Source organism: Vipera ursinii (assembly GCF_947247035.1).
Source record: "Vipera ursinii genome assembly, chromosome: 3".
NCBI classification, from domain to species: Eukaryota; Metazoa; Chordata; class Lepidosauria; order Squamata; family Viperidae; genus Vipera; species Vipera ursinii.
This window is the reverse complement of record NC_139516.1, coordinates 69,136,763-69,208,851: the sequence shown is the minus strand read 5'-3', so window position 1 is coordinate 69,208,851 and position 72,089 is coordinate 69,136,763. Positions and strand designations below refer to the sequence as shown.

At 36.5% G+C, this 72,089-nt stretch overlaps 1 protein-coding gene across 1 annotated transcript; it reads right to left on the bottom strand.

Moving 5' to 3' along the window:
• Window positions 1-26,266: 26,266 nt before the first annotated feature.
• Window positions 26,267-70,601, bottom strand: LEPR (leptin receptor; the record flags this gene model as incomplete). The annotated part of the gene is made up of 18 exons (XM_083360235.1): window positions 70,548-70,601; window positions 66,212-66,490; window positions 65,578-65,701; window positions 58,302-58,507; window positions 55,070-55,215; window positions 54,069-54,213; window positions 53,012-53,305; window positions 52,810-52,927; window positions 49,167-49,366; window positions 46,843-46,991; window positions 46,404-46,563; window positions 46,235-46,317; window positions 42,977-43,193; window positions 40,827-41,009; window positions 40,161-40,256; window positions 35,030-35,132; window positions 34,510-34,585; window positions 26,267-27,088 (listed from the first exon to the last, which is right to left on the bottom strand). Exons 1-18 carry the CDS (start codon window positions 70,585-70,587, stop codon window positions 26,267-26,269), a joined length of 3,441 nt encoding a protein of 1,146 aa, XP_083216361.1. The 5' UTR covers window positions 70,588-70,601.
• Between the last annotated feature and the right edge of the window lie 1,488 nt (window positions 70,602-72,089).

Below are 72,089 nucleotides of genomic sequence, written 5' to 3'. Positions count from 1 at the left end.
GAGGGAGGGAGGAAAGGATTCAAACCTCTCCTCCCCCCCCCCGCCCGCACTTTCTTTACATCGCATTTTGCGACCTAAACACGCGCTCGCCCCTTCCCCCACCTGACAATTCATACACACACACACACACACACACACACACACACACACACACACACACACAAGGTATTTTCTCTCCCCCTCCCCTCCCCCGGAGGGCTGGCTATTACAGGACCCAACGCGCGGCCATTGCCTCAGTGGACCGAGGCGAGGCGAGGCGAGGCTGGGGAGCCAGGGTGTTGCTTTCCCTCAAAGGCAGACACCTGACGCCCGGCCCTGGCCCTGGCCCTTGGGGCTTTCTTACCTTTGCCGGTAGTCCGTCGGCGGCGAAGAAGGCCCGGGCTGGGGTTTTAATTCCCCTGACTGCGACGGTGGTCCAATCTGTCGCGGGTTGGGGCTGAGGCTGGGGCAGCCCACCTTCTCGTTCCCTTTCAGCGCCTATCCGCCTGCAGCAGCAGGAGGCAGGCGACGGAAAGCTCTGCTTGCTTGCACTGAATGACAATGTTGCTTTGACTAAGTGTGTGTGTGTGTGTGTGTGTGCGTACGTCGTCTTCTCTTTCTCTCTCCCTCTGTGTGTGTGTGTGTGTGAGAGAGGAGAGGAGGGAGAGAGAGCGCGGGCCACCACCTGTCGATGCTGCCCGGCTAACCCAGGCAACTCCGTGCATAAACAGACCCCACGCCAGATGCCCCAGTTAACGGGAAGGCAGCATAAATCTCTAGGGAATGGAGAGGTGGGGAAATAAAGAATATAAATTGGGAAGGGGGGGAGAAGAGAGAGATGAAAAGATTAACCTTGGAAATCAGTGGAAAAGAAATGATCTACATCAGATACATCTTCTACTATCCCCTCTCCCACACTAATTAACGAGCCTGAATGTAGCCATTGGACAAAGGGAAGCTATAAAATAGGCCCTTTATGATACTATCCGATATTAATATCTAGACATGTTTGCCTAAACAGGTGTTTGGGGTGTTGTTGTTTTTTTCAAAAAAGATTGTTTTTTCCACATTTGAAATTCTGCTTTTCTATAAAAAGCCCCCACACGTAATATTAGCAATGGCATTGAGATTTCCCAGGTCTTCTGTGATTTATCACAATGAAAGTATTATACTAGGCTTCTTTTAGACGAGTAGCATCTCATGAAGAACGTCTGCAGGCCCTTTTTATCAAACACTGTTTTATGGCCATGGCTAGCTATGTGATTGAAAGCAGATTATTTCCTAATTGCATATCTGGTGTAATTTGTACAGGCAGGGAATTCTCTTACATATAATAAGACTCAAAGGAGATACTTTTCAATACAAATGCTGAGACAAAATATTTAAATAAAATCCTGTTGGGTGGGGAATATGAGTATTTCTTGTTTGGGGTTTTACACAACTACAATTCTTAGGGCTTTCATTTGATCAAGAATCACATAAATTTCATAACTGGAGATAGAAACATTAATTTTTTTGTGGGGAAATTCATCTTTCATCTACTCTACCATAAGTCCTAGAGTGAAACTGTCAAATGTGAGGTTTGGATAAAAAAAATCTATATTCTAAGTTCTATGTTAATATTAAAGGTATGTTTGTGAATTATGTCAAAGCAAGATCTACTTCAGTCTTTTTTATCAATGTACACAAAGAACTAGGCACATTTATCAGTGACAGATTCATTCTTTTTAGTATCATTATGGAATAAAATCAGGGGCCTTATCTGGATCTGATTTCAAAAAGATATTGCAGTAGAAGTGCCAACTATCAAAATTACATTTATTTACTGAGCAGTGGTGATACATTGATTAGAATGCAGTATTGCAGGCTAATGCTGCTGACTGTCAGCAGTTCAAGTCTCACTGGCTCAAGGTTGACTAAGTCTTCCATCCCTCCAAGGTCAGTAAAATGAGGACAGAAATTGTTGGGGGCAGTATGCTGATTCTGTAAACTACTTAGAGAGGGCTGTAAAGCACTGTGAAGCTGTATATAAGTCTAAGTGCTATTGCTATTGCTATTTATTTATAAGAAGCCTCCAGGCTTCATATGCCTTTTGATTTAAAATATATATATATATATAAAGGGAGCTTTCAGCCCAGTACTTTTGGAAATATTACATCTTCTCAAAGGCAAGTTGCAATGGCTGAGACTGGAGGTGAGGATGAGGACTAACTTTCTTTTTTGTTTTCTGACAAAATGATTTATTTGATGCAGTTATCCAATCTTACTTTCAGAGCAACTCTGTGCCATGATACTTTATGCCTGGCTATGTTTCTATATTTTTATGGTGCACATTGCCTAACTCAGAGGTCCCCAACCTTTTGGGCACCAGAGTCAGGCATAAAGCATCAACTGCTAATTAATTAGGATAGTAGCTAGTAATAGATAGTAACTTGTAATCATTGCTGGCTTTATAGTCCATGTGTTTGTCCTATTCCAATTTAATATTGTTTATTTGATTGATTATATTTAGTCATTTAAATATGTATTCTGTTCTTTTACTGGTCTTGAATCTCTCTACATTTAGTAACCTCTATTTAGTTTCAGTGGCCAAATCTAACTAATATTGTAAGAGCAAGACAGTCTTTGAAATATCTTCGTTTTCCATGTCATGCCACATATTAATGTTATGGTGTTTACATTATGATATTGGTTGCCCTTTTCCAACTACGGTAACCAAAATTATATGTGGGAGATATGTGTATGGGCCCCTGGTGGCCTTTCAATGGTGGCCTACCATTACTCATACCCATCCCATGAAGTGGAGATTTTTTCCCCCTTAAGTCTCATAATTACAAAGGAAATGTATTTCTTAAAAAATACTAATCAGAGCTGAAAAAGATTTTTTTTCCTTTACTGTGCATTGCTTCATCCAGTATGAAAGCAATTGTATGATCCCTACTGTTGGGATGGAAAGATTATTTCATCAATATACTTCAAATCCCCTTCTGTGCCTTTAAGTAATAAAAAATAAAAATAAAATTGTAGCTGAGTCATATACATTCAGAGGAACATGCAGTTCAATCTTAATAAGAAATAGAAAACCAGCTAGGGGAAAAGTGTTGAAAATTATCTGCATTGTGCAGTATTCAACCTTTGACTTCACTCAGCAGTGACGAAAATGCAGTAAGCAACGGGGATCTCAGTTCCTAAACTAAAAGCAGATCCTGTTTGAAATGCAATACTTCCTGGTGTTTGTTATTTGTTTGTTTGTTTGTTTACATTTATTGGCTGAATCATTTCTAATAAGCTCTGGATGGCACACAAAACTAAAAGAGGCAGAAAAATAGCTAAAATACTAAATCAACAGACAGCTCAGGCTAACACGTTCTAGTAACAATATCCACAAACAAGGGCCATTAAGCAAATAACAAACCTTCAGCCTCCACTTAGGACCAAAACCAAGTTTTCAAAGCTTTCCAATACCCTGGGAGAGCAGGTGCCATCTTATTCCTGGGGGGGGAAGAATAGGGATGGGATCTAATATGCATCATATTATGCTGGCATCTGTCTTATCTTACAGCTTAAGAAGAAAGAAGAAAGGCACACTCCTTGGAAAGCCCTTCCCAAATTGGTGCCATCTCACCTCACAGACTTGTTGTGTGGAAAATAAGAGGAGGAAGAAATATTAGGTATGTTCATTGCCTTGAGTTATTTAAAAAAATAATAATAAAGGAGGGATATAAATCAATCAATCCCAGGTATGCTGATACAGCAAAGACAGTACTTAATTCCTTTTCATTTTAATTTGTCTCATACCATGGGCACTTTCTTTGTGGTGTTCGTTATTAGATCTCCCCCTTTTGCATTCTGAATATAAATGAGGCTGGAGTGATATGGGTTTATGAGGAGATGGCTGCTTTATCATCTGAATGGTAGGTGCAGTGTGTTATGGTTGGATGCAGAGCTGGAGCTGGAAGGAATGTATGACAGAAATAACAGTAGCCACATCCTAGTGTGTCAGTATTGCTAAAGCAAGGGAACCCATACAGTGGCAAATGGCACAACAATAGCACTTGTGCCAGGCACAGAAGTTTGTTTTTTCCTGAATGGCCACAAATGACTAAAGACAACATCAAGAAATAGAACAGAGTCAGGACAAAAATTAAATTCATTAGATTTTCTGTTACTTTTAAATGTTATTGATTTAATGCAAATCATGAAATCACAAGCATATTCTTTTAATGCATTGCCTGTTCTCTTATTATAAAAATTACAAGTTGGCAAGTTACACAGGAGATTGTGCAGCATGCCTAAATTTGCGGGGAGGAGGAGTGTGCAATCTTGTAGTTTTAGATTATGATTTTGTAATAATGCCGCTTGGGGTGTGTGTGAAAGCCCTACTAAGCAGGCATATACATAGAATGAAGGCTACTGCTAAGCTTGTAAGCCGCCCTGAGTCTTCGGAGAAGGGCGGGATATAAATGGAATTAAAATAAATAAAATAAAATAAATACTTACTATAATTCTTACTTCAAAGACTCTCTCTCTCTATGCATATGTGATACCTGACTGCATGATATTATCAAAGATTATAATTATACTGAAATATTTTCTTATACTGGTCCCTTGAGTACCTCCTATTAAGCCCTAACCAGCCAACATGATTATACGCTTGAAATTACCACCAGACTTACTGCCATCAAAATAACTAGAAAACACCATGGTGTTAAAATGTGAATAATAAATCTGACGTTTTATGTTGGCATGAAAACAAGGAAACCTAACTTCCACTCATAATATTTTACCAATGTAATTATAAAATACAAATGTGTGTCATTTAGTCAGATAATTCTATTTCATAAGTGACATTTATATTTGTACTTAATGTATTTATAAACAGCAAACTGTGCCCAAGACAACGTACAAAATATTTTTAAAAGCACATGCATATTATTATAAAATCTACAAACTAATTTTCTCCTTATACATTATAAAATTGGCAGACATCTTTTAGGTCTCACTTATTCAAAGCCAGGCCTTCAGTTTTTCTCATTAGATATGAATCAAGAAAGAATAAAGGATTTAAAGTAAAAATGAGTTCGTTTTAAGTTCATCTAAAATTTAGTTAATAATATGCTGTTTATGTATTCCAATCTGGAGAGGCATAACTAGATTTTATTTTATTGGTAAATCTCAAAGTAGGATTATATTGGGTTAATATTTAAACAGAAAACCATCAAAAATCCCAAGATTGTGGGTTAAATTAGGAAGTCACAAGACTTGGGAAGAAGTCAATCGTAAATCACTTCTGTATTATTACAACAAGAAAAATCTGGACATGTCCATGCACTCAAAAGCAGTCAGGCTCAGTTTGAGAGAGATTATATCTACAATGATATGGATGCAAAAAGGCAAATAAATTATGACAGTGTAGAAGAAGTCACTGAATTAACATCTTAACAAGTTACAGACATCTTTTTTGTCTCTATAATAATTTAATTGGAAACTGTGAGACAGATCCTCACTAATTTTCCCAAATGAAACCCTGCGGTTGTTATCTAAGTTATGTACATCAGTGAATACACAAACAAGCTGAACCATAATTAAAATTCAGGAAGTCGTGCTATTAAGAGCAAGTTATGCTCATTTAGATTAGTACCAATTAGTCCTGTTGATAGATAAATGTATTTATATGTTGGTAAATACAATAAACTGAAAGTTTGAGGATGTCACCTTTTAAAAATATGTATTTGAAAGATAATTTACCGGTATTTGCTTTTAGTTTGCTGCTGCTAATGATGATAATGGCTTATAATTTTATATTATACTATTACATTGTATATAATTTGTTTTGAGCAGAGAATAATAATTGGTTGGTTTAGTATGCCAGCATGGATTATGTAGAATTTGATAAAGTACACTTAATATTCATGCCACTGAGGTAAGCTTTAAAGTGTTCAAACAATGTCAGGTGGAATCTTCAGAGATACTGTCTTCAGTTTTGGAATGTACCCAGTATCCTCTCTCAAGCAGTACCCCCCAAATGTATTGTTACCCAGTCTCACAAACTGAACATCAAATAAAAATTCCTCCACAAAGAATGTTCCAAAATCCAGTGTTCAGGCAAACAGTGTCTTTGATCCTTATGTCTTATCCTACTTTGATTTGTCTAATCTCTTTTAGCATCATCTAAGCCAGTAACCGGCAATCCCTTTAGTCTTAGCTCTTTCCATAAATTAAATATGAACTACAGCAGGAATAATTTTCTCTTGTTAGTGGAGGCCAACAATTTCATCAGGTGGCCTGAACTGTAGAGTTATATCAGTCAGATCAATCTCTCTCATTTTAAAAAAAATCCTAGCCTTTTCTTTATAAGGCACAATTTAATAATCTCTTTAATGTTTCTCTTTGTTTAAATTATATATCATATCCTAATTTAATGTTTTAATAGGACAGTGAACCAATTTTTATATTATTAGAATTTTATATGTTTTGCAATCATTCATTTAATTGGGCTGGCAAAAATTCCACACACTGCCTCCCAAAAGTGACCTCAGTACAGATTTACAAAGGATGCTGGCAATTCTGTTTAACTGCTGATTATAAATGACCCAGAGTTAGCTGGGATTGTATGCTAAGTCATAAACTATAAACCATGGTTTACAGATTACTAATGCTGGGAAAGATTGAGGGCAATAGAAGAAGGGGACGACAGAGAATGAGGTGGCTGGATGGAGTCACTGAAGCAGTAGGCATGAGCTTAAATGGACTCCAGAAGATGGTAGAGGACAGGAAGGCCTGGAGGAACATTGTCCATAGGGTCACGATGGGTCGGACACGACTTCGCAACTAACAACAACAACAACAACTTCAGAACAATATATATTTGAGTCTCCATCAAAATACTGAGGTTTGAATAAACTCCAGTTTTGAGAAGTTATTTTTGGGGGGGGGGGAAAGAGAAACAATCAGACAAATAACACCATGTAGCAGAGATGGATAGTGGCAAAACTTTACGGTGGTACACAGAATAACAGCTAAGAAAGAGAAGAAAGAACATCAGAGCAAAGTTTAGTTTGCTTTTTTAAGGAACAGAGTGAAGAAAATGCAGAAGGTCAAAGCAATGTTCCCCAAATGTTACCTTGCCTTCTCAAAGCTCCTGTCCTCCTGTATAACAGAGAATCGCTGAGTGCACAGATTGTTATTGACCAGTGTGTGTCTCAGTCAGTAAAGGGGCAAGAAGACCAAATGACAACACTTGCCAGCTTGACTACTCAAGCATTGCTCACAGACAAAGCTCACTTTAGTGAACTCCTGAGGGCTGATAAAAACAGTTCCATTATTTTAGATGGATCGTGCCAGCCAGTCATTCCATTTGAGCTAAAGCAGGGGTCAGCAACCTGAAACAGTGAAAGAGCCACTCAGAACCAGTTCCCTCACAAAAGGAAAAACTGGGAGCCGCAAAAAATGTGTGCACATGCGTGTACATGCGCACATGCGCAGAACAGGGTTTGACTGAAGAGTGGAGCCAAGGCGAGATATGCACCTACCCTGCATATTTGAATTGATTGAACTTTTTTAGTCCCACTTTTTTTTTTTGGACTACACATAACAAGATTGGGAGCCGCAGGAGACGGCTGAAAGAGCCGCATGCAGCTCTGGAGCCGCGGGTTGCAGACCTGTGAGCTAAAGGATAGTGATAAGAGAAGCTTTTAAAAAAACATTTTACATAAGCAGAAGCAAAGTTGGTATGCAAGTCCAATGATAATGGCATCACTATCTCCAACTATAGGCCAAGTCATATTGGGAGGTGGTTTTTTTTCCCCCCAACCAGAGATGGAATTATTAGTGGCAATCATGATTACAAAGCAAAATCATGCAATTCTGATTTCGTATCCCAGGCGAAGATAGTCTTTTCTAAAAAGGTTTTGGCTCAGCTATCAAATTACACTACTAAGCATTTGACCAGGCAATACATAAGGTACAAAAGTTCAAACAACAGGAAGGGGGATCCCATTTATCCTACCCCAAAGTCTGGAGAACAGAAGAGAGGGGAGAGTTGTCATAGCATTCAGTAAGAAAAGCAATCTGGCAAATAGTAAAAAACTCAAATCTCTCGAAGCCCAATTATAAGCATTCAGATGCAAAGTTCAATGCTATATTTCAGACCAAGTTCAAGCATTTGTTTTGTCAATGTCAAAAATACTGTGTAACCCAATCCATCTGTTATTTTAAATACCAAAATATTTTCTTTAAAATACAAATTATTTTAAATATAGGAAATTTGCTGATACTTTATAGGTCTGTGCATATACCGTAGTTGATTAGCCTGGGAGGTATCATTTTACATTTTAGTATGTTTGCATTCCATTTTCCTCTGTGTTACCTTTTTCTAAACTGCATATTCTAGACATGTCAACTTTTCACCACAAAGCATTGCTCTAACCTTGTTATAAAGACTTTGTCTTTATCTTTTCTGGCTCTATATGATCTATGTCAAAGCATAATAACAAGAATTGCCCACAATACGCCAAGTCCTGTATAATTCATTTGCTTTAGATCAAGTGATTCTTGATCATTTCTCTAATACATTCAGTGTCTTATGCAATAAAGACAATAGTTGTCTAATTTTTGCAGTTCATTGTTAACTGATTTCTCCTCCACAAGACTATCATCTATAAAAGGACATTTACGCCAACATTATATCAAACTTTATTAAATCTGAAGCTCCACTGTAATGAAATTATGGCCCTTCTAATGCAACCTAGCAAAAACAGATGTTTGGGCCACAATAGCTTCAAGGGATTTTTAACATGTTCTTTTAGGCAGCATCCTGCCTCTGATGTAGTTTGTAAAGTGTTGTTGGAGGAAAAAAAAGTCTACTCTTGTATATCTCTTATATATAAACGGAGATGAGAAGGATGGAATTGTTACAGTGCCATGTGGAAACTTTCATCTAAGAATTGAGATTCCTAGAAGTGAAAGTCAGTAATGCTAGTAACTGGGGGAAAAAATCAATTATTAATATCCTGTTACTACTTGGGTCAGTGAAAGAGTAAAGAAGCCAAGACATGCATCATCTCTAAAGTAAGCATTATTTTTACAGCACTTTAGATTCAAAGGAAAAAACCTGGATAAGAATTTGAATGGCACTTGTGTAACATCTGCCAATTGCATCTTTTCCTGAGAAGACATGGCTGAGTAGCAGAGCATTTCCAGATAAAGGTTCATTGAGTTTAAAGAAAGATAGGCAGAAGTAGATATGCTACAATGCTCCATTTGTTCCTTTGAATTTGCACTATACAGCTAAGAACAATGTTTCCCAACCTTGGCAAATTAAAGATGGATTGACTTCAACTCCCAGAATTTCTCAGTCAGCAACCTGGCTGAGGAATTCTGAGAACTGAAGTCCACCTATCTTCAACTTGCCAAACCTGAGTAACCCTGGCTCAGAAGAATGATGGCTTCATTCCTTTCCTTTCTCCAGACAAATGTCTCTTTGCTACATTTTCTTACTTCATACCTCCCATTTTTTTCAGTATACTCACAGGGAAGAAAAATTAGAGAATATGCTCTAGTCTATAATCATTTTCTCTGTTTCTAACAATAACAGATTTATTAATTGCCTCACACAAAATAACATTTCAAGGTGGTTTTTTTTTACTCTCTGGAGCTCCCCTGCCCCAGACTGGTCTCTGGCAAACACTTTGTGGAGACTAGTGAAAAATGCTGAAAGAGCAGCTTAAATTGTAATTCAAACTGATCAAGCCTAATCGCCTTTAGTAAAATAAATGCCATCAAACAAAATTGCATCAGAAAATAAGATGAACGTTACTTGATCAACACAGTAAAGTCTCCTAATCTAACAAAAAGCTAGGAGGCATGAAAACTGAAGCAGGATAAATCAATCTTCTAGCAGAAATAACTCCTGGATCTTACTAAAGTAAGATACATGACTTTGGTGCATTCAGCGATTCTCCATCTTCTTTGATAGGTAACTTTGCACTAACCAGGTTCTTTGGTAAACCCAGTATTTTGTCCCTACTGATTAAATAATTATTCAAAGTACAATTTAGCTCTTAGCTTCCAGTTTTAGGACTCTTTTTTTTTTCCATTACTGAACTGAAGTGCTATGCAACCATCTTTGAATTCCCAGCAAACAACAGCAGCATTAATTTTTTTGTTCCCACTATCTTGTTCAAGTCAAATCCCAATGCACTTGTTAAGAAAAGGTTGTGCTCTGATTAAGTACTAATTAGGACCCAGCCTTAGCACGAACTCTGCTGGTAGTTTTCCTACAGTGGGTTCACTTAGTATGGTTGACTTTGTGTTAGTATGCAATACTGACCCAGCCATTATAGTTTGTAAATTATCATTATCATAACATATATGAAATCAGCCAATGTGGCTTATTCAATAAATCAGTGTTACAAATAGCCTAATGTACAAGCATGGCTATTATATTATCATGGCTGATCACACAGCGACCAGATGTTTAGACTGGATGTGGCATTTTTATCTACCTATATAAGTAGATGCTATTTGATAGAGTTAAAAGTACCATCACAGGATGTGAGCTGTTCAAAGTAAAACTGACTTTTGCAATTGACTGATGGTGATTCTGTCACTGCAGAGGTATTCAAGTGGTGCTCTGGATATTTTGGAATTGCACCACAGGTGCCTATAACTATTAGTACTAGCTTTGCTTTCTTTTGTCACAGACGTATTTCTGTTTGTAAGTTTTTATATTTTGTGAATTTCTCCAGCTCTTTCTCTTCTATGCTGTTGTCCCCAGATGCTGCCGTGTGCACCATCCAGACATGGCATTTTTGTCTTTATTATCAATACTTGTTAAATCTAGGGTGTTATGTGGCAGATGCTTATCTGTTTAAATTCTAAAGTTCCAAAGCACCTTAGCTTCTTCATTTTCTACTGCTTTGTCTATTTTGTGGTCCCACCAGTTCTTGCTTGCAGGCAAGTGGTATTTCTTGCACCATTGTAATGGTTGGTTGCAGTTAGCCAGATGTCTAGACTGGATTTGGCCTTTTTATCCACCTATTGCAGACATGTCAAACTTGCGACATCGAGTGACATATCGGGACTGTTTTGCCATTGCCGGCAATGGGGTGGGCACAGCTTCCACGTGACGTATCTGGCCCACGGGCCAGCAGTTTGACACTCCTGACCTATTTAGTCCTTCCCAAGGACCTGGGATAGGCAGTTAGTATTATTATTACAGTTCATGACATACTCAGATGTTTAGACTTGATCTGGCACCGTTTATCATTACTGTATGTCTTTGTGGCATTTTTATTCCTGCAGCTATCTGGACTTACTTTACTGAGGACAAAACAAATTCCATGGAGTTTTTAAAACACTAAGCCCCCATGACTTTGCTGGGGAAAAAAGGTAGTTGTGAGCTAATATAAATACACATTTCTTGAAATCTTCATGGTCCAGTAACATGTTATTTCAGTGATAACTGTAACAAAATCATGCGGGTAACTCAACTCGTGGTTATTAGTTAAGGCAACCCATGGAAGTTGCCCTTCTACTGATGTGCTATAATAAAGATTAAGAATCTTCTCTTTCAACAAAAAACATGAGGACACTTGAATGCTTTATTAAATTATATTATTAACAGGCACCCTAAACTGATGCAAGTACCACAAAGAAGCAAAAGAACAATATACATTTATAGAAAGGATTTGCTTGCATGGTCTCTCTCTCTCTCTCTCTCCCTCTCCCCCTCCCTTATTTTAATTAACAATGGGTACTTTGTGATCTGAAGTCTTATAAGACTGATGTGTCATATTTATCCTGAAAGTTCACTAGAAATGTTGGTATTGCTGTTCCTAATTTTTGCCTCCCTTCCTTCTTTCTCTCCCTCAGTTTTGTATGCTTCAAAACATTAAGGCTAAATTATGCTTTTCCTTTAGCTCCTAGATCAGGGGTCTTCAAACTTGGCCCTTTTATGACTTGTGGACTTCAACTCCCAGAATACCTCAGCCAGGCAGTCTGGCTGAGGAATTCTGGGAGTTGAAGTCCACAAGTCATAAAAGGGCCATGTTTGAAGATCCCTGTCCTAGATTGTCTTCAGCCACTAGATCAAGGCCAAGAAGTTAATGTCTTCTTGATGATCTGCACTTTGACCCACCACCCAACTCACCTAAAGACAAAGGAACAGGGAATAACAAAATAATATTTCTATAGGATGCTAGGTTGCTTGCCCCTGTTCTAAAATCTAACTTAATTGAAAAGACATCATAAAGACAACCTGCCAGGCTTCTTTTTCCCCACTGATTATGTCAATATGGTGTTATTATAGCATTTGAAAGCAAGTTAATGTATTCAACAGATCAAGATCACTGAGGAACTTTTATGAGCTCAAGAAGAATATTGTAGCAGGTGACTCAGAGGCGGCTAGGTAGGTGTTGATTCCTCTTACAATATGAGGTATATGTGAGTGGGTTATAAAGTAAATGACTAATATAGGCTGAGCCTTCACATGGTTGGTTATTCAATAAAAGCTACAGTGGATTTCTTGATTTTTTGTTTCTTTTGACTCTACAGTCACAGCATATGGAGTTGTTCAGTGGTCTCAAATTTTAGGACTTAGGACATACAGTATTAAAATAACCTCAGTTTGTCTTCATCTTATGGCCCATGAGAATTTTGGTAAAATTTTTGCAATATTAATGACCCACATTTTATATTTTTTTTATGTTGGAAATATGAATCCAGTAGCACAGACTCTTTAGCCTTTCATGACTTACTGATCATAAGGAAGCAGTAGAGCCTAGATAAAGAGTTATGGACTTACTCTGTATCCCCTCTTTGCCTATTCCCTATCATTCAGTGAACTCTTTGTCTGAGAGACTGCTAATCTTTTGCCTTCTCACAGAGGGACATGCACAGAGAACACTTATTCTTTTTTTTATTATTCTTCTCCTGCTAGGGTATAGATAGCTATATGCTTGGCTTTGCTTATCATATATTTCATGCAAATAAAGCTCATTTCTACTAGACTTATAAAATCTGCTTTGCTACTGCAGTGGAATGTGCAGATGGCCTTGGGAAAGGAAGGGGAATGATGCTGCCTAAGAAGCAATCAGACAAGAGACACAGGAACTTGTAATAAAGTAGAATTAGCTTGTCTATTCAGGTTGCCTATCTGGTTTACATTCCTGGGAGGGATAACTATTAATTATTTTGTGTCAGATTGCTGGTCTCAGGAACTCTAGCATGCACACATAGGACATTTGAACATTTAAATCTCCAACAGTGGGTTACAGTGAAATAGAGGTGCAATAAAGGAGAAGAAAAGGACAGATCTGCTGAGCAGCTAATGGAAACATTAAAAAGAACGCAAAAAAAAACCTTTCAGAAAAGGACATAGGGACATACTAGCTTGTAGAGGAGCTGGGAAGACTCTTCCTCTGGTCATTCCTAAAGTATTGAAGTCTCAATGAATTGTCTTTGTGCCTGAAAAAGAATCTAAATCTGCATATACAACAAATAAAAGACATTACATGTCAGCTTGAAAGGCAAAACATGCTTATGCAATAAGAAAGTCCTGCCTTAATTTTGAATTCATTGCCTAGAAATTAACAAGCAGTAATGAAGTAAGAATTTTGTGATCATTTGCTTGCAAGCCCGTAAACTGCATAACACTGAGGAGTAAAATTTCTCAGTAAAGCATTTGCTATAGTAAGTCCAGAAGAAAAGGAAGAATTGCTGCATTTAGAGTGGCATGGGTCATTTGCACCTCAGTTATCCTTGGAAAGGGGACAAGAGAAGATTGCATTCCAAAAGTGATATTTCACTCAGCTTAATATAAGAAAAGGCTAGAAAGAACATAAAACAATGAATGCAGGAACAAATGGGCCACCAGATGGTGTCTGTTTTAAATCTGCAGAAACTTCTGTTTTGAGTAAAGAGAAAGACAGGTTTGCTGAACAGAGTGATTGTAAATCTATCTTTTATTTGGCTAAACAAACAAAAAAGTCACCTCAACCAGAAGAAGCTCTGTAAAAGTCTACTAATAGGCAAGGAAGAGATGACTGCCCTCAGTAAGATATATCACAGAGAATAGCTGTGATGTAAGACTGAATAACAATCATTTTTATATAAACAAGAATTGAAAACTCTTATAAAACAAAAGGTACTCTTAGTTCCATTTGAACTAAATGGTAAGAAGATGCAGCAAGAGCAACAAAGAATTGCAATCACAAAAACTGTTATGACAAAATCCACTAAAGAGTGAGGCACAGAGAACCAGATGCGTTTTCTAAATTAAAAAGCTTAGACCAGGGGTGTTAAACTGCTGGCCTGCAGGCTGGTTTCATCATACCGAAGCCATGCTCACCCCATTGCCGGCAATGCAAAAAGAGTCATGACACATCGTGACACATCACGTGACGTGGCGAGTTTGACACCCGTGGCTTAGATAAAATAAAGTGGCAGCCATGTGTGAACTATTCCGAGTTTTCATGTTGTATTTTGCTCCCATGTTTCAGAGTTGTGGTTAGAGGATGTTGGGAGGTTCAGATTGAGAGTTGGAACTGCATGCAAGTCATGGGCGCCCCATCTTAGTACAGATATCTAATGTTGGAGCACTGGTGATGATGGTTAGCCATTCAGTCAAGTCTGACTCTTGGCAATTTTATCTTATCTTCATCCATATCTTCCAATTTTGCACTACTTCTTTGAGTTTTTCTATGCTCTGGCTGGTGTCAGCTTTGATGGTGTCCAGCCACCATGTTCTTTGATGGCCTGGTTTCCTTTTACTGAGAACTATTCCAAACATAATTGCTTTCTCCAGTGAATTCCCCTGCAAGACATGGCCAAAGTAAGTCAGATGCAGTTTCATGATCTTGTCTTCTAATGACATGTCTGGTGTTATGTGCTCTTTATAAACTACGGTATCATTTGATGCCATTTTGAGGGAATATGAATTGGCTATGCTGTGCTATGCTACACCACGTTAGGTTACAATATATTAATCATTTGCTGCTGATGAATGGAATTTGGAAAGGAATGGTAGGCCATCATTGCTCTTTCACACTACCATGTGCAATTTTCATATGTTTACCAGCTCAAAAAGCTAATCTAGAGTTTAGTGTGCACTTGGCTAACATGGCTATTTTATAGTACATTGCATCTTGTGAACCCAGAAAATTGGATTCATTAAATACATTGTGATTAATTGAGCAGAAGTAGCCACCATTTTCCTTACATTATTCAGTACCAAAATGGTGAGAGAGATCATCTGGAGATATGGATAACAGAGACACCAAAAGGGGGATTATACCCCACCATATTTCCATGTGATCTTATAAAGGTAGCAGTGTTGAGCTATTGTGTGTATGTGCAGGGGAAATACTATGAAATCCTAGGGAAGATAAAACAAACTTAAGCACTGCACTTCTTTTAATGATCAGATTCATATTTTGGGGATGCTCATTGACTCTTACTTTTTTTCTCAGAAAAAAAATAAAGGACAAACCTGGAAAAGGGTCAAAACTGAAATAGGTTGATAAGAATAAAAACAATGTCTTAACTTTGTTTTACAAGGAAAATTCAAGAACAACTTTCTGGCTGTCTTTTATAATAAATGATATATGGACACCATACTTCCTATCATTACCAGTTACACTGGTTGTGAAGGCTACTTATATTTTCCAAGTTCTGGGTTTTGACATAATCATTTGTGTGACTCAGTCTATGGTGGGCCGCCATTGAAAAGAATCTGGAATCTACATCTAATGCAAAATTTAGTAAGGAGTTTGGCTATTTTAATTCCTAGATTAGCTGAATTGTGCCTGTTGTAAGCATGAATCATGGCTATTTAATACTTTAAATTGCTGTAATCTGGGTGTTTTAAGGGCTGCATTCATGAGCATCTGTGTGGAAAGCAAATGTTGAAACATGTGCATCATCATGAAATTCCTGGGAATTATTACTGCCACTAGGCACTGGGACACAAGTACAGAATGGTGACCCCAACCTTTTACTTTTGCTTACTTCGTATATACTAGCCATTTCAATAATAACAAATGTATCTAATCAGCAAAATCCCAAGCCAGAATTTCATTTTTTTTTCTCTCTCTCAAATTTAGAAGCAGTTTCTAAATAGAACCAAAGTTGGACATTTTCCTTTCTGTGATAAAAAGAGTTAATTTAACCATCTCTACTAGCTCTATCAGTTTCTCCATCCATTCTACCATTGTGGGAATCAGCGTATCTTTTCATTTTTATACATAAAGCTTTCTCACTGTAGACAGCATATACAACAACAGAGTTCCAGGTCTTTTTTTCAAGATCCTTATCCAATAAACTAAAAAGAAAGCTTAGGCTTCCAGTTTGCCACGCAGCTGCTATGGACAGCTGGGAGACTTGTTCTCTCTCCCCAGTCCAGTTTCGCACCACTGGGGGGCCCTGAAAAGTTGCCCCGAAAAGGTGACCAACAAGGAGGGGTGCTCACTGGATCACGGGAGAGCTGCAACTCTCCCGTTAGACTTGGTGATCCTTCCAAACCAGCGAACGAAAGGACCAGCCATTATGGCTCGTCCCTAGGCTGTGAACAGTCACATTTTGCACCAGGCAACTCTTAAAGCAACACGGAAGAGACTGGTTGAGATCTACCTCTTTTACACCCTAATTACTTTCTGTACCTCCTTAAGCTGCTAAGCATTCTCCACCCCTGCTGTGAGGGAAGGGGGGGCTTTAGCCCTCCCTCCAGAAAGAACGGCTACTAAATACCCAGGGGCATTTTAAATGTTGAAAAAGAAACTGAATCCCAATTGGAACCTTACTTCTCAAAGCATGTGGACTGAAAGATTTTTTATTTTTTATTTTTCATTATTTACCTCTTTTGGAAATCTGGGTTTTTTCTTATATATATAAAAAGAAAAACTGAAAAGATTGAAATAACTTTGGGACTCAAAGGGAAACTTTAAAAGGGGCCTGGCTGACTGCCCAGGGAAATATATAAGATACAAAACCTTGAGAACTTTGAAACAACAGCTGTGAAAGGCTTTGTGTTCCCTACCTAGAAAAAAATATATCTCTCTTTTGGATTTTCTAGGCGTAAAGCCTTTATTTAAAATACCAACATGGAAAAAGACCAGGAACAAAATTACCCTATAGATGAAGATCAATAAACTCTCTATATGTTGAAAATACTAATTCAAACTCTTACCACAACCAATGAAATACTAAGAGGCTACGGGAAGGAACAAGAAGACAGTCCAGATATGAAAGCCCAAACTTTGACCACAACTAAAGAATCATCTGTACACAATACAATAGAAAAAATGAAACATTCAAATACTATGACAGAAGAATCTACTATTCAACAAATACTGATATTTGAAAATCCAGAAAAGACATCGACAACTTGGAAAAAGAAAAATGTTTCTTATACAACTCAGAAGGAACTATAGGATCCATAAAAAGAACAGTTGGATGAGAAGATGAACAATTCAGAACAACCACATCGATATGGAAGAATATAGAGACGACCCACTAGAGCCACAAGTCCTCTCAAAAAAATGGCGACCAGGATGGTTTTGCCAATATCAATTAATATACATGATATTACAAGGAGATTGGTTCGATGACCCAAAAACAAGGACATGGAAGATGATTTGGCAAAGGAAAAAAACCAGAATAAGACTCAAGAAGAATGGAGTTTCGACCATCTTATTGAAATCTAAAACAGAATGTACTTAAATAGATAAGATGTGTATGTTGAACACAAGACATTGTTATGAACTGAGATAAAGAAAAAAAATTGGTCATTAAAATTTAGCAGTATAAATTCTAATAGCTAATTTGAATATTGATTTGTGCATAAAGGTCATGTAAAGGTGAATAATGTAGATAAGTTAAAAACTTTTTGTTGAAAGTAATAAATAGGTCTATATGGAACAACAAAAATTAGTTTAAGCAAGAGATAGCAGATACAAAGAGGAAGAGAGAGGCAGTATTAAATACTGAAATAAAAAGAAATTTTGATTACTACTTAAAAAACTGAAAACTAGCAAAAAGGAAGGATATCATATTGTATCCTTAATTTGTTGACATAGAGGGTGAGAAGTTAAGTAGACAGGATGTGTATTTTGAATATTAGATTTTGTGAGGAATAGTGATAGATGAATTGGGAGTATATTAAAAATCTTGGAAATGATAAATATCAAAGGTTAAATCTAAATGTTAGTGGAAATTGAAACTGAAAAATCTGTTAGGTCATTGATTGTCTAAAAGATTGTATGTTAAAACAATTAGAATATGTGTAAACTAAAAATTATGGATATATGTAAGAAAGTTATTTTCTATGTGATTGATAGGATAAAACTTGTCTTTTAATTTACAAATAGACAGTATATATCAGTGATGGCGAACCTTTTAGAGACCGAGTGCCCATACCGCAACCCAAAACCCACTTATTTATCGCAAAGTGCCAGGGCCGCATCAACATTGTGGTGCCCTCAGGTGGAGGCAGGGAGGCGCCTCTGAGTGCCACCTTTGGCACACAAAAAACAGGGGTGCAAAAATGGGCCACCGTGCGGCAAGGCACAAAAACGGCCGCTGCCGCGCCACAGGATGCAGATACAAGGCACTGTACCACGCAAGAACGGAGCAGGGCTAGTGAGTATCACATAGGTGCTAGCCCCACTCCATTTGCAGCGGGTGCGTGTTTACAGCCCCGTGCGCACATACACACATGTAAAATGCTACCCCCCCTTTTCTTCCAGTCCACCAATCAACAATGGTTGGTGACCTCTCCTCTGCCACCTCTACTCGAGCTTTCTAGTCAGCCGCCTCGCCTCCTTTGTGCTCGGTGGGGCTCCTGCTCTGGGCAGCGGTGGCAGCCTGATGGACCTGCTGCTGGTGGCGGTGGTGTGTGTGCCAACAGAGAGGGCTCTGAGTGCTCCCTCTGGCAGGTGTGCCATAGGTTTGCCACCACTGGTATATATGAAGGGAAAAAGAGAGGAAATGTGTATGGTAGCAATCTGAAATCTGTACTAATGATATCTGTACTAGTAATTGAATTACTACTACTACTACTATTACTACTACTCAGCCACCACGTTGCTTTTCAAATATGTGAATGTAATATTAGAAAATCAATAAAATTTGTAAAAAAGAGGAACGTTTAAATTTTATATTCATTTTGAGAATCTTGAGAATATTCTTTATTAAAATATGAATATTGCCCCAATATTTTTTTGCTTTAAGTCCACCAAAGATGGTAAAAAGTTCCTTTACATTTGCATTTCCAACATACATTTCAAATATTTATGCATCTTTCACAATTTATCGGGTATTTGCCATTTTGCTGTCTTTAGAGTTGTATGGATACTATTGGCTTTTCCCACAACGTCTGGTTACCATCTAAAATTCATATTCATTATTTCTTGAAGTGCAGCCACAAATCTAGAGCTTTATAGTGGTGCAACCTTACATAATCCTGTTTGCTGCTTTATTTCATTGAAAAAGGAATCATGCCTTTTTATAATTTATAGATAAAATTGGCTGAGTTCAATTCTGAATCCTGTCCTTCAGCATAATTGTTCCTGAAATCAGTTCTCAGGATAAGAATAAGTAAATACAGTATTTTAAGTGATCTGCACACTTGAAATGTGTTTCACACAGAAGCTTGCTGCATTGCCTTTTGCATGCCAGAAGAAATTTATTTTCACAGGGTAAAACGTGTTTCTGTTTTAATAGATTGAATCATTTATTTCAGCATAGATGATACTGAAATCTTTTAGAGTCCACTAGATGGCAGTCCAGTGCAGAAAACAACAGGTGGAAAAGAAAAACCCTGTTTTTTTGCTCAGAAACCCTGTAAAAAAGATGAATTACAGTAGCTCAGACTCAAAACTTGCTTAAATGATTCCTCTGCTGGAAATGTCCTGTTGTTTGACCTGCCCTTATTTATAAAGAGTGTTAAAGTTCCAGCTGAGATATAAAAGACAATATGGCTTTTGGTCATTATTAATGTATCCAATATCTGCCGCTGAAATAAGTCACATCACTCCTTTGGGAAGTTTTGAATGAGGAACAAATGCCCAAAAGGCATAGCAGACACACACACACACACAAAAAGGTGAAAACTAAAATATCACCATACAGTTTGTTTGGTTTGATTTTGAAGTTAAGGCAGTTGTGGGAAAGCAACTTCACATCTACCTTCCTGATTTCAGAAGAGTAAAATGTAAAATACACAATCTATGCATATTTGCAAAGAATACAAGGCTTCATAAGAATTTAGAATAGAATAGAGCTGGAAAGGGCCTTGGAGGTCTTCTACTCCAGCCCCCCGCTCAAGCAGGAGAACCTATACTGTTTCAGACAAGTGACTGTCCAGCCTCTTCTTAAAAACCTCCAGTGATGGAACACCCACGATTTCTGGAGGCAAGCTGTTCCACTGGTTAATTGTCCTCACTGTTAGGAACTTTCTCCTTAATTCCAGGTTGCTTCTCTCTTTGATCAGTTTCCAACCACTGTTTCTTGTCCTGCCCTCTGGTGCTTTGGAGAATAATTTGACCCCCTCTTCTATGTGGCAGCCTCTCAAATACTGGAATACTGCTATCATGTCACCCCTATTTCTTCATTTCTTTGGACTAGCCAAACCCAAGTCCTGCAGCCATTCCAATAGCAGGTCAATAAGTTCCAATAGTAGCAACTATCTGTAGTTCAGAGCTGAATAAGGAGTCTGTGATGCTCTATGACAGGGGTGTCAAACTCAATTTCATTGAGGGCTGCATCAGCATTGCGGTTGCCTCAAGGGGCCGGGTGGGTATGGCCAGGGTGGGCGTGGCCTACTGGGTGGGCGTGGCTAGAGTGTGTATGGCCTACTGGGTGGGCCTGGCCGGCTCTACATCGTTTGCATCAAGGATGCCTATGGGGGCCTGGGTAGGAGTGGGACAGATCTGAGGGTCTCTGGCAGAAGGAGGATCTCTGGGCCAGGGCCAAGGCAGTGGGGGCCGTTCCCTCACTGTTTCCAGGATGGCTTTGCGGGCCGGATCCGGGCCCCGGGCCTTGTGTTTGACATGTCTGCTCTTTGAGTTTGGTTGTTTGCTTGCAGATGTTTCATTGCACAACTAAGTAATGTCATCATGAGTGTGGGTTTTGCTCCCTGTTTATATACAAAGATGCCAAACTACAGAATAACAACAGGTGGGCAAAAAATCAGTGAGAGCAGGAGAAAGTTCCAACTTCTTGTTGGTTTCCTCATTATGTTTGTGGCAAGCTCCCTCCCTCCCTCTTTCCTTCCTTCCCTCCCTCCCTCTATATTCTTTTATTCCTTCAACTATCAGTTCTACAGGACTGAATCCTGCACTGGATTCCAGGTTTCTGTGAATAAAAGGAACCCTTTCATTTACAGAAGCATCAGGCTGAATACCCAGAACCTTCCAGGAAAAATAGAGCTTAATATTAAGCCAAGCTTATTCCTGGAAATTGTTTTGAACGTCGCCTTTATGGCATATAAAAGGAAAAATGTGTATATGGGGACATAGCTCTTTTCACCACCAAGTGACTCAAAAAGTGTCCTATATGTTTGTCTTTTGATGATGAAAGCACAATGCCCAAAGTGTTTTTAACTTCTCTCATGATTCAATTTCAACATCTGAATTTTGAGCAAATCCCTGATGTGAGTATGGGACACTATCTCAAGCACATGTCTGCATGATGTTCTTAGGGTCACTTATAGCTTCCACATTAATTATTATAGTGAAATCCCTTCCTCAGATTCCTGTTCAATAGTATTTATTCACTGGTTGCAATTCAGATACAAAAATCTGGATGGCAATTAGATGGCAATCGAGAGAGGCAAAAAAAATTCACTTTTTGTTGCCAGCTCATGATATGATTGACTAGTAAATAGATGATTTTAAAAAAATTAAAGTTCATTCTATTGATGGTTTAATGGAAAAGAAAAAAAATGTGACGCATGAAATAATCAGTGAAAACATGACTGGAGGCTTTTCCCATGTTGGGCAGGGCTGGAATTTCAGACAAAGGACCCACAATTATGGCCTTAGAATGTTGTAGTTCAACAATACTTGGAAGGTCACTTCTAAGAACAAATAAGTGACAAGCTGTTATATCTCACTTCTTAGTTCAAATTTAAGCAAGATTCCACAAACAATGTCCTAGCATAATTTCTAATTTGGTTTGGTACAATGTTATATAATTTCCTTTCTTGTGTCTCTCATTCTCTTGGTCTAATCTACACTGTTCCTCACTACAGTTCCATAATTATGCTATGAATCATATTCCAACAAGTTGGTGATTACCAGTTAGAAATACTGTCTTGAAGTGCAACATAGCAATTCAGCTTTGGCCAGGGCGCTATGTTCCCCTATTCTACAATGTACTAATTCAATATCTTTATTGGCTCCTGTTCTTTTTTTGTAATTTTCCAGGTGTATTTTGCTGGAAAAAGCTCAAAAATCCCATGCACAAAAGACTACAAAATACAGTTGCAATGCAAATGTAACAGTGAACCTTTTATTCACAAAAGTAGATACAAAATTACTTTGGCAAGTATTTTAAAACATGAACTCAAATTGTGTTTGAACAGCTAAGAAATTATGGTCGAAATCCTAAATCCAACATTTGGCAGGAATAAAATTCAAAACCCATTTTTCATTCAAATTCAAATACTAAGACTAATCAAATAACATAATGTGAGAGGTAATAATTCTATGGACACACATAGGATATAAAAAGCAGAATCACCCTTGGTACAAATGTTACTTGCAGTTTGAAAAATAGTATGTATTAAATTTATTCAGAGTAAAAGCTTTTTAAAATGACTCATTAATATTTAAATATCACCCATGAATTCAAAAGCACATATAAATTCAAAATGAGTTCTGTTTTTGAAGGTAGCAGAAGTTATTTTGAACATGAGTTTTACCTATATATACTGTATATTCAAACATAATCTAGATATATCACTTCACAAATATGACAACTGTATTACCAAAATCATAAAAACCATTCTCTTCTGCACTCAGCAGGACTTAAAGTAAATTTATATAGAGAGTTGTGTTTAAACCAACTAAGCAGTCTACAGTAGACTTAATTAACAACTTCTAGTTAGCAACAAAACAACATAATGTGGACAAGCAAAATAGATAACTTTACAAGAGCAAGCTCTATAAATTATACTTATATCAATATAGAAAAATACATCTCCTTTTCTATATTTCTGATATTCTTTATTAGCAACTAGCATGGTCATATTAACTGGGAATTCAGGCATTAGTATTTTCAATGTACCTAAAGCAGGAGTCCCCAACCTTTCTGGGTTGGCGGCCCGGTGGGAGAGGGAGGGGCAGGCGCCTTACGCACACATGCACAAACATGAATGTGGCCATGCACACACAAACAGATCACCAGCCTGCGCACCATGCAAACAGGGCTGCGAGCATGTGAACGAGGTGCCTGAGTGAGTCTTGCGGTACTGCCGCTACCAGGCTCGTGGCTTTGTTACCACTGGCGCAAATACTGCACCACTGCCACCACATGAGGCTTGTGCTGCAGCCCGCAGCAATGCCACCACTGCTGCAATGTTCATGCTGTGGCCCACCTGCTGCTTGTGGCACTGCTGCCACCTGCACAAGGTTCATGGCAATGCCGCCGCCTGTCTGTGGCATGCCACTACTCACCTGCTGCTTGCGGTGCTGCCGCTGCCCACACAAAATTCGTGGCAATGCCATCTCCCGTGCAATACTAGTGGTGTGCTGCTGCCCACACAAAGTTCGTGGCAATGCTATCGCCTGTGCGATACTAGCGGTGCTGCTGCCCATGCAGCATTCACAGCAACAGTGGCACAAGGGAGGGCGAGCACATGCACACATGCACTGCACAGCTATTTACGCGGCGCAGTGGCCAAGAGGCCACGGCCCTGTACTGCGCTGCAGCCCATAGGTTGGGGACCTCTGATCTAAAGGATATCAAATTATACAAATCCCTCTATCCTATCCTTTGGATCAAGTGTACTGTCCTTGGGATCAATTCACACTCCTAGCAAAATTTATTTAAATAAAAATTGCCTGCCATTTTCACATAATCAGTATTTATTCAGTTGCTAGTGCACCTATGACAGTGTAGCTTGCTATACCGTATTGCATATTTCTGATAAACAGACTCCTTGCAAAACTACTGTAAACTTATCTAAATACTTTAAGAATATTTCAGAAACACATTGAAGGAGAACATACTCAGATGAATAGGTTATATAATTTGAATGAATACTTTACACATCTTAAAGAAATAGTGTTGTGGTTTATCATAGCATAAAAAGTTATAGAATAAATTTCATGTTATGTATACTGTATAGTTCAGTAATTGGTGCCTTTATTATTGTAAGCTAGATTTCAAAATACTACAATGAAGTTGGCAAACAAACACATAATAAGGCACAGTGTTAAGAATTCAGAGACAACAGCCGTGAGAACATTTAAGGTGCTACTAGCAAATAGTACAGTTACAATCAAAAGACTCACTCCAAAATAATTGCTGTGACATAATACATAACATATAGCTAAATTTATCCAAATTACATAATCAAAAACATATTTATACATTCAAATACATGACACTGGCTATTGATACGTAGCTTTTCCAGAATGGATAATACGTATTTATCATAGATAATAGCAGTCTCTGTTCAGCCTTTGTAAAGGCAAATTTGCACTGGATGTTGATGGTTAAAACTAAGGTGATAAAGGAAATGAGATAATTCTCCGGCAGTTTGCATAACATTAGGAAATATATCTGAGTATTATTTCCTTCCTTCCTTCCTTCCTTCCTTCCTTCCTTCTTTCCTTCCTCCTCCTCCTCCTCCTCCTCCTAGTTTACATTAAACAATTCAAAGTTGTTCTTTAATTTCGAATGTTCATTTTGTATGTGATTACATCCTTTTAAGCTGATTCTAATTATTATTATAGAACAGAAAACTTTAAAATGTGTTTGAATTTGGATTTCCCAAGCTGTAAAACCTAAAACAGAAGTGAACAAAAAATATTTTTCTCTACTAAATGTTTTTTTTATATATTTTCTTTCTGCCAGGCATGGGGAAAACCAAAAGTAAAAATTAAAGGATTTATATGCATTATGTATAAACAGAATCTGTTAAGTAAGATATATTGCAGAACGGATATATACTGCTTCATCTTAGTTTGACCACATTCTGTTTTTCCTATCATACTTTTTAAAGCAGTGATTCAAGCACATTTTTAACCCTTTAAATACAGTTGATTTGTTTCAAATATTTTTCAGCAGTATTAATTTATAAAAGGAATACAAACCACAAATGTGCAATTTAATTCATTCAAGATTAGAACTCTTCTATATTAGCTCCTTTGTCCATCATCTAATACCCAGAACTCTGCTATCATTGTTTACTTACCAAAATTTAATTGGGATAATTAATTTCTAATCAGAAACTTTTCTAATAAAATTTATGATGGAAAAATTACCTAGGAAATGTCGAGATGTTGTCACAAAACCATATATGAGCAAATACTGTTCATTTTTGTATGCAAATCATGAATAAAAGCATGCCAACTTTCTAAATTTGGTTCTGAAGATAATACTGCTCATTATCTTGCCAATACAAAGTCTTTGAGATACAACACTGTGTGAAAGGATGAACATGTGCAGTTTCATTAATAAAGAACACATTCAAGGGCTGTATAAATATATTATCTGTGTCAGTATTCATTTATTGCACAAGGTTTCCCTCTATGCAGTATGATAATTGTAGCCATGCCAATTGATTTTATGGTCCCTGTGTCAATAGAGAATGATATACTGATATTAAACTTGCAAGATTAGAGACTTAAGACATGCTGGCATAAGTTTAGTTATTTCAAGCTTTCCTTGAAGCCTCAATCAGAAAATAATGCAGACATCATCCTGAGAATATCACTGAAGCTCGATTATCACTCAGTTAGTTGCAGAAATTTGACAATACAACAGCAGTTTATTCAAAAGTGCAAGTTAACTATGGAAAAAAGAACCTTCTTATCTGGAAAGATAGAATTTACTTTGTCTTTTCAGATAATCAAGCATATTGCCAAACTGTCCGGTTGTTCTCCTTCAGGAAAACACAATATTGCGCTACTTTGCAATTAAATAATATGGATTGTTAATAAAAACTTGGAACATCTACCTATTCACTTGCAAAATACAGAATTTGCCAAAATGCTCTGCATGAAGGAAATGTGTTGGATATACAACACTATAATCAAAATAAATTAGAAGTATGGATAAATTAAGCTTTGCTATTAGCTGTCTCGTGTATTTTAACTGTCAGGGTTTGAAACTGTGGCATATATGGTATGAAGGTCTGAAGGGGTCTTTTGCAGTCACAGATAAAAGCATTTAAATCAGGTGTTACATTTTGAGAAATCCTCATGCTCCTAATGAGAGTGTTGGTATGAAAGTTACATGGTGCCACATTTGAATTTTCTGTTAAAAATATACCATTTTCGTTATTTCTGAGCGGGCCCATGCCTAAGTAGAACAAACCTCTCTCTGGGCTGTCACCTTCACTGAAAGTTTGATCCTGTTCTGAAGATTCTGAGAAACCTTCAGTGGAAACAACAGACAGAGAGACAGTTTTTCTAGGAGGGTCTTGAAAATATTCAGGTAATATAAAAAAGGCTTGATTTCCTACCGCCCAAGAAATGCTAGAGAAAGAAGCTGGACCTGAAGACTTAAGGCTCACAAAACCTCTGTCAAAAGGGCTACTTAAATCCTTTGGAGGCCCATAAAGCCCACTTGACATGGAGGCGCTTATAATAGTTGCGTATTTCACATTACATTGTTCTGACTTGCCTCCTTTATTTTCACCATCGTGGACATTCTCAGAGAAACTGTCACTCTTGAAATGACCACTAGAGCAAGTTGAGTCATGCTCAAAATCTTGAATGGTTGCAAACAGAGAGTCAACTGCTAGTAACTCTTGTTTATCTTCATGTTTCATTGCTTTATCAATACTGACATCTTCCAATACTATTTCTGATTCCAGAAGTAGCGGACCAAATGACATTGCTTCGGGATGCTTGAGAAAGAGATGCTCAAAGCTTTCAGGCTAAAAAAACAAGACACATTGTAAAGCTCATTGATCAGTTAATTGTTCATACTGAAAAGAATACAAGAATAGGAAAAATTAAGCAAATGAATATTTTATTATATTTGAATCTGGTTCTTTATTTTCAAAGCCAGATCAATTACATGTTTGAAATAATCTCTTTTTTTGGGGGGGGGGAATCCAAATATGGTATTGAATCCAGATGTCATCACTTATATAGTTCAGTTTAAATGAAGTGCACTAACATAAAGCAGACATGTTAAAGTAAACAAAGATACATTTAAATCTACAAGTTACGATAGCATTTTTAGATATTTAATTTTTATATGCTTTAATGCAAGCTTTAGAGCAAGGGTGACAAACTGCCGGACCGAAGGCCAGATGCGTCATGCTGAAATCCACCCCAGCTCTGGAAATGGGGGAAAAGTCGCGATACGTCGCAACACATCACATGACGTGGCGAGTTTGACACCCCTGCTTTAGAGGCTTCTGTTTTCTATCTTTTCAATTAGAATTATGGATATAGTACATTTTTCTTTCAATAAAGAGGAAATTAACAATACAATGACTAAAAATAACTAATAAATAAAATGAGTCATAATCAAAATAACTGGGAAAACAAACCTGCAATTCTATGCACACTTACCTGTCGGTAAAACTAACTGAAAATATTTTACTCTGGCCAAAGTTTATATTCTATGGTACAGCTGTATCTCCAGAAATCATCACTCATTGATATACACCACAAGTGTTTATCCAACATCCAGAATGATGCTAAGTGTATTTCTTATGTAGACTACATCAACAATAGGGTGATATTCCCTAAGTTCAAAGATAGTCTTTATTGTCAGGGTAAACTCCTATTCTCATCAACTACTGACAAAATTTTCTGCCTTTCTTTGTAAGTGGTTAAGGAGATCTCCAAAACTGTGGGAGAAGTTTTGCATCTCAGCAATATTGCTTTTGTCGCCATTCCCTAGAAAACATTTTTCTGAGCAATTCCTTAGCTTAGCTTTATTGAACTTTATTGTAAACATATTATGCAGCTGACCTTCCATATTGTTTTTTTTGCTGGAAAGTTAGGGCACAGTGGCTTAATCCAAATCAGGATTAACATGTATTAAGATGGAGAAGGCCTATGAGGATTTGTTGCAGTTTCTGTAGTGGCAATGCATATCTTTGTTTCCAAGTTACATTAGTGTCATTGGGTAATCAAGAGACTCATTGCAATTTAAATTGAGGTACCTTTAATTTAAATTGCAATTTAAATTGAGGTACCTAGAATGCTTGGAGGTACCTTTCCCATTCATAAGAATTTCTATCAATGCTTCATTTCAGGTTCCTTGTCCCCTTCTCCCCATTTACAATGTCTCTAAAGCAACATAGTACTCTTGTATTGGGTTCTGGGGCTCTTGCAACAATACCTACTATCTTCTTTTCTTTGCCACAAACCTGGGTGAGGAAACTAATGTGGGGAAATGGTTTGCAGGCTGGACACTGATTTCTATGTACTTTTACTGGCCAACTAGAAAGAGTCCAGCCTAATTGTAAAGATTTTGGCAAAAGCTTCAATGGATACTCATGAATCTTTGAAAAAATGGTGTTGAGCTAACAGCAGGGAATTTGTACACTTTCCACAAGAAGTGCCATTAATATTCTGTTTGTCACAGTCCTGCATAGCTATGCTGCTAAAATATGCAGTGAGAGAAAGAGAAGGAGAGGATTAACAAAGTTTTGATAACGGCTGAAATGGGTGAAAAGGGCTCTGAAGTTTTTTTGAAGGTGGTCAACAGCTAATGTGGCTAAGTTATAGCATACAGTATTCTGTTACAACATTATAATGGAGACGGATGTTTTCCTAACTGTAAACTACTTTTACAAATCAATTTTGGCATATTTAAGGCCTGTTCTGTCTGTTTTCAGTTATCCTACTGACAGAAGGATAGTCAAACACAACACTGGCCTCCTTTGCAGAATCTGATCCCAATATTTTGTTGGACTGGAGATAATGAATTAATGAAAACCTAATGTGTTAGAGAAATTATTAGCTGATAAAATATAATACTTTTATGACAAATTTAAATTCACCTGCTATTGATAATTGATTGTGGCAACTGAAACATATTTGCAAGGGGCAGCCAAAAGAATCTGTAACATTCTGTTTATATGTCTGAAATACACATACACATGAACTGCAGCATGTGTGTGTGTGTGTGTGTGTGTGTGTGTGTGTGGCACATGCAAACATACACAGGGCAAATAAATGCTAAGAAAATGGATAAACTCTTTTTATTCCTTACATAAAAGAGGTTCAGAACTTTGTATCTGTCAACAAGATAATTCTCTGTAAATGGAATAGAACCATGGTGGCAAATCTATGGCACGCGTTCCACTGGTGGCACGCAGAGCCCTCTCTGTGGGCACGTGCACCATTGCCCCAGTCCTAGGCCTTCAGCTGGGTTTTATAAAACCTTTTCGCTTTAGGCCTCTGCCGCCGTGTGCAAAAAAAATGGGTTCAATCAATCAATTTCGACTTCTCGCAGGAAAAAAAATATTTTGCAAAGTTGGAATTGATTGAGTGAACTTTTTAGTCCCACCCAGTCTGCCTTTACCACCGCAGCCACGCCCAGCCAATGGGCCACACCCACCCAATGCACCACGCCCACCCAGCACACGACAATACATAAGTGGATTTTGGGTTGCACTTTGGGCACTCGGTCTCTAAAAGTTTTGCCATCAATGGAATAGAATGAGACCAAATCTGCAGCAGGAGGAAATTAGCCAAATACAGGATGAGATGGAAGATTGGTTGTGGAGACAAGGATTCCAGAAAAAATTCCAATGAGTCCCACTTTGAAAGGCAGTTGGACAGGAGGTCAGAATATTGGCCAGTCCTTCACCCTAAGGTCTGCCTTTTGGTCATACGATGCATAAGAGAGTGTGTATGTGGCCTGCCCCTTTCTTCCCACTGCATACATATTCACATATAGAGAGATGCCCTATACCGTGTCATGATCTGGGCTCCACAGTTCAGGGAGGGCAGTGACAAATTAAATTCACAGGAAGGCTAACAAGATAGTGAGGGATGTAGAAATCAAGCTTTATGGGGAAATGCTAGATATGTTTGACCTGTACAGCTGATGCGTGGAAATTAAAGCAGACTGAAATATCTGAAAAGTTCTCACACAGGAAGGAATAGACTTATTCTCTATTGCTCCAGGGTGAGAACCAATGGATTAAAATGCAAGGAAGACATTAGGAGGAACTTCCTAATTTTATAAACTGTCAGCCCATGAAACAGACAGCCACGTGAGGTGGCAAACTCTTTGCTATAGGGTTAAAGGGGCTCCAGGCATGAACAATCAGAGACGCTTTAATGCAGGATTTTCAAACCTTTTCACAGAACCTGAAATTTCTTTCTAAAGAAATTCCTGGAAGCTCATGATAGGAAATTCATTGTGTTTGAGTGATGTCTTTTCCTTTCTAAACTTAGTTTCTCATGGAATCCCCTTAAGGTGTTCCAGAGTTTAGGGTTCCATTGAAAACAATTTGTAAAACTTCTTCAGTCAACTCCTTGTCCCATGCAGACAACAGTGATGTGCATATATCCTGATTAGTTTCTGGGAAGAAAGTGAAAGTACACATACACAGACGCACACACACACACACAATACTTTATTACACAGAACACATACAAATGCTTATGGCCACTGCTGCTAAATGGGTTGTAGAAAAATCCAGAATATCTCCCTTATCTTATCAAATATTTATCAAGGAATAATTTCTGTCATTTCCTGTTTATGCTGCATGTTTTATAATTTGAAATTATAATATCTAGATTAGGTTTTTATGTCTTTCTAGTAGAAGGAAAGCACTTGTCTATAAAGTCAACAAGGGTTGAACACGACTAACTGGTTAAAGAAACAAGCAGAAGGGCACCAGCAGATAGCAGAGATCTATTCATTTTTCTCCTAAAAATAGGGATGGATTTCCTACTCCCTGTGATTCACTGGTGGTCTGCCTGCTTGTGTTTGTCAAATTTATCAAAAATTGAGAGTGGACAAAAGACTGTATTGAGTTTCTATCATTCGTCTGATATAAAATATGGTGTCCAAATTAGGAAGAATACTTGTCTTTTGATAAATAGTTTATTAATTTTTCGTTCATAGCTTTAGGAAGTTACTTCAAAATATACAGCTCTTTTCCAAGTGCCCTGAACAAATCAGGACAAGGAAAATCCTGCTCATTTATATGCCATTCTGTTAATTGTCAACACTTCCTTTTTATATGATAGCATTCTAATGAAGTAGATAAGCTAAAACAGAAGATAAAATTATCACTGGAATTAGACTAAATAAAAGATAAAATGTTCAGAAATTAATAAAGCTTTCAAAATGTTCATAATTTTCATTTCAAAAATATTGAATATGATGTATATAACAGAATGTAGAATAGTCTCAGCAAAACAACTACACAGCCCTTGAATGTATTGCGTTTAACATGAAATTGGACAGAATAAGTTTGTACCTTCTAAATAGGCTTTTAAATACTTTTGAGTTTTAAGTTTGAAAATCCATAGAATATAAAAGATGCCATTAGCATATGAAACCTGAGTCCATTTTTTATAGAATTTTATGTAGCAGTTCTATTCTATTGAATTTCCTGTTTCCCATTCTCTGACTGTAATCGCAGGGACAGTTTCTACTAACTAGAGCAGATAACTCAATATTTTGGCCTCTATACCCTTACCTAATCATTTTAGGGGTGAAAGGCCACTTTGTCATGGATGGCATAGTGTAAGTCATAACTTTTTGTGGTAGCTTTCACCAACAGTAATCTGAAATGATGCAAAGTTCATGACCTTCTGAACACACCAAATGATGTCATGTTGCATAGAGCAGAGGTCCCCCACCCTAGGTTAGCTGATCAGCACCAGACCACAGCAGGTTCGGAACCAGGCCGTGGAAGTGGTGTGCAAGTGCATGCCACTCCATTTGTGAAAGTGGTGTGCACACATGAAACCATCCCCTCTTCCCCCCCACCCTACTGCTGTAGCCTCTACCATCTCTGCTGGTCCACCAAGATGGTAAGGTTGGAGACCGCTGGCATAGAGCCACTGACTTTATTATAGAATTTCTCTTTTATTGTGAAATCTGATGAAATGATTCTCCCGCTGATCACAAATATAGGAGGAATTTCAGAAGGCCATTTACACACACTTTAAAATAAATGAAATAGGGTGATTTTTCCTGATAATAATTTTCATTGTCTCTTCTGTCTAAAACATTTACTCTATTCTTCCCTGTTTCTTGGCACAATTCAACTAAAGGCACATCAAAATCATCACTGTTCTCACTTCCCAAGCCCCCTGAAGCAATTTGCAGGCATAACTGTCTTCCCTTCTGCTAATATGAAGCACAAGTGCTGCCCCAGCCAATCTGCTGCAGTCCTCCAGTGCTTTGCAGGCATTTTCCATCTGGGCTAGAGAGGAAATCTGATTAATCCCTTGTCAATGTCATCTTTGTTTATTTGATGCAAAATCATCAAGCCAGCATTCCCTTGGTAGCTAATTTCTGTCAGGAATCAGAAGGAGGTATGAGGTAAGGGTTTCCTCTCACAAGAAAATAGTAAGCTAAATTGACACAGTGAGAATATGGAGATCCAGAGCAGCTTTCAAACGTGAAATTGAGAAACTAATTGACAAGGAGTCCTCGACCTACAACCACACTGAGCCCAGAATTTATGTTGCTAAGTGAGAAATTTGTTTTGCCCCATTTTATAACTTTTCTAGCCATATGAATCACTCAATTGTTAAACTGGTAACATGGTTGTTAAGTGAATCTGGCTTTCCCATTTTACTTTGCTTTTTAAAAGGTTGCAAAAGATGGTCACATGACCCTGGAACACTGCAACTGTCATAAATATGAGTCAGTTGCCAAGCATCCGAAGGTAAATCACGTGACCATGGGGATGCTGCAACAGTCATAAGTGAAAAATGATCACAGGTCACTTTTTTCAGTGCCGTTATAACTTCGAATGGTCACTAAATGAACTGTTGTAAGTTGAGGACTACCTAAAATCAGGAAAAGCACCTACACTGAGTGTGTCCTAGGTACATATATGTGGCTGTTCGGAACTGATTGCTTATAAAGATTCAGCATATGATGCTCCAAGTAAGAAACATGCTCCATAATAAGCACCTGCTTATTTAGAAAACAAAATAGTTTTAAGAAAATGTGTAGAATTAAAGACTCCTTGATATTGCTGGATTTAAGGACATGATGCTTTATATCTATATCTGTCATTCTAAATTAGGTGCTGGGAACACTCCCCAGGTACCACATAGCCCCAGCTTTATTCATTCAACCCAGTCATAAAGATAGTTGTTTGCCCAGACTATTCTTTGAGCTTAGGTTACTTAATCTGAGTTTTCTAGGGAACTTAATGTATTAAGGAATATAACATAGTACCCAATGTCCTTGAATCCTCAAGTGTTCCTCTTACACAACAAAACCTGTCCTTGCTATGATATACCATTAGTATAACCTTTGTACAAAATTATTTCCAACACTATTATGTACGAACAAAGTCAGCAGACAATGAAATGATAGTAAGTAATTCTGTCTTCTGAATTCAAATAGATAATTCTTCTAAAAACTTGTAAAGGAAGTCTGGGAGCTGGCAGAATGGTTCAGCGGGCAGTGACCAAGATTAGACTTCAAAGAATGTCCATTCTCTGTTTAAATGAAATGAAATAAAATTAACAATAAAGATGAGAAACTAAAGTTTTAATGGAAATGAAAACTGAAAATAATGTATTTTTTTTTAAAAAAAAAATCATTTCCCCAAATGTTTTCTACCTATTAGAACATTTAATTCAACTTTTATACAGTAGTTTCATTCATAAAGTATATAATGGTAAACTTTATAAAACTGCCATCTGTACCACCTAAAAATCAAGAAATGTACAGAAAAATGTACAGAGAGGGATGAAATGGGGATAAGTGGATTAGATACATGCATAATGCTTTGTAGGTGTTATGACCTGCTCTGTCAGAATGACCAATTTTTTAAAACGATGTCCTAATGATTGAAGATCCATGGTTCCAATAGAAATGTTGAATGCTTGTGGCATATTGTCCAAACAAAATATGGAATCTCTATATAGCATATATTTTATTTTGAGCACTGGAGCTTGAATAATAGTAATAATAATAGTATTCTATAATAGGGATAATAATAAAAAACTGGAAGGATTTTTTTAGAATGTACATGTATAGTTATGTAGGAAGGGATACTTACTTAGGTGGATTTATTTTTGTCAGTGAACCTGAAAACCCATTAGTAATTTAATGATAATAATCGGCCTCAGTTTCCAAGTAACATATAATAATGAAATGCATTAAAACAGAATTCCATACCTTTTGGAAATTAACTCCTTGTGCCCAGGAACAATTCTTTGGGTTTGGGACATCAACCCATAATAATTTCTTAATTCTGAAAAATGCAGATAAATGAATTGATTTGGTTCAAAGGATAAGAAAAGTAAATTTGTCGTAGTGTCTAAGGCTGTGAACCAGGACTGGGAGATTCTGGTTCAAGGCTACCCTCAGCTATGAAGACATACTCTATGATTTGGGCACACTCTCTCTGCTCTTTCTTTCCTATATGAAAAATAAAAGAGGCAGTGCTATGTATACAGTCTTTAACAGAAGCTAAGATATAAATCAAACCAAATAATGATGAGTAAAAATATTACAACTTCTTGGTTGCTGCAAAGTATACTACAAAGCAAATTCTAACAATTGGAAAATATTTCCTAATTTTAATTTTTAAATTTATTCTCTTCATCCATTCAAATGGATGATCACACAGATTACTGTGTGTAATGTTCTCCTACTACGAACTGATTCAGAAAGCCATCATGAATGAAAACTTTACCTATGCTGCAAAATCAACAGTGCTCCAAGCAGCAAAAATGAGCATGAAATCATTAAGGGTAGAATCACATAGAAGTTCACATCGTGCTGCTTTTCAATCCCATCTGAAAAAATAGTAATTTATTTTTTAAAAAACCATTACTATTGCAATAAAAATACACCTGCAAGATATTACTTCAGTGACATTAAACTGAATGGGCAAGGATTGTTCTAGAGACAGTATGCCTAACATACTCCTAATATCTCCTCAGTCTCCTAAGATAAAAACTGAATATGTTTGTAGATATCTAGATTATATTTTTCAAGTCAGATCCTATGTACAGTGCAGGAAAGTCCCATGAAATTCACCAGGCCTCCAGCTTAATTAATGCAGAATAAGATTAAAAAGGCTTTAAACCTTGAGTCCTTATCTCCTCAGAGTTAAATCTTGATCAGTTTGAATTAATCAGACTTTTTAAAAACATGTTTAGGTAAGTTTCACTATATAATTAAAAAATGCATTGACTGGCTAAATTAGCCATGCATCCCAATTTCTCTGTATGAGTACTCAAAAACAAGCATCATCAAACAGCATTAACAGGCAGAAAATACTGCTAAAGAAGCATGACAATGACTGTAATTTGAAAACAAGTCTTTTTCTAAGTAATGCTTACTTAATAGGACTAAGCATTCAAAGGCGCTTCAAAAATATATTGCTAGAAATGAAGAAATGCATCCTAAACCTATATAAAAGTATTAATAATGTATATTATACAAAATGATATTATATGAACTAAAAACAAGATTTAAGGCAGATACAATCTCCTGCTTTGCTGTTGTAAGTAGCAATCACGTCCCACTATGCTTGGCGAAGTGATATGTGAAACAGAAACATTTTTTATACTTAGAATGTAAACCTTTATTACACTAGCCATTAGGAAGGTTTGCTTGAATCCAGAAAGCCTTCTCAAATGTTTTTTGTAGTGACTGAGAAATCATTTGTAATATATATAATTGAATCGCTCCCCAAAAGAAAAAGAAATTAAAATTAAGACTAAAGGCTGTATTTGATTGTAGGATTGCTTAGAACTAAAAGATAATAATAACTGGTACAAACAGACATAGCCATTACACTGCTGAGATGGGTGGCTCTATGAATCAGTCAATCAAATAATCAAGCAAATACCATTCAGCTTCAAGCTAAGCAATGTTATTCTAAGTGCAGAAAATGAATAAAAAAATAAAAAGCCAAAATGCAAGATATAAAAGAAAATTTAGTTAAACCTAGTTTCCATCAAATCAGTCACTGCATTCATTCAATTCATATATTTCCATCCTTGCAATCATTCTTGCTTCTACTGTTTCCATATATCACTTCATACATTGTCTTTTGTTCTTTCAACTTAGCACCTCTCTTATTTTGAGTATAGGTAGTCCTTGACTTACAACCATTTAGTTACTGACCATTCAAAGATACAACAGCACTGAAAAAAGTGATTTATGACCATTTTTCACACTTATGACCATTGTAGGTCATGTGATCAAAATTCAGACACTTGGCAACTGGTTCATATTTATGCACCTGTCCCTGGGTCATGTTCATGATCACCTTTGGTGACCTTCTGACAAATCAATGGGGAAGTCAGATAACGTAACAACCATGCTACTAACTTAACAGCCACAGTGATGCACTTAACAACTGTGGCAGGAAAGGATGTAAAATGGAGCAAAATTCATTTAACAACTGTCTTGCTGGGCAGTGCAAATTTCTTGGCCTTCTCTTTCTCGTCAATCTTCTTCCATATTTTTGTTCTGTAATTAAATTCTCAGTCATGTTCTTTATACCACAAACTGTCTCAATATATTTCTTTTGTAACAATCATTCCTTGCTATCTTTTTAATTTTTAATATGTTTCTTACTCTTGTATTCAACATTCAATTTCTTCTCACCTACCAAAGTCTCTCTTCCATAAATTAGAGCAAAAGTATTTTATACATCTTTTATTTTGACAAATAATCACTACTCAAAGTAGACCACACACTACGTTTGCACCAGAATTGTCACATTTTAAAATTTTCATCTGTTTTTCATCTTTAGCACAGATTCCATCAAGTATACAAATGTATCAACCTACTCTAGTTTTTTTCAATGTATGTATAACTTTCAATTATTTAATTGATTTTTCTGTTAAATACCACTGGTCTCAGATTCCTTGGATTCTGAATAAACATAAACATATCAAGCAAACATAAAAATAAATTATCTCACATTCATAAATTTTTTAAGAAGAACCAACATCTGATCTGCAGAACCTCTGGCCAGTATAAGGGTGCACTGTACTTCCCACATTTTGTTCATTGTCACACTATCACTCTTTCAATTAGAATTCAGTTAAAACATTTCCCCAGGAACATTCAACAGATTAGTACCCCAGTAGTTTTTCAATAGACTCCAGGTATCTTGTCTTTTGTATAGGAGAATCTTGCAATCAATATGCGCACATCTTAAAGTCTTCACACATATTAAATACATCACACAGCCATTTCATAAGCAAACCATAATTGTATTTTTAGTTACCTTGGTATTTTAACATTTCTGTACTTTTATCATTTATCAATATTTTCACCAAAATTTCCCTTTCATCTTTTTTTTTTGGATACTACAAGTAGTCCTCTATCTACAATTACAATTTCAATTGTAAGTTGTCGCAGTCATAAGTCAAGGAATCATGTGACCCACTTGATTTTATGACCATTTTACCACCAAACATTTTGATTTGCAATGTTTTTTGCTGGAAAATGGCAAAAAAATAACCACTGCAAATCATAATAACGTGACCATGGGATACTGCAACCAATTATAAATGTGAGCTGGTTGCCAAGGGCCTAAAATTTGATCACATGACCATGAGGGAGAAGGTGCAGCAGTCATTTTGGGAACAATTCAAAAATAGCTTTTTTTGAAGTTCATCATAACCAAGCAGTCATAAGTCAAGGACTATCTTTACATTTTTATAGCATTTATTTTAATTTCACTTTTGATACCTACTTATTATTCCCATATAGATTTTTAGAATACTTCTAGCATTCCCTCACTTTATTTTCATCCCAAAACACTTAATCATTTTTAATTCCATTTACTCTGCTGAAGACTCTTAACAATTTTCAATTCCAAGATAGTTTTTAAATTGCCACCAATTTAAAATATATTGTTTTTCTACGTACCTTTTAATCTTAACCATTATTTGCTCTCATTGGCTATATTTTCACCACTCTTTTTCTCTATATTATTTCTATCATTTTCAAAAAAAATTGTCATTCTCTTATATAAACTTTTTGTCATCCAGCCTCACTTTATTATGTCACTAAGCATGCTTTTTTACAGTCCCTATAAACATTGTATAACTGATGGAGAACAAACATCCTTTCAATTATTTTCTTTGTGATCACATTAACATGAAATATCCACATTACCAAAGAAATTCAGTGCAAAGAACTTGGTTGTGATACTGAAATATTAGGATAATAAATGGAAAAAGGAATAAAACTTGAGTTATTTTGAAAACCTACTACGAATGACTCAATAATATTAATCATAAGATATAAGTGAAGTTTTCATGTAGATGGAAGTTTTTCAGTTTTTGAATCTTCAAAGAGAGAAGGTATGACTGATGGGAGACTTTATTGTTCAGATATCTGTTAGGAAACAATCCTTCCAAAACACTCAAGAGTCAGCTTGATCAACAATATTTTTCTTCAGAGAAGGGAGAAAGCTACAACAGAATTAGCATTCCTTGGCTTGTTTCTAACTAATATGTAACTAATAATTCAGTCTACAATGTAAAAAAAAGTAAGAGTATTGGGATAGGGGCAGAAAATATAGTATAGTGAAACACATATCTTAGACGTCAAGAAATCCAACTGTAAAAATTCTTAATAATTATATATAGGACTCCACAATAGTAGGAGAAAAATGGAAAAAGTATGCACAGATGAATGGAAATTCCTGAAAACTGAGATTCTAAAAAGAAAAATTGGAAATAATTAAAATGTGGAAATAAAAAGGAAGGGAGCAGAAGAACCCAATGGAATTGCTCATAAAGTTTAGTGAAAAAACTGAAAAACCAAGAAGGCACATTTAAGAGGTAGAATGAGAGACATATTACCAAGGAACAGTAAATATATACTTAGATTTATAGAGAGATGTCAGGAAAACTAAAAAAAACAGAATGTACTGAGATTAGCAAAAGGGCTTATTTAGAGATGTTCAGAGTAACAAAGAAAACAATCAATATACCAGCTGCTCATTGAGGAGGGCAGAACAGATAACAAAGAAAAGGCAGTACTACTTAAATCGTATTTTGGTCCCATCTTCTCAGGGAAGATATGCATTCAACTAGGCAATTTTGAAGAGCAGTTTGAAGGAGCATCATTTTAGCTTCAGTTTAATCAAAATAGTCAGGAGTACTTACTGCCCATGAACAAGTTCACATTTCCACATGAATTGTTTCTTAAAATATTGAAGGAACTCTGTTTCCTGTTTGATTCTATATTTAATCAGCCACTATCAGGCTCACCATATTTCTTCTTGTGATATTTGAAATTAGCCATCCTCTTTTTAATTAAAAAAAATGCTACCATGGAAGAAAAAACTGTTTTCCTATGAGAATTTAAGCCATGAATCATACACAAGGTTAGTATCTTTTGTTTTATTGCTTCCTGTAGATGTATCTTTTTTCAGTTGGGACAAGAATGCAGTCCAGTCAAGTAGACTTAGTAATATGTTTTTGGCTGCTTTAACACTTAACAAAATTAGCTGTGTCTATAGTGCCATCTTGTGAATTTAAGTGGAGGAAGTATGTCACACATGACAGATAAACAATTTGCATGATAAATATGTGACTGTTCCAAAATGTGTCACTTGCATGATCCTTTGTAGTCTGAGTGGCAGCAGTCATTAACAACACAATCTCTTTCAAACCACTTATATTTTGCAAGCAGCTTTTACATTCTCTCTACTAACTGGAATATACACATAATGGGGGGAAAAAGTTTTCAAAAAATACTCATTTTTGTTATGAACCCTGTCCTAGTATTATTTGTATTCTCATTATTATTTAAGAAGTTCTAAGATAATAATTCACTAAAATCACCTTTGGAAAATCCTTCTGTTATCGCAGGTTTTGTGATTCCTTCATTAATGACTGGATATAAACTAAATCTGTATTTCTCAATGAGAACGAAGTTATCTGGAATAAAGCAATAATGTTTAATTTACCAGCAACTCACAGTCATTCAGATTCATAGAAGAGACTCACAGCTATAGAAAGCCTCAGAATTAAAGAAAATCAAGCACCAGTTTGAGACAAGTTTGGAAAACAGGCATTTTCCTATGTTCTATTGCTTTGACACGGAGAGCTACAAATAGCTTCTCAAAATCATGAATAAAATGGTACCACATATAACAATAACACTCTTTTTATACATCTATCACAATTTAAGTTGGGGCAACCTGCTGCTGCTTAATTTCTTATATGTAGTTCCCTAACATTGCAAGATCATGTTGCCAAAAAATTAAGGAAGGAAGGATTTTAAAATTCCTATTTTTAAACAAATCAATGCAGTTATATTAAATATGACTTAGCATGACTTTTTCAGGAATTTTCATTCTTCATTAGTTTTCAATAAATCAATATACACACAAAATTTCTCATCCTTCTTTGTTTTAACTCACGTCCAGTTTATTTTTTTCTTCCAACGTAAGTATTGTTGTAACAATAACAACAAAACAGAGGCATATGTTTCACATTCAAACTCACCAAATATATGATACCTCCTAACATTAGAAGGAGCTGTTATCCATTTAATTTGTTCTTCTCCATTTAGATTGGTCCATTCAATTACAAAGGATGTAACCACACAATCCATAGGTAAAAGTGTCCAGGACATTATTACACAACTGCTGTTCATTGGGTAGACGTTCAGAGACTGCACAATGTTTACTAACTCAAACCAATCAACAAACAAGCAAACAAAAATGGTAATCAGATGGAAAATTTGAAAGAGAATTCATCCAGTCTCTTAAGAAAGAAAATACAAAATTACTTCATTTTACTTTGTAGATTAGAAATATTATAAACTTCACAAGCAAAGAAAAGAATAATATTACTAGATTGCCAATTAGAAGAAACAAGTTTAATTCACATGAAGTAATACAAGTAAATTTATTTGGATAAAAAATTATCAAATTTAGATCAGAAAACTTTAATCTCCCCAGCCACATGTCCAAATAGCTATACTTCATTATTTTTTGTAATGAAGTGGGTATTAAAATATAATTAGAAACTATAATCAACAATATTTAATACAAAAGTAGTTTTGTAAATCAAATGTAGATCTTTGCCTTGTCTCCTCCACTATTCTGGAGGGCATCAGTGGAGAGGGGAATCAATCATGTGAAAAGGAGCAGGACTTTTATCACCCAACTACACCCATTGTTTCAATGTATGATGACCCCATTGACACTTTTGCATGCAATTTTGGACTGTGGCCTCTACATGCCACCCAAAAGTAGCATACTGTCCTTGGCTGAGGAAAATATAGATTACTGAATACTTTCAATGAGAACACTCTCCTGTTTAACATCTATATGAAGCCGCTAGGTGAGATCATCCGTGGTTTTGGAGTGGGATATCATCAGTATGCTGATGATACCCAACTTTTCATCTCGACCCCAAACCACCCCAGTGATGCCCTCGACGTGATGTCCCATTGCCTGGAAGCGGTCCGGGTCTGGATGGGGAGGAACAGGCTTCAACTCAACCCGAACAAGACTGAATGGCTGTACATACCGGCATCTCAGGAAATTCAGATTATTCCATCTCTTACTATTGGGGGTGAGTTACTACCCCCGTAGATAAGGCTCGCAATTTGGGTGTCCTCTTAGATTCACAGCTCTACTTAGAAGATCATATAGGAGCTGTGACTAGAGGGGCCTTCACCCAGGTGCGTCTGGTGCGCCAGTTGCGACCCTATCTGGACCTGGATGCCTTGCGTACAGTCACTCATGCACTTGTGACCTCTCGTTTAGACTACTGCAATGCTCTCTACATGGGGCTGCCCTTGAGGACCACTCAGAAGCTTCAGCTGGTACAGAATGCAGCTGCGTGAGTTCTTTTGGGGGTCTCCCGATACTCCCATGTTACACCTCTGCTCCGTGAGCTGCATTGGCTTCCAGTTTCCTTCCGAGTGAAATTCAAGGTGCTGGTGATGACATACAAAGCCTTACATGGCATGGGTCCGGATTACCTACGGGAGCACCTACTGCCGGCGTCAACTTCCCTCCGTCCTGTACGCTCCCACAGAGAGGGCCTCCTCAGGGTACCACCGGTCAGAGAATGTCGGCTGGTGACCCCCAGGGGGAGAGCATTCTCGGTGGGCGCACCAATCCTTTGGAACCGCTTACCGGCTGAACTACGGATGGCCCCCGACCTTCGCTCCTTCCGGCGTGATCTAAAAACTTATCTATTCGGACAAGCCGGCCTGGCCTGATGGGTTTGGGGTTTTAACATTATTTTAACTAACTTACCACATTGGGCACAATCATTTAACTTTAAATCTTGTATCCTGTATTCTTATTTTTATTGCCCTGTACACCGCCCTGAGTCCTTCGGGAGAAGGGCGGTATATAAATCAAATAAATAAATAAATAAATAAATAAATAAATAAATAAATAAATAAATAAATATATTTAGGCTATTTTACAGTATATACAGGACATAAATCAGCATTCCAGCACGAGACTAATAAAAATGAAGGTATTCAAGATTTTGGTTGGAAATCCTACACTCTATTTAAAGGGAGGACCTTCCAAAAGATCAGTAGTTTCTCAATACCTTCTTTATTTAAAAGTACGGTCATACATTAAAAGGGTTCTGTGGGAGCAATAATCCAAAATGGTTGCTCTTACCTGTGCTTATTCGTTGTGAGAGAGTTAAAATAAAATTCACAGAGGAAGGTCCAATTGAGTTGATAGCTAGAATTTTAACAGAATGTATATCTTCAGACCATGAAAAGATGTAAGTAGTGTCATTTTCTATATAGTCAGACCAAGCAATGTTTTCTGAGGTATTATGCTCTACTACATAATCTAGAACACTACATAAAGAAAGATTCTTCATCAGTGGCTGTAAAAAAATACATATATATTAGATATTTTGTATTGTGGCTGAAACTAAACTTTAGATTTTTTTAAAAAAAAATACAGGAGAAGATATTTGATTCATTTGATAATCATTTTTTTCCCCTACAAATATTAACTTTCACAGTCTTATGTAGCCAATTAGGCCAGAAATTAAACTAATTTGCTGAGAAATCAAGAATTTTAAACTGATTTTTCCAGAGTGCACTGGAGGTTTTTAAAGTGTGAAAGCAATTAGATGGATTTCTGGTTTAGTAAACTAACTGAGCTGGTTCCATATTTCTAAGAATTCTGATTGGAAACACTTGCTAGTTTAGACAGGCAGACTGTTTTGGTTTAAGGCATTGGGTAGAATCCAGTGGCATGGGAACAGACGTCTGCTCGTACAAGAAAGTGTTTTCTCCTTCTCTGTGCAACAGCCCTTGTGTCTTCAGGATCTAATCTTTAGGCCTGGGAATCCTTTGGACTTGGAGCATATTTTAAAATCATGTAGAATACTACAAGGAGAAGGAAGAACTGCTTGGCTTTAGTTTTTATTTGCATTAACTGTTGACATTGCAAGTACAGTTGTACCTGTTCAACTTTTTAAAAAGTTGTAGGAATCTAAAGAACCATGCTATAAATTTGCTGATTTTTATAATAATAAATTTCTTTGGATCATGTATCCCTGAAACCTGCATTATTCCTATCACAAATATAAATGCAAAAAAATTCAACCTTTAATTCCTTTGAAAAGAAATTTAGAAATTCTATTCCCAGGCAACTTATAGTATTAAAACTACTAGGGTTTGTTTTTCCTGAATCAAAGCTTAATCAGAAAATAGTCCTGAAAAAAGATACACTTCTGAAAGTTGCATGTAAACAATAACAATTACATTTGAAAAAGTAGTTACATTGTGGAACTTTAAATTAAAAAAAAACTTCCCCTTTTCTATTTAAAAATAGTTCTTGATTAATGTACCGTATTTTCCGGCGTATAAGATGACTTTTTAACCCATGAAAATCATTTCAAAAGTTGGGGGGTCGTCTTATACGCCCAGTCGTCTTATACACCGGAAAAGCAAGCTGGCGTCTGGCGGGAGCCGGAAGGGCAGTCCTGCGCACGCGTGCGTTCCCCGGCCGCGCCAACAATCGCCTTCGGCCTCCTCCTCCTCCGTGCAAAGTGGCGCGGGCGGAAATGGTGTCCCGGCATCCAGCGAAAACGGCGGCGTCTCCCAAAGGCATCCGACGGCCTTTGCAAGTTTGTTCGCCAGCCGGGCTCAGCTCTTGATCCATCCAGCCATCCGGGCAGGTGGAAAGAGAGAAGCAAGCGAGCTCCGCTCCTTCTGTAGTCTGACACTCTCTCTCTCTCCCACGCTCGCTTGCTCGCTCTCTCTCTCACGCCTCGCTAACCAACACCCCTCCTTGTTTTGTTTTGCCTCAGACAACAGCAGCAAAGCCTCTTGTCAGCGCTCGGTCTGGGCTCCTCTTTGCCTCAGTCTCTCCGTTCAGTGGCAACGCGGCTATTCCCAATGCAGCACAGCAACAGAAGGAGGAGGAGGAGGAGAAGGGAGCTGGCTGTTGCACAGAAGCATGACAGGCGCTGTCTCTCAATGTTTGCAAGGCAACGGCTGCTGCCGCCGCCGCCGCTCCCTGCTCAGCCCAGTTTGAAGCACGTGGGGCGGTGGGGAGGGAGGATGGAGGGCGAGAAAGGAAAGGTGGGGATAGAGGGAAGACCTCTCAAATCCCCTTTTATGACCTTAGCTCTGCCCGAGACTTCGGGAACATCTTCCTTCGCACCCGGCCACTCGCCTCTGCTGCCCTCTTAGGCTTTTTTTTCTTTTCTTAAATGGCAGCTCGGTGTCGCGTCCATCCCCGCCTGCATCGCGGCAGAAACCGCGAAGTTGAGAGACTGTTGCGGTACTTTTGAGTGGGATTGCGCACAAGAACCTCGGGGGAGGGAAAGACGTGTGTGTGAGAGAGAGAGAAAAAGGGGGAGTCGCCCCCGGAGAGCGGCTGCTTTGGCTGGGCTGCTGCTTTCTGCTACTTCAGCAGCCATCAGAGGGAAATGAGGGGCAGTCTCGGTTGGCAGAAGGACGGGTCCCCGGGCGCCGCCACCTGCCTACTCTCTGGAGGCACGTCAGGGAGCTTGCTGGCTCCGCTTCTGCTACCTTCCTCCCCAACTAAGGAAGTGGCGTTGGCTGTCTCTGGAAGTGGACGCCGGCTTAGGCGAGCCGCGCGGCGCGGCGCAGCGCTCTCTACTGCCGGGCCTTTGTTGCAGAAGCAAGGTCAGGTAGAGGAAAGCAGGCAGGCGTGCCCAGCACTGAATCAGGCTCCCTTCTTGATTAGCGGCCACCTCGGCCCGAGAAACAGCGAAAGAGAGAAGAGGTTGCCAGTGTGGCTGCTTGCTCTTTTATATTGCGCTTCCCATCCACCCCGGCTGCACGTGTGCAGGACTGCCCTGCCGGCTCCTGCCCGACGCTCTTCCCTCTTGAGGCAGCATCCCCGAGGACTCCTTAGGAGCTGGGGAGCGATGCTGCCTCAAGAGGGAAGAGCGTCGGGCGGGAGCCGGCAGGGCAGTCCTGCACACACGCGCACTCCACAGCTGCTAAGGAGTGCTCCTTAACAGTTGGGGAGCGCGCGTGCACAGGATTGCCCTGCCGGCTCCCGCCAGACGCCAGCCTGCCCTGCTTCCTCCACAGTGAGAGGGGAGGGCGTGCCTTCCCGGGCTCACTGATTTTCCGGTGTATAAGACGAAAAATCTTGAAAATCATCTCAAAAGTTGGGGGGTCGTCTTATACGCCGGGTCGTCTTATACGCCGGAAAATACGGTATGTTAAGAATTGTGTACATCATGACAATGTATAAAATGTCTTCTTCATACTTTTAACTAATTGAAAGAGAAATCCAAATTGACTATTATCCTAGCAACATTAACAGTAAAGGGATTGCGGTTTTAGCTAGCTCCATATATCTAACTGTAAGGAGTAATAGAGCGTTACAAAAAAAAATAGATGTTGAGCATCTTCTTCTTCTTCTCAGAAGTACCTTCCAAAGCAAAGTGACATTTTTCTGGTTTGTAGTGGGATCTTCAATAATAACTCTCCAGAATTCAGGTCCTCTCAAAGGAGCTGAAAAAATAATGTATATTTCAAATTGTTTATATACAGCTTGTTCTAAATGAAAGTAGCCAAAAGCACGTAGGTAATATACTGACCTTTGATATCTTTAATAACTGTATAAGCAGATCTACTCCAATCACTCCAATAGCCAATTCCTTCAGTCATACTGCAGCGCACCTGAACCATGTAAACTGTACAGGGATCTTGTACAGCAATACTCACAGAGGTAACCGATACAGCAGAAACTTCCTGAATCTATAAAAAAGCAAAGAAACCTAACAAATAATAATAAAATAATTTCTGATTGGCTAAGCTTGTAAGCCGCCCTGAGTCTTCGGAAAAGGGGGGGATATAAATGGAATTAAAATAAAAAATAAAAAAATAAAGCTAAGACTGGATATCTGTTACATAGCTTGGAGAAAAGAAACACATCAAAATTGTTCTTTTTCCTCCCAAGATGAACCAGACACGAATATAACTGACAGAAGAAAATTCACTCAAGCATTAGTTAGTTTGCATTAAATCAGAACATACCTTCCAGTTAATGTCTTCTCCACTAGCCATATATCGAACCTGAAACTGAAGGTCATTCTTTGGAAGTTCGGGGTTATTCCAACTCACTTTTAGTTGCCCAGTGTCCTCTGTGATTTCAGCTCTGACGCTGAAGGGAGAGAATGGCTTCACTAGAAAGGTAAACAAAAGAAATTTGGCTGACTTGCTGAATAACTCCATTGGATACATATGCATTGGTTCTTCTCTATTGCATTTCACTAAAGCAATGGTATCCTGCAATTTATAAAACTTTGTCTTTATCATACTTTAATTGTAAAGCAATTGCAGTAGTAACCTGTTGCCTTAAAAAAAAAAGTTCCTTCTCATGAAAAACTTCATCTGGCATTCTTTCTCTCCCAATCTAGAATCAACTCATGACCACTGTGTTAAACTTGTCCTGAAATATGGAGGACAGCATTGCTCCTCCAAAGTTTTCAATAATCTGGTAAAGACCGCTGTCTAAAAAATACTAAGTTGCTCAATTCTAAAGATTTAATGGAATTAGATTTCTGATTTTATACTTCCAAGATCAGCAGTCAAGCACTGCACAATAATATATAAAGAGCAGTTACCAAACTATTAACATGTTGCAGATGCAAGATCTAATTAGACGTCATTATGTTTTCAAATTAATTTTAAGTAAATTTTATAATAATTTAATAAGGAAGCCAATTCTTTTTTTTTTGTGGTTTTTAGAAATGCAACATGTTTAACCTGTTCAGTAAAGATGATTGGTTCAAACTTCTCAGGAAATCACAGCAATGGTTGCTGATCTTCAGCAATGCTAGAAAGTAACCATAATCTCAGGCTCGTTGAAACAATGGGGTAGATTTATAAAGTAAAAAATGTATTATTATTTTTCCCCTATAATACGTCATTGTCCCATTTTTTTTCATTCTTCACCACCTTCCCAGCAGTATTGACTCATGCACAATACTGAAGATCTGTAAGAAGGAAAACGCTCAGAACAATGGACTGTAGGCAGGTAAGGCTGGGGACAAAGAGAAGTTTAACTACTCCTGTATTCACACCTCTTGTTTGATGTTAAATGAGGCATCTTTCCTGTGCTGCTTTAAAGGTTGGAAGGAGCAAACAACAAACACTGCAGCCTTTGCCTTATCTGCAGCTGCAACAGAACTGAATCTCCAAAATGAATCTTTAAATGACCATATAAGACCTTATGATCTTGTTACTGAATCCTGTAATGTGATTCTAGAACACAGAATAATCTGTTCTATACATCACCTTCCTATCTATCAACATGGAAATATAATAAAGGCATGTTAGAAATGAAAACTTATTTTAAATGTTTATTGCAAGGCATGATAATTATTGTAATTTCATATGCATTTAATGTTCTTTCAGTTTTAATAAAAACAGCTATCTTTATCTCCCACACAGACTTACCATTACTGACTGAATAATTAAAATGGCCAATTGAAAGGAATATTTTGGTGGCGGAATATGAAAAAACAGAAAAAAAAATTCAACCCAATAGCATATATGTAAGAAGCAGCAATTACATTTTTATAATTACAGATTGAAATACAGGATACGTCTTAAAAGGAATGTTCTATTGTGGCTTGCATTAGCTGTATTACATATATCTTAAAAGGGAGGCAAGAACCTAGTCCTAGAGTTTTTATTTCCCTTTCATTTATACATTTAAAAAGCTGTTTTGCTAACTGTCTCTCCTTGGAAATGAAATTTGCTGCAAGTCCTTAGAGAGTTGCATTTGAACATGTATAGTATAACATGCAGATTTAACAATAGCAGCCATCATCTCAAAGTCAAACCTCAGGCTCTGCCTCTTTGGGATACGGAATGTTATAGTAGGTAAGGCAGGGCTTTATCAGGAGAAAGTCAGTTTGGTGTAGTGGTTATCAGGATAGAAACTGGATGACAGAAAGCACAAAGACAGCTGGATGACCCTTGGGACTGTCATGCTCTCTCAGCGCTAAGAAATAGGCAATGGCAAACCACTTCTGAAAGCCTTGACAAGAATACTACTGGGTCTTGTCCAGCACAAGCCAAAGCACTCCCCAAAAAAGAGCAGTTACGACGTGTCATCACAACCCCATTTATGTCACTCTTCCCTTCCCCTAGACCAGGGGTAGGCAACCTCGGCTCTTTTAGAACTCATGGACTTCAGCTCCCAGAATTCCTGAGTCATCTGACTCAGGAATTCTGGGAGCTGAAGTCCATGAGTCCTAAAAGAGCCAAGGTTGCCTACCCCTGCCCTAGACCCATGATATCTTCAAATCAATTTAGGCCATATTCCATTGTTAGAAACCCCTTTCACTTACCTACTTCTTTTGGAAGGACACATACTGGCCTTGAAGTAATTGTTCCCAGTGAGTGCTTAATCTCTATCCACATAGTATATCCAGACAGAAGGTAAAAGGGTTGAAAGATGCACTCATAAACATTATTCCTCAGCAAATTGCATTCTTTCACCTCTGAATCTGAATGCATGCTAGGAGATTCTGAACAGTATATATCATTCCTTAAAACAAGAAAATAATGCAGTTATGTAAACCTAGCATTTGAAACCACATAATTACTTTAATATAACTTCATAAAAAAGAATGTAAATTATAAAATGTAGTCTTCACATTACCTGCAGTTTTTAAATTTTTAATTACAAAATTTGTGCTTAACTATTTATTTCAGCTTACTCAGCTAAAAATGAGCTATTTTATTTATGTATTCATTTATTTGTCAAATTTATACGTCATTAAACCAGATTTCAGCATATCTCCCTGAAATAAAGCTATATCTTATAGTATATTAAGATGTAAACAACAACCTTAGGCAAATGCCTGGAAAACCTATTTGCATCTCAGAATTTCTCATTTTAGATCATTTAGATGACCATTGAATCAAGTCTAATGAACGAACAAGCCTGAAGCTCATTCTATCTGTACCCATTTTGCTACAATGTCTCAGGCTATTGGCCTCATCATTACATTTTAGGCTTAGTTTCTCCATACTGCCATTTCAGTCAGATGGGAAGTCAATTATGTGAAGTACTGGAAGACATTTGGCATGTGTCATCTTACCAGAATCTGAGTACACACAGCTGGTGTACTCATGATTGATTACTTGCTTGTTATTATTAGTCATGAAAGATGTTGCCTCTTTAACCAAGCCATAGATTGGAGTCTTTTTGAAAATAGGTAGGTCATTCAGTTTTATATTTATGTTTTGGCAATTCACCAGAAAAAAATAAGGCTCACAGTAAGATGTAAAGCCTACTAAAATCAGTGGCAATTCTGACGTTGACAATGAATAGCATCTGTGAAGAAATGAATAAATGTCTCTACAAGATACCACACTAAAGAAAGGAACTGCCATTATCAATCTAGATTCTCTCTGCGTTGATAAAAAGAACTAAAAGTGACAGGTACATAATATGTTTACTTTCAATCTTGTGTCCTTCTTTTGCAAACCTTGGGGGTGGAGGTGTGGGAAATTAAATTATTGCTTCCATAGCATTGACTGGTGACATAATTTCTCTATGTGAAAGTGAACACATGAACAAAGATTACTAAGGGGTATGTGCTATACTGCAGTAGAAAAGAGAGACAGAGACAGAGATCATTTCTAGTACACAAGGAACTTTTTAAATCTTATTCTTGTTCATCTTCACAATGACTCTTAAGAAACAGGTCAATATTAATCTCATTTTGAGAATGGGAAACAGAGGTTGAGGAAAGGAAGGTGATTTGAACAACACTTTGCAAAAGCTAATATCCAATGCTGCCACAATACTGCGCCAAGGAGCCTTAAGCCAAATATAATACGTACTCCTTTCCCTGGCAAAAGACATCAGACTAAATTTATTGATTTTAAATGAAACTCATTTTTTCCTCTAAGATGCTCAGAACTGTATTTGCAGCTTAACTATAAAACTATGAATATATTAGGCTGTGAGACAGTGAATAAGACAACGTAGTTCAGAGGTCTTCACAGTTAAGCCAGATTTGAATCTGCAACACCTTAGTTACTGCCAGAAATGTCCAAAGGGAAGGAAAGGCAAATTATGAAAGCAGCTTTCGGCCTTTTCAGGAAAGCATTAGATCCTATGGATTCTTCTGGTCCCCATGTTATATTACTTATTTGTTAAAGTGTCAGTCCGTGTTTCGCCATCAGTTTATCTGCTCCGAAACACACTATCCAGAAACTCCGGTCAGCTGGTGCTGGTTAGAGCTAACAGGTAGCAGATGAGGTAGCACCACTGGATTGATTCACATTAGCATGAAGAATTAAGACACACAAGGGTCAGTCCTGATCATCCTTCTCTTTGACGATGATAGAATGATTATTTATTTATTTATTTTTATTCATTATGAGATTTATTTGCCACCCATCTTGTGTTCAATGACCCTGGATGGCTTACAACATAAAAACATTAAAAAACCAAATAAACTTCATAATAAATAGGTACAAATAAAACCTGTTTTTCAGAAAGGACAGATTTTATTGTATAAAAGGAACACTTGAGAATTCAAGAACATTGGGTACTATCTTATAGGTACTATCTTGGGTACTATCTTACATTAAGTTCCCTTAGAAAACTTAGATTAAGTAACCTAAGCTCAAAGAATAGTCTGGGCAGACCGTCTTCATGACTGGGTTGAATTAACAAAACTGGGGTTATCAAACCTGCAAGTAACACAAAATTTGGGAGCTTAATTCATACCCCAGACAATCAAACAGGTTACCAAAACTGGTAAACTGGTTACTTTAAAAAGTGATAGTTCTTTAAACTGTCATCTATACATTACATTTACACACAAGTTATATAATTGCACAAAGATCTGTAGAAAACTTTCTAAAGTTTACAGAGCCATATCCATTACATACAACTTGGCTATGCACCACTTTTGCTAGAACCAATCAGTGACTCCAAAGGAAGAGAAAGGACTGCAACTGGGTAGAGGGATGAGTTGCATAAGATTAAGCACAGTTGATCACCATTTGAGCAACAAGTCAATATGAAGCTTGTAATAATTATATAATATCTTGATGAAAAATTCTGAAGAACTCAATATATTTGCAAATTTATTTGTGCATTTTGGCTGGCCCTAAGAAAAGTACTGTCTCAGCAAATGGAGGCACCTAGTTGACCTGTTGTTCATTGAATACCTATGCAAGATTGGACCTGGTTTGACCTAAATGGAATATCAGTGGTACAACGAGATTGGTATAATTAAAAAAAATACTGCAGGAGGTAGTGGCAAAACACATCTTTGATTAAATGGAAATTACAGGGACATGTCCCCAAATTATAGTGAATTATCTTGATAAGAGGAACATCTCAGCAATGGATGGTTCCAATCCAGCTAAATATATTTAGTAATTTATTAAAATGAATACTTTTTAATGTCTTTCATCTCTAGAAAATCCACAAAATCAGCACTATTACAACAAGAATTATGACCAGAGTGCAAGAAGCAGTATCGTGAATAAAGATTACAAGGCACATTGGTATTTATAGAGCTGAATTTCCAAATCAAACGAGTAACAAAATATCTCTACTTCTGCTGTTTAAAAACCAAATTTTGGGACTTAATAGATCAGATATTCAATCTCAAAACTGCTATTAAGCTCTAATATTGTAAGTGATGAGGGAATATCATAAAGGTTGCCTGTCAAAGTTACAATTTCTAGCCCAAGCTTCCATTAGAATTAATGATGCTGCAGTTTCCATGTTTAGCCATGTTGTCTGAAATTTTGAAAGTTGCACTCACCTCTGAGACTATCAGATTTGAAAAAGCTAATTTAAAGAGCAGAGAATTCAGTTTTCCCACTTAAGTCACATCCAACCTTTCTTTTAATTAAAAGTTCCGTATCACTGTACAGTATAGAATTTTCCTCAACCCTGTACTAACCTGAGCTCTGAAAGAAATAGCTTTTCAAAAATATATTAAAATGAACATATACCTGTAATATCTTAACAGCAAAGTACTCTCCAAAAGTATTGGATCTGGTTTGATGGACCAGGAACAAGTCATTTTTTGTAAGTTGCCATAGGTTTCACATGTGATATTGATATTAGCATCTATTTGAAAGACAGCATTAGTAAATATGCAAAGAATAAGGGTTCATCAATATTTATAATTGTAGAAACAATCTGATATATTACCTATTATGTATAGTTCAGCATAACGATGATTACATTCCTTATTTTCATTACAACAGTATAAAGCGTTAAAAAGGAATTTTCCTCCAGGCTTCATTGCAGGCAAGTTGGTAAGTGTAATTTTGCTAGTGTAGTCATTCACAAAAGTATACTGATTACTTGGGATTTCTTTTGCTAAATTCAACCACCATACTATCTTCTTTGATGAGATCATTTTGTTTTTGGTTTTATAAATACAATAAAAAGAAATGTTTGTTCCAACACTTGCTAGGAGTTTAGAAGGGAAATACATGACATCTATTACAAACAAAGGAAACAAACATTAATATTTTAAATAATTTTTATAACATTATTCTTTATAAAAATAACCACAAATGTAGGGCTTTTTAACAACACATTTGCTTAGTTATTTTATATAACTTTGTAATATACTTTGTAATTCTTTTCTCATTAATTAAGTTTCAAATTTCAACACAAGAAAATCCCTTAGATTAGATCATGAATGTCCAAGCTTTTGGCTTACCTGGGCCACATTGAATGAAGAGGGATTGTCTTGGGCCACATATAAAATATATAATATAGTTGATGTATATAAAAATCACATAATAATGTTAAAAGGTTACAATTTTGTGCGGTCATGTTTCTAGCTATACGGGGCCGCATTCAGGCTATGAACCACGGGTGGACACCCCTGAATTACATAATATGCTCCTCCTCAACTATGAAAGACGATGCCCCAAACTTTAGAATTCATTGATTCCAGAGGTACATTTTAACTCCCTCCTTTCAATCATTCTAAAAAGTGACAAAAACAGCCATTAGTCCACCATTCCTTTATCTTTAATTCATTATTGTGGGTATCTATTCAGGAGGCATTTGATACATTTGGAAACTGTTATGTGTAATATCTTGTATGACACTCAAGATCTTTAGATTAGGATAAATTACGTATATTGTAAAAAATAAACAATTTTTAATTAGCCATGGGCCATGATGAGGATCACATAAAATGATCTAATATTTTATATCTTGGATTAATAACATTTTTATGTGAATGTACCTTGTAGATCCAGGTTAAAAGGTGAGCTCCAATCACTCCAAAGACCTAATTTCTGATGGTTCTTGCACCGAATCTGAATTATATATGAAGATTCGAGTAATTCATTATTTATGGTCAGTGATGTTCCCATGGTAATTTTAGCCACCTATTAAATTATTTTTTAAAAAAATAATATAATAAGAATAATGCAGTTCTTTCACTGAATTATTTTTAAAAAATCAAACAAAAGTTGATAAAATGAAGCTAATAAAAAACAAAAGAGGTTTTATTTCTTGGTTTTAACACATGATGTTATATAAAGTTTATGTGTCCAGAATGCAAAGGTTACATACGTGCACTCCATAAGGACATTGTCCCCTTCCAATTTGGTTCATAGAAAATGCATTCAGTAATTCAAAATGAAAATAAAGAGGATTGTGCAACCTTTCACATATGCACATAGAACTTGCTTCCTAGACAATTCCATGCCAAACCTCAAGCAAATTTAAAGTACATTTAGGGAGTAGAATTTTTTGTTTGTTTGTGTGCAACAGGGAGAATAGATGGTGATCCTACTGCATCTCACTTAAAAATATGTTTCAGTGCTTGTATTGTGAGCCAATAATAGATAATCCAATGAAAGTGAAGCATATCTCATTAGCTCACAATACAAGCACTGAAAATCTGTTGATTTTAATCATTTCAATGCATAGGTGTCCAGTATAAACCATTATAATGAAAACATAAAGGAAGATTGGCTACAAATATCTAAAACGTGGGTTTTGTATTGGTTTGACAACATGTATTTCTTCATTATTCTACCTTGCTGCTCCCAAATGTAAACTCGTAGTTACAAGTAAACTTTGGGTTATTCTACATGCACTGAATACCATTTTTATTGCATAGCTCATTTTTCAGTTTCTCAGAAATTTAGACTGTTTAATCTTAAATTAAGATTGCCAAATTTACAGTGACTCTTAAATCTATTTTATAAGAGGCTTAGAATAAGAAATTTGTCTCACCTGTTGAAAACTTTTAGTTGAGTTTGTAAAACATTTTACTTCATATAGAAATAAGTTGGATTTAGATGCTGGCTGAGACCAAGAGATTTTTAACTGTCCTGTATCTGTCATTTCAACTTGCAGATGTAATGGAGGGTCAGGTTTTACTGCAAAATAGTATGATAAACAATATGCCTTAAACACGATGATTTCCAGTAATATTTTAAGCTTGCTAATTTTTTTTGTTTTAATTTGATCATCTCTATATATGTAAACAATTATTTTATATACATAGGTTCAAATATTTTTAAATAATCCAGTTAATACCTAGAGCACCTGTTTCAATCAATTTCACCTTAAGCAAGAAAGAGTACCCTATGGCCTCATGTTCCAATTAATTAAAACAATTTCAACATACAGTATGCATAAATGCTTTGGCGAATTGTGGTTGTGGTCTGAAGCAGTTATGGCTAGAGTTTGCTCAGCATCCAAAAGAAACACAGTAATAATTAAAATTATCATATTATTTAGTATATCCAAGTTTGGAAGGAAGACATCCCATACCAGGCAACAGCTTTGGTGAAAAAAGAACAAAAGTAGGGTGTGTTTTTTTTAAAAAAAAAAGATGAATAATACAAATAAATGACTATGTTTTGCTAATTCATGGGATGGAAAGTTTACAATATTCCCTTATATTAATACTAACTCTAAAACTGCCATCTGGCTAGGTTGATATCTGAATACAGATATTTAAGATCAAGTTTCAAAAAATACAAATTATTTTATAAGTAATTATAGAATTTGATAGTATTTGTTTAAGGAGCTACAATATTAAATACTGTGCTATAGCTCTCATAGTATGTTTAGTTGGCCTGTATATTATAATAATTTCATTTATTTTCTATAAATTATATTCAGATAACGTACATTTGATCAGAATCACTGTTATGAGCAAACAGCAATATTTTGTTCTGGAATGGAATTGCAAAAGTTAGCTTTGTGATGTTAACTTCCACTTTTAAACTTACTCTTCCAAGGCACAGAGTTTCTAGTGGTAGTTAGTTTTTAAAAATGAGTCACATGAAGTATGATCTTTTATTTAATAAAAGTTGTAGCTTTGCCTTGTGCACACTTTCTCAAGCAGCAGCTCCAGGAATATATATGCAGACCTTGCATCATTTGAAGTGAAGTAACTGAATTATACCAAATGCTATTTTAATTCTGCTAACTAAAAGTTTTAAAATAATTGACCACTGAATAACATGATTTACAAAAAACATTGTGCAATTCCTGTAATTCCATCATCTTTCCAAAATATTAAGTTATATACCCTATATACTTGAGTATAAGCCGACTCGAGTATAAGCCGAGACCCCCAATTTCACCCCCAAAAACTGGAAAAAGTTATTGACTCGAGTATAAGCCGATCCGCCGTTCTGCAAGCCTGAATACACAGGAATACCCTGTGTGGCCGCGGCTCTCAGGGAAGCCCTGGCTGTCCGCTTCCTCGCTCCATGCTGCCATTCGGGGCCCGTGCGTTCCCCGGGTAAATCGCGGCGCCCAGCAGGCGAGGAAACACGCCCGCTCCAGTCGCCCCCCCTTCCCTCAGAAGACGCGAAGCAAGTGACCGCCCGGAGCTTACCGAGGACTTGTGCGCGGCCGAGGCTTTGGTGCTTCCGGGATTGCGCGCACCTCTCCCAAGCCGCCGCCGTCTGGAGACCTGCCGAAGTTTGGGGAGGTTTGGGGAGGTGCACGCGCACCTCCCCAAACCTCCCCAAACGTCGGCAGGTCTCCGGACCTCCGCGCCCTGCCTGCCTGCTTCTTTCCGCAGCGGAAAGAAGCAGGCAGGCAGGGCGCGGAGGTCCGGAGACCTGCCGACGTTTGGGGAGGTTTGGGGAGGTGCGCGCGCACCTCCCCAAACCTCCCCAAACTTCGGCAGGTCTTCGGATGGCGGTGGCTTGGGAGAGGTGCGCGCGATCCCGGAAGCACCAAAGCCTCGGCCGCGCACAAGTCCTCGGTAAGTTTTTTTGTTGACTGGAGTATAAGCCGAAGTGGAATTTTTCAGCCCAAAAAGTGGGCTGAAAAATTCGGCTTATACTCAAGTATATACGGTAATAATTAAAACCCTTATTCTAAAAGATTTATATTAATTTATTAAACTAATATAATAAAGAAAAATTGTCTATCAATTTTTTAATTATAATAAAATACAAAATAATTCAGACAATGAGTAATTTAGAAGCAAAAAAGCCAGAAAGTATCAAAAGATTAAATGCAACGATCATCTGATTATATAAAACTCTGATTTAATTATATAAAAGTAAAATGTAAAAAAAACTCCAAATTGTACTAATACAGCTAAAATGCAACCCTTCAGAGTGTCAGCATCCTCTCATTTTTCCCCCTATTTTTACTGTTCATACTTGGAATAAAGCATTACAAAGTGAAATTGTATGTTTAAAAACATGAAAGTTTTTTTTCATAAGAACCCAGATCAACTTCCCCATCTTCATTCCATCAAGATATGTTGAAAATTCCCACAATTGCTAGCAAGCAGTTCTGGGGCCTGTAATTCCAGTATAACTAAGAGTACCATAGAATAGAATAGAATTCTTTATTGGCCAAGGGTGATGGGACACACAAGGAATTTGTCTCTGGTGCATAAGCTCTCAGTGTACATGCGAACAACAAAGTAATATAATCATAAGATATCAATAAGAGAAAGTAGTAGAAAATATATTATTTTATTAGAAAGGACTTGTATCTTTGACTTGTCAAACCTTCATACTTATTTGTGTGTTTTGTGCCACAATGTAGATTATGAAAAATAATATATTATTCCTTGAATATAATTTTATTTATAATATACTATGAATTTAAATAATTAAGCTTTACTTATATTAGGTCTGAATAATCAAATGCCAAATTATAAATCACAATATTCAATGAATGCTAGATTTATAACTAATAATATTAATTCAACATTTTAGGGAATTAATTCAGAATGACTGTTGCTGGGATGCAAAAAAAAAAGATTTTAGCATAAACATTTAATTCTATGTTGCTTTTCCCATTACTTCACAGATCTGAGAGAATTTCCCCTTTAAAACAAGTTTAACTTAATCATAGTGTACAACTAAACCTGTAAACAAAGGTTGTCTTCATTATTATGGAGTTTCAAGAATAATTCTGGCTAAGTCTAACAGAGCTTGGCAAGTATGCTTGATGTTTTTGCTAATAAATGAAAACTTACCAACATCTATAGGTTTGACTGACATCAGTGGTGACTGCAGTAATATATTGCCATCAGTGATCTTGAGCCACATAATGTAAATATGATTCAGTTTTACTGAAGATATCTGACATTCATATTTTCGGGCTTTTAGAGTATTACAGTGAGTGACTGTAGAATTTTCCTTTAGTGAATTTGTAGAAGAATTTTCCAGTGATGCATCTGTTCTGAAAAGAAAATAAAACTAGTCATTTTCTTGCTATTTCTTTTATTAGATTATACAGAGGACTTTATTAGAAATTCTGTAAATTGCTTGCATTATTTTTGTTATGCATGTAAGAAATGAAAAAAAACTGTGTTATAAATGCCACAAAGCACTTTTACTTATGCAAAGCATGATAAATATACAGTATGTAGCCATTTTATATAATTATAACAATCCATTCCAATTATATTATTAAAATACATTTCTACATCAATATCTATAAGCACTATCGAGACATAGCACTCTGGAGCCGCATGTGGCTCTTTCAGCCATCTCCTGCGGCTCCCAGTCCTCTGCCATGTGTAGTCCCCCCCAAAAAAAGTGGGACTAAAAAATTTCTACCAATCAATTCAAATATGCAGGGTAGGTGCATATCTCGCCTTGGCTCCACTCTTCAGTGAAACCCTGTTCTGCGCATGTGCACATGTACACGCATGCGCACACATTTTTTGCGGCTCCCAGTTTTTCCTTTTGTGAGGGAACTGGTTCCGAGGTGCTCTTTCACTGTTTCAGGTTGCTGACCCCTGAAAAACTTGACTGGGGGAGAGGACACCTAACTCTTCAGTGTTTTACATTCAAGTTTTAAATGTTCCCATTTAACAAAGGAAAAGAATGTGGGGATGACCCGAAGTTGAATTGCTTTCCAAGGAAAAAACATAAGACAGAAAGTAAGAAGACAGAAACCTCGACTATACAGCACAGCAGGGATGGTTTGAGGGTGACATAATGTGGTTGTTGTGTAAATGTGGAGTTTATGAACTAGTGGTCCAGTACTGCTATTGCCCACTTATGAGAAAGGCTCAAAAGAATCCAAGAATTAGCACCTCTGTTGACTGTGTGGCACTTATTTAGGCAAACAGAAATCCCTGCAAAAATATTATTGTTTATTAAAGGACAATTTCATATGGTTGAATTTTCTGGGTGAACTCGCCCATTACATAGCCAGTTTGAAAACTGAACATTTTATAGAATGTTTAAAAAAATCCTATAGGGAAGGAGAAAATATTTTTCTGCAAAAAAAAGTTTCTGCTTGATGCTTTAAAATTATTGTTCATTTTATTGAAGAACCAAATCTTCAGTGAGTGAAACACTTTTTAAAGACTGTTTTGAAACCATAAAATCATGCTTCTGGAGCAGGTAGAATCACTTACATTACAATCTTGTTTTTTTAAATGTAAGTAAGTTAATAAATATCAAACATATTTATACTGTTTGGAAAATGAATTCCTGGAAAAGGTTAAAAAATGGAAGAACTAAATGGAAGGAGCTAAAAACACTCACAGTTGCCTTTATATAATATTTTGTTATAATATTAGATCCATTAGATCCCTACCTGGACCGAGATACCCTACGCACAGTCACTCATGCGCTCGTGACCTCCCGTTTAGACTACTGCAACGCTCTCTACATGGGGCTGCCCTTGAGGACCACCCGGAGGCTTCAACTGGTGCAGAATGCGGCCGCGCGAGTTGTGATGGGGGTCTCCCGATACTCCCATGTAACACCTCTACTCCGCGAGCTGCATTGGCTTCCAGTTGCCCTTCGGGTGAGATTCAAGGTGCTGGTGATGACCTATAAAGCCCTAAATGGCGAGGGTCCGGGATATTTGAGGGAACACCTGCTGCCAGCACCAAGTTCCCTTCGTCCAGTGCGCTCCCACAGGGAGGGTCTCCTCAGGGTGCCGCCGGTTAAAGACTGCCGGCGGGTAACACCCAGGGGAAGGGCCTTCTCAGTGGGTGTGCCTGCCCTGTGGAACCAGCTGCCTGCCGAGCTTAGGACTGCCCCCAACCTCCGTTCATTCCACCGGGACCTGAAGACCTGGCTCTTCGAGCTCTCTGGCCCAGGCTGAGAATATTTTTAATTCTAATTTTAACTGGGTTTTCATTTTCTCAGGGTTCTATTTAATCTCTTTTAATTTGTTTTAACGTTTGTATTGACTGTTTTTTAAATGCCCTGTAAACCGCCCTGAGTCCTTCGGGAAAGGGCAGTATATAAATCTAAATAATAATAATAATAATAATTTAACTTGGAATGCTATTGAAATCTTTTCAGAATGAAAAGGTATAATTTTCTTGATTTTATAATCTGAATTTTTATTTTTTTAGTCTGTACAGACATAATACCAACAGAACTAATATCAATAGCACATGCACAAGGCAAGGAAAAAAGCTTGCAAAGAGAAATATAAAATTGTATCTGTTGCTCTTTAAAAGGCTATGCTTCTTTTCAGCTGTTTCTTCAAAATTATATCCATCAAAATATAAAATTAGCACTAAAATGTCAAAATTAATAACTCTCAAATACTCTTATGTTATCCTTATGGTGTTAAAACTAACACTCTAATTTATTAAGTAATTATATAATATGCTTTTTGCATTTCAAACTCTTTTGAATCAATGTGTATGACATCTATGTGTATGATTTTTTTTATGCACATCTATTTTTATCTTGTCTAGTTTTGCTTTGTTTTTGTATTTTCTTTCTTTTCTGGAGTTTGTATTTTAATGTTCTGAATAAAATAAAATAAATATTGACCAAAAAAAAAAGAATTCAAACTCTTCTGAGTCTGTTATTTGGACTAAATTATGGAAAGTCTGAGGGTTTTTTTATTTGACAATATACTATTTTGTTTTCCTTCCTCTGAAAAATTCGGTTCAAAATATCTTCTTTGGCTGACCTCTCTAAATAATTTTGTTTTTTATCTATTTTTTTCCCCACAAACTAGGAAACTGCTCAGATGAAGCAAACATCTTTTTGAATATATATTAACTTGTGACATCCAAAATGGAAGGTACCGTACTAGATGAAGTGTAACAAAAAGACCAAATTAGCCCTTGGCAACAACAGGGTCAGTGTGAAAAGAAGCAGTAACTAACAAAACACCTCAGCCCTTGTGGCAGATTGTCAAAGTAATAAACTGAGCATACACATAAATTAAGCAGTGAGTGAGTTTAGCAACAGGGCAAGACCAGGGCAGTTGATCACTTTCTTGCCTGCAACAATGAATAATTATTTGATAAACTATGATTGATATGATATACCTAGTTTGGTAATGAAATGTCTGCAAGAAAACATTCAGGCCCAGAGAGCACTAAGAACCCCACTGTTCTACTGTTTTTAATCTAGGGACAATCAAACTTTAGATAGGGTTGCTCAAATGGTGCAGACCATAACAATCACCCATTTTCTTTTCATTTCCTTTCTCCCTTTCTGAAGGAGAGAGGTGGCACCTTTCACAAAATGAGAGCTTCTTCTACCTCTGAATTCAAAGTTTTAACACACCAAGCTGTATTTAATATATTAAGATCAATTCAAAAGCAAAAACATAATAATTCTGCAATGCAATCTATGCTAAATGAGAGATTTTTTTCCCCCACAGTAATGGTTTGACAGAATTACATGGAGGAAGAGGAAGATAAATGACCCAGAATAATCTTCCTAAAGTTAAAAGCATCTGAACGATTTGGGGCTTGAACAATAGATAATATCCTTTTGTGGATATTATCTAGTCCTTCCAAGCTTATAAATTCTGCAGTTTGTATTTTGCATTCTACTGCCAATATTCTGAGACTGCAAACACTGCATAAAAACATGTACATCAGTATTACTCCCTAACATTTCAAAGAAAGTAAATATTTTCTCTATGTCCTAGCAAAGTGGCAAGCCATAACAAAAATAGCACAATCAAAGCCCATATCTTCTCTTTCTGATTAGCAATGGAACACCTGGAAGTGAGTTCCAGGCAACTTCACAGCTAAACTATGGGTAAAGCATCTGTGTCATTCAAATGAAGTTACAGCCTATATCATGTAGGGCCCTAATTTATAGTATAGTTAAGAAGTGCCAAATCTGGATTCATGGATGTTCCACATTCTGAGTATCAAATATCACTAATTTAACATTGGTAATTGAAATTTTTTTTGCACTAAATTGGAACAAAGGTTTGTAATACTGCAAGTTATTATTTCCACTCTTCAATAATTAGGGAAAAATGAGACCATGAAAGCAATACATAACCATACCTCACATAAGACATTAGTTACATTAGAACATAAAAAAATACTGCAGTGAAGGAGCTAAAAACAATCTGGAGAAATAGAACTTGTTGTATGCTAATGATGCCCATGTTATTGCCAGTGTTGTTGAAATTGAATCTGGGAAATGAATATGTGAAACGGCGTATGATTCAGCAGGCAAGAACTTTGGTTATAATATAATGCTTGAATAATGGGAAAACATGGACAAATGGTTTAAAATTTACACTGAATTTGTTACAAAATAATGCATATAACACCTGATAAATTGTCAAAGATGTATAAAGGTGTCTCAAATATATGTTAGAAATGTAATTTTAAAGGTACTTTGTATCATCTTTGGTGGATCTTTGCTGAAGAAAAGAAATATTGGGGACAGATCCATGTTATAGTACAGAAAATCTTTAAAATTAACATAAAATTCAAAGCTGAATTTCTTTTAGGATTATTGTATAAGGAATTGGAAAAAAGATCTGGAACTTTATTTTTTGTTTATGTTGACTGCAGCAAGAATTCTTTATGCACAGTAATAGAAAGGTACATCTGTCCCCACAATAGAAGAATAGCTGGAAAAAGTGATGAGAGCTAGCAGAGGGGGCAAAATTGACTTTAATTAGAGAAAAGAATATATCCAGCTTTGTTTCTACCTGGAAACCACTTCTGGACTGTGTATTCGAGTCAAAAGAAAAAGAAAAAAGAAATCTTGACTTTGGGTTTTGTTGATTAAGTTTGTTCTTACAGAAATAGCTAGTACTTGTTAATTGGTAAAGTAAAAGAATCTTCAAATCTATTTTATATTTTACTGTGCTGAAAGAACTTGGAAATCAAAGTTTTCTTTTTCTTTCTTTCACCTTTTACTCTGCACTTCTCTTTCCCATCATTTTCCTTTCCCATTTCTATACTATCTTTATTTTCATTTGTATTTTATGATAATTCTAATGAGTTTTTAAGAGAAATAGAACACATGAATACTCAATGACAATATTTTATTTTGTCTTTTGAAGTATCTTCACAATTATTATACCATAAAACCAATTCACAATAGAAGTCATAACAATTAAGAATGCATTGCTGGTCAATGCAAGGAGAAAATGTAATTGGTCATATTGGGAACTTTAAAAAATCAAGTTATAAATTCATATTTTGGGGGCACACTTATGGTAAACAAAGTGTAGGGGGAAAATACTCTGATTTAAGTTTGTGCTCTATTAGTTGCAAGTGTTCATTGTTCCACTGCCTATTATTTTTCTCTAAATTCTCTAAGTTCCTAAGAGAATTCAGATGTGATCCTTAATATCTCACTTCAAAAAAATTAACTAAACAATTATTTCTTTTAGAAATCTGGAAAAAGCAACATTTTGGGGGGAAAATAAAAATGATTGTAAAATCTGAGAAAAAAATGATGATGATGATGAAGATAGATAGATAGATGATAGATAGATAGATAGATAGATAGATAGATAGATAGATAGATAGATAGATAGATAGCTGTAGGAATCCTTATAATTGGTCCCTGAATATTTATGCTTGTTTCTTTTATGTTACAGAGGGCATACAAGATAAATTAAGGCCAACTAGTTAGCCATATATTCCCAGGTTTCCTTGGAGAATCTGTCTGAAGAAGCACAAGGAAGGAAAGCTCATTCTATTTCAACAAGAGAACTTTCTTTTCATTCTGAACAAGACAGCCAATAAAACCACAAATATTGCATTCTCCAGTATTGTGAGTTTTCAATTTTTGATATTTTAACAGCCAACTCTACATTCCAGAGTAAGTCTTCTGAGTTCAGCATTCCTGGACTCTTGGTCATGATTAAAACCAATCAGGGCTTATTTTGAAACATAAACATTGTAAAAGTCCACAAATGATACATTCGTGTGCCTTTTCCTCTTGTGGAGTTTAAAGCAGAAAGCTTTCTGCTGTAGTGTTTCTAATGAAAACACACATATTCCCAATAGAGAACATAATATTCAGGCCAGACCACATAAAATAAGTACTTCTGTATTCCACTCAGTAAAACTAAGAACTATGTAAACAAAATATTTTGCTATTCAGAAGACTGCGGAACACAAAATAACATTTTTAAATATTTCAAAGGAGCTGCATGATAATGCAACTACAATTTTAACAGAAGTATCTGATGACAATATAAAGCAGTCTGCAATATTGATTGTCATTCTTATTGGCTGTTCCTGTTTTAAGGCCTAAAAAGAAATATTGCTGAAGAAGTGTCTTCATAGACAATATCTTTTACTGCCAAAAAATAACATAGTAGAGAGCAGGGAATGTTAACAGTTTACTTTTTATGTTTGGAATATAGGTCTGGTTTCAGAGTTTTTAAATGTCTTGATACTATGATATCATAATACAATACAATGAATTTGTGTAATATATCATCCCCAAATAAAATGAATAACTGTATTGGGGTTAGGGTTGGACTATAAACTTTTCATAATTACATTTTAATCTATTAAGTAAAACTATATAGTGTTAGAATTTTATAAAATAGAACTGTTACATGGACAATATCCCTGAAATGCAATAACATTTAAAACCATATTTTAACAGGGAGAATAGTCTTGCTTATTGAATGATTACTGAAATCTTTAAATTTACTTTGAAGACAGCAAGTCTCATTCACTCTGAAAAAGAAAAGAGTGTTTCCTTGCATTAAATCAACTTTTTAAAAAACTGTTTTTAAAATGTAGATCATGGGGTAAGAAGCTATATTTTGCTTTTAGTACTCTGTGTTCCATGTCAGCCCTTTTTCCCCTTTCAACTTGGTACCTGGTGCTTGGAAATTCCTCTCCCCACTCTTCTAATTTTTCCCTGTTAAAGGAAGACATATTTCCCCACCCCCATCACCTAATATGAAGTAAATGTGATAGAAAGTCTTAAAGCAAAATATAAAACTGGAGCTACTCTTATCAGAAGTGGAATAAGATCCTGTAATTCATAAACCCCACAAATTTTAACTTGGATTTTGATTATACTTACAATGCATGCAATAGATTAACTGTAAAGTCTTCATTCAAATATGGTGACTTAGTAGATAATTTCATAATGCAAAACAATTCTTCTGTGGTTTCATTGGTCCAAAACTGCAGATTCCAAATTAAATCTAAATAGAAAGTTAAGCATTTTTTTTAAAAAACATCCTTGTAACCCTGAACTCTTGAAAATAATTTATCATGCTCTCATTGGTGGCCCTATAAATGTAAAAATTATATTATATCAAATCATTTTTGCAAATACAAAAACGGTGGAATTTGTGTCATGAAATCATGACATATATTTTATTATTCCCCCCCCCCTTCTGCCCCATCTCATGGACAATTACGTAGAGATCAACTACTATTATGCATATTTATTTATCCCTTCAATGAGGCAAGACTGGGCTATCCCATTTCTCAACTGACACTGACTTTAACTCCATTCTGTTGCTGAAAAGATCTTATTTTTAAAAAGCCATTGTAATTTGTTTTAGTTTGGTCACTGTTTTATTCATGATCTATTTTACTACATGCAGTTTGATTTAATCTATATTCTGTGCTCATATTTTCATTGTACAGCAGCTATAACAATTTAAAATAATCTGAGTAATAATTAAAAGCATATTTTCCAAGCCCACCTATCTGCTGAAGTGTTGAATGAACAATTCTTGAAGAAATAAATGCTTTGGCTTCCATTTCTGCAGTGTGCGCAAAACAATTCATATATGTATCGCTCCAGTGGCAACATAAGAAATTATCTTCAGCCACCAATACAGTGGCATTGGCTCCAATTGTACCATGCACATCCTGCCAAGTGGGACCATCCTCTGCAATTCTAGCTGGTATACAGGGCATTTCAAAGCTCTGTGGAGGAATCTGATATACCATGCAATGAGAAATGACCACTTGAAAGAAATCTAAAGAGGGGGAAAAAAGAATAGTTTGAATATTTAAAATAAGGAAGACCTAAATCACTATTGTTAGTAAGGGAATTGATATACATTAGATATTACATTAATCAATAGTCTTTGATTGCAACAATTTAATTTTTAATATCAACAATGTCTTAAAAGACAAAAATATATACAAATAGCCAAATAGCATTTATTGTCACACAGTGTCTTATCTGTTGCAATTCTTAAACTACCTTTGGTGGCTTAAATAAACTGAAATGTGTGGACCAAATCTATAATCATTTTTAGTAATATGAACCGGTGTAATCCTGACAACTATTCAGAATGGCTTAATGTATCATTCTAACATTCTTTTGATATCATACAGGATGCAGCTTACAGGAAATCCCTGGGTTAAGAGTCTGTCCTTAACTCAAAATTATGTACCGTATATGAATTGATTGCCTATTACTAAAAATGGTGGATGGTGTTTTTCCTTTCATGAATCACTGAAAACAGGCTGTACATTTAAAATTTGGAGCTTCAGTGGTTCATCAGCTGGAGGAAGGAATTTTCTATTTGTACGTCTGAGTTATCCGTAAATTGGACACTCTTAACTTGGGGACTGCCTGTATTCTGTTATGGCATGCTTCCGCTTCAGTGTAAAATTTTTATATATTTATTTATTTGGTACCTTCAAATCACTGTTGACTCCTGGTGACTGCCTGGGCTAGTCCTTGCAGTTTTCTTGGTAAAGTTTTTTTTTCTTTTTTTGACGTGGTTCGCCATTACCTCCTTTGTAGACCTGAGATAGAGTGACTGGCCCAAAGGTTACTCTGCTGGTTTTGTGCCTAAGGTGGAACTAGAACTGATAGTCTCCTGGTTTTGGCCTGGGATCTTAACCATTACATTAAACTGACTTTCAGTGTAAAATTACTCCTACTCTTAAAACTGTTCTGGAGAATTGAGGAACTTGGAGCAGAATAAAATAGCAAAATTATGTCTTTACCATTGTATTGTGTACTGCAAAAAGTCCAGCTGGTAAATAAGAAGCTGGGTCTAACCCACAGTATACATTTATACAGAAAATTAACTATAACAAGGAATCATATATGATATTATACTGTAATTAAGGGGTGGAATTACACCCCTTAATTACAGCATAATATCATATATGATTTCTTGTTATAGCTAACAGACTAACAGTTAAAACAAATGAATCATACTTATTGCCACAGTATTCATTCCTATTCCACTGCAGAAACTGTGTTATCAGAAGATGTGATCTGAATAACAACTTAATAACTTAATTGTCACTTTGAATGTACACTGATGGGCATACATTAAAATGAAATTTTGTTGCATACAGCTCTCAAAGGGTCACCACCTCCAATATACACTACATAAATATGACAAAAATAAATAAATAAATACAGAATTATGCACATACCCACATATATTATATAACACAGAGAAACAGCACAGTCTAGCTCAGATTCTGTATACATGTGCATAGCAAGAAAAACAAACCTTGCGACTGACACATCTGTAGTGGAATTCCACTACAGATTTGTCAATCACATCTTTTTTTATACAAGTTTTATTGATTTTTTAATATTTATATATACATGTATTTGTGAAGCAATACGGTGGTTGGGTAGTCAAAATAACAAATAACGTTGTAAATAGTTCAGGTTGCATCAACAGGGATTCCCTCTCTGATTCCCTTAATTATCACATAGTCAAAATAGTCAAATTAATACATTTCTAGTTGTAGCCTAGTCAATTAACAAAATTTTCAATATATTTTCACTAATACATATCAATATCCTGTTTTTAAATTTTATCTAATTGCAATAGAATATTCTAGAATAGCCTATAATGTACAAAAGAAAGTTTAATTTTTGGGTAACCAACAATTCCCTATTTCAATAAAGAATAATTCTCTTGCCTACAAAACTTACATTGTTCATTACAAAACATTCTTATGTTTTACCATTAAAATCTAGTTTTCATCTTAACAAATCACCAGTTGTTAGATATTTTTTGTCTTAACCGTTCAACAATTATTAAAATACTATCTTTTGTATATAAAATTCTAGATTCTATAATATAGTTCAAAAGTAACAACTAATATATTCTATAAGTCGTCTTAACCATACATCAATTGTTAAAATACTATCTTTTGATATATCATTACAAATTCTATAATATAGTTCAGAATTATATTCTAAAAACTTACTTTTGTTTTCCCTTACAGATCTAAAACCTAAATGTAAAGTCAGTTATATTTTTAGAGATTCCCCTTAATCCATTGAAAGGTATTTTTATAGTCTATCTTTAGGAATCCAAAAAAAGAAACAAGTTCAGTTTTTTAAATCTAACTTTTGCCTTCCTTTTGTGCCAACCAGGCTTCCCTTTTGGCTTCTTTAAATTCTCAAATGTATCTCCCTTTCTTCCTATACACCTTATTTGAATCCAGGGAGAGTATCCAAATGTCAGTTTTGCAAAGAAAGTGTCCCCTTTGTAACCATTGAAGTTTTGCTTTAATAATTCAGTTTTTGATGATTGATGTAATATAGGTGTCATTAAATCAGGCACGTCTTTTTCTTCTTCCAATTCCATCTGGATTGGGTAGAAAGTAGTAGCTGGTGTGATGGTTGTCATTTGATTAGTTGAATTCTCAATAAAGTATATTTGAAGGCCTTTAATGTCTTCACTCTTAATATTGCTTTCTTCAGGTGCTATTGCTTTTTGAGTTGTAAGTTTTGTAGTTGACATTGAAGTTTGGACTTTAAGATTCTCTGTAGGTTGCATTTGTTGTGCTTTGAAATCTCCTATTTTAGTGTTAGTTTCCACTTCTTCTATTTGCTCTTAGGTTATTATTTCGGCATTTAAGGTCAGAATTTGATTTAGTGGCTTTAAGTTGTCAGATTTTTCTTGCAGTTTGGCTTTAATTTGCTCTGTCATTGCCAAAATCGTATCCAGTATCAGTTTATAACCAAGTGGTGGGATATATTCATCCATTTTGTTGTTGTTTGCAGCTAAATCTTCCATGGAGGCTATTTTAATAATAGTCAAAGATTATCCACCTCCAAGAGTTGTTTTCAGTGCCAGGTGTTCCCACACTTATCTTTAAAAGTAATGTCAAGGACAGCTCTGTTATTCAGTCAGCTCTCACAACAGGAGAAAAGTTTACTTGCTGTACAACGTTTCACCACAAGATGTCATCAATAGCATATAAAATGCAATGTAAAAATTTTTTTTTCCAAATTAATATAAAACTTTTGTAGCATTAGTCCAATTTTTTTCTTTAATTCACAGCTTAAAGAGGAAATAGGGTAGTAGATCCCCACCAAAAAATAGGAGCTTTTTAGTAAATACAGATAAAATTACTTAATTTCTTTGCTGAATTATTTGAATTTCTTTAAGGCTTTAAGATTTGTTCCCAGAGTAGATATTCGCCGTTTTTTCAAAAAGTGGGGAAAGAAATTTTCAGGAAAGTCCCACAGGAAAATAGTTAAGGGAGTAAGAAAAGTAAAATCTCACCCAGGTCCTCCACATTGCTTCTTAGTGCTTCTTTGGCTTTCGGCAGGGAGCGGCTTAATGATTGGCCATCTTTATGGCCGGTCTCTTCTTCTTCGGGCCAAAGGAGTTGTCCTGGATTCAAGCGGAGGGATGCCACCCTTACGCAATCACAGGGATGGCCTCCTCTCTGTATTTGCCCCTCCAGGGTGATTTTCAACCCTTTTCAGGGTCCTCCAAAAAAGAAAAAATGGACGGTGGGAAGCGAACTGTTCCTGCATGTCTGGAAGTGCCACGCGCGCAAACCAGAAGCCATCAATCACATCTTCTGATGACACAGTTTCTGCAGTGGAGTAGGAATAAATACTGTGGCAATAAATATGATTGGTTTGTTTTAACTGTTAGTGCAGTTATAAACTCATAACATATGTTTAAACTTAATCACTAGTTTTAACATTTGCACTGATTCTGGCATCAAAAATTATTATCACATTCTGTAGTTTAAAAAGGAATCCATCCTACAAATGAGAAGCAAAGGCAAGATATTTCAACTTACTTAACTGTAGAAATCCACTCAAAATGTTGTTCCAGTTCATCTTGTTCTGGTCAATAGATCTTAGAGGAAAATAGGGAGAAAGATCATTTACATTTATAAAATCTGAAGGAGGTTTCCAAAGTTAATTTTACCAAAAAATGGCATTTTTCCATAGAATTGCAGAGTGAGTGGGATTCTTATCAGACAAATGCAATAATGAGATAAGTAACTGTCTTGGAGGGACCTGAGCATTTCAGGTATCAAGTGGATGGCTTGCTCCTTAACCTTTGCCACTTGAATGTGCAAACGAAGTTCCTCCATACAGTCATTTCAAGGAACTTTCCTTGCTGATGACTCTGTGCTGCTGGTGCACAAATACAGTGATCTACAGTTGATGCTGAACAAATTCTCAGAAGCTGCTATGCTCTTCAGCCTGACTATCAGATTGAACAAAACTGACAGTCAGTTGAACTGAGTATTGTCATTTGAACAAAACAAAAAGTACTTTACCAGCTGGTGCAAAATACCAAGCCTGTAGAATATCACTGTCAACACTACCCAGCTGACAAATGTAAACAGCTTCAAATATTTGGGAGGCATCATCTTGAGCGATGAGTCTTTGGACAATGAAATTGATTTCAGGGTCAGCAAGATACAACCAGATATTGGGATGGTTATATACTAGAGTGATCAATCAACACAACATTCATATCACAACAATATGCCTTGCCAATGGTTCCATAGTATATTGGAGTCTTTGAAGAGACTTGAGGTTGACCATGCGAGGGTTAAAAAGACACTGAAAAAGAAACCCTATACCACTGTGATATACAGCCAAGAAATTAGACATTGCAGCGCTGACAGAATCTGCTGATGAGCCTCGTGCTATGGGTGCCATTAAAAACTGAAAACTGTGAGCAATGTAACAAAATAATATCCACACTTAGTACAGCGATGGATTTCCATTGCCCCCATTGCGCTAAACTCTGTGCTTCCAGACAGGAACTCTGTTTCCCTGTCCACAGATGAACAGCATGACAGAATGTCTTCTTCAAACCCAAGGGATATAATAACATCATGTCATATCATCGTATCACATCCTGCCATTATATATATATATATATATATATATATATATATATATATATATATATATATATATATGGAAAACAAACGTTTAAAATTCCAAAAGATGTGCAGTGATGAGATTTGAAGAGGAAAAAAACAACGATCTGGGCAGATATATAGCATCTGTTGGCACCATCTTAAACCAAATGCATGAAAATATGTGGTTTCCTTAAGATGTTGCCAACAGGTACAATGGGAATGCTCCTAATGACCTTTTCTTTTGGACTGTTGAATAGCTTTGGACTATTAAACAAGCTTTCCAATGATGTGATTTACAGTGCAGTTTTGGAGCAGTAAAAATTCTTATTGATAAAACACATGGTAATGGATGGAATATGTTGCTCAAATTTATATTCACAACATTTTTGTTACTTCACTTTAAAAAGAAATTTTAAAAGTGTACAGAAGAGCACGATTAGTGACTGCGAATATAAC